This window comes from Chenopodium quinoa, unplaced genomic scaffold (assembly GCF_001683475.1).
Source record: "Chenopodium quinoa cultivar QQ74 unplaced genomic scaffold, ASM168347v1, whole genome shotgun sequence".
NCBI lineage: Eukaryota > Viridiplantae > Streptophyta > Magnoliopsida > Caryophyllales > Amaranthaceae > Chenopodium > Chenopodium quinoa.
The window spans coordinates 1,588,689-1,660,777 of NW_018744290.1; the positions used below are offsets into that span (position 1 = coordinate 1,588,689).

Below are 72,089 nucleotides of genomic sequence, written 5' to 3' on the forward strand. Positions count from 1 at the left end.
ACCCAGATCTACAACCCTAACCAAACAACCACCCAAAAATTAACAAAAAAATTAATTAAAAAAAAAAGAGAAAGAAAATTATAATCAAGAAAACATACCATAACACCGAAATTGGATGTTAATTTCTCATCAAATTTGGTTTAATACGACCAAATTCGATCATGAAACTTCTAGATCTAGAGGTTTCATGGTCGAATTTAACCTGGATAACCATGGGACGCCGGTGAGAAGGAAGACAGACAGCACCTCCATGGTTGAATTTTGCTTTGTCGAATTTAACCCAGACCCAACCCCTCGCCGGCGACAAAGAAAAGAGAAAAGAGAAAGGTAAGGAAAAGAAGAAAGAGAAGAGAGAAAAAAGGAGCGTAGGTTGTGTAATGGTGGTGGTGGTGGTGGTGGTTGCGCAGCGGTGGGGGTTATGTTGTTGGTGTGAGAAGGAAAAGGAGAAGTGAGAAGGAGAAGAGAAATGACGAGAATGGCGGAGGAGAGAGAAGGAAATAGGAGATGAGTTCAGAGAGAAGGAGAAGAGGAAAGAGGAGAGGAAAGAGAAAGAGAAAGAGAAGAGAGGCGAGGAATAAGAGGAGAGGAGAGAGAAAAGAGAAATGAAGGGGGAGGGGGTGTTCCAGTTTTTTTAGGGTTTGGGGTTTTTAAATTTTTTTTTTTTAAAAAAGCCTAATTCCGTTGGAAAGGCTGTAAATTCCGTCGGAAAATCTAAATCCCTCGGAAACTAATTATTTTCCGACGAAATATCCGTCGGAAACTATGTATTTTCCAATGGATTTAAATTCGTCGGAAATCCATCGACAATTTCCGACGGAATTTAAATCCATCGAAAAGTTCGTTTTTTCGATGGATTTTCACGTCCATCGGAACACATCCGTTGGAAATTGACCTTTTTCTAGTAGTGCAGATTCGACCACCGATCGATCTCTCTTTCTTTCTTCTCCGCCTTCTCTTTCACCGATCTATGTATAAAACGTATATATCAAAGTTGTGAGGTTAGTTAGGCCGGGTTGGGGTCTAGGCGGTGAAAAGGGTGGAGGCGATGGTTCGACTGTTTGGTGGGAGGCTGGCGTTTCAGATAAGGGGTTCGGTGGCTCCGGTGAGGATGGAGGTGGTGCTGGCCTGGCTACGTTTGGTGGGGATAAGGGTGGAGGTGCAGGTTAGGACGGTGGTTTTTCTTTTTAGTTTTTTATTTTTCAAAGCTAACCATAGTTAGTTTTTTTTTAACTAAATAACACTTACTAACGTCATAAGTAAGATAAATTTCATAATTAAGCTCATTTTGTATAATTAAAAAAAAAAAAAGGAAGTCATCATTCATGCGTAGCAATAATATTAATAATAAAAATAATAATAATAATACTAATAATAATAATAATAATAATAATAAATGCTTTTACCAAACTTACCACTCAAACTATGACTTCTGATAGTGAATGAGCTAGTAACAAGTGAATTTTGAGTTGGTTTGAAAACGCCCCACATATAATACTTCCTTTGAAATTCTGTAAATCAAAATATTTTAAATAATCAAAACTACATTAAAAAAAATTACATAACTTAAATCCAATTCCCTTCAAATTTGATAATAATAAACAATTAAAATTATTTTGAAGAATCTTATATATTTAATGAATAAGAAACTTTATTTGATGTAAATAAGTGTTAATAGTTTAAATATAATAAATTATATTTGTTTAATAATTTCAATTTAATAAAACTTAGGTGGCGTATTAGACTATTTATACTTAAGGATTAATTTCAACACTTACTCCAATGTTCTTGAGGTAGTTGTTGTGACGAAAAAAGTACAAGATCTAAATTATTATTGATGTTAAAAGTCCAAGCAGAGTGAAGATTAATCATCTTTTGTAACACAATGTTGTATGCTTCCTCATCCCTGCAATAAAAATCCAAGAAATATGTTTAGTTACATATAAAAATCAAACAAAAAAAACTAAATGAATAGCATAAAATAAACAAACCATTAACTCTATCATATTAGTTAAAGGAAGTGGTTGTGTCCTACTCTAAAAAGACTATAATAATGGGTCAATCATGAAAATAAATGTCAAGAACTCTTAAATCGTTAAGTTTATTTGAGTTGAGGACAAATATCAAAATTGAATTACTCCAGATCTTTCACAACATAGATCATACATTAAAGAAAACTTCGTGCATAAAAAGGCTAGTTTGTAATATAAGTACCTTTCTTCGGATGGAAAAAAGTATAAAGCAATATCAGCACTCGTAGGTGGTGAGGTTTCAAAAGCTTTAGGCCACACTTCTTGCTTTGGCACAAGTTTAAAGTTGATTTCTTGTGGCAATACACTTATTGCTCCATGTACCTTTAATGGGGCTTTGTCTGAAAGATGAGCTGAAATTCCCACAGGTATAAGTTGATTACATATCATGCTACATCTTCCTCTGCCGATAAATTTTGATTTTATGTTAATATTAGCATAAAGTATAATTTTTTTTTTTTTTTTTTTTTTTTTATAGTGAGTTCAATAATTATTCAACTCACTCTAAAAAAGATATTTTGAAATGTAACATATTATAAAAATAATGAAATTCTTGTATTTTTTATCTTCATTATCCAAAAATTAATATATGTAAATATTCTTAATTACCTATTTATTAGTATTTTTTTAATAAGTTTTTATAATATAAAATTAAAAAAACCAAATCCTTATATACTATTTTTTTTTATCAAATAATAAAAATAAAATAAAAAAACAAAAAAAAACTAGTTAAAATTGGTAATTCTAAAAAGAAAAAATAAAGATATGTATCTCCACGAGACATCAATAATTGGTTGTGCTAAAACATTTGAAATTGATCGAAGAAGTGGAGTAGCACCAAAAACACTAACAAGGTTGGATGGTGTAGGTGTCAAGCAGTTCAACTCCCCATCATAATTCTTTTCAAGAATCAACTTTTTCCGAACATCTTTTGATCTTTGTGCATCACATATCCCGTGATAAGAAGTATTTCTTGGATTCTCACTATTGTCTAGTTTCTCATAGTCATTTTCATGAGTATTTTCATGAAAATAATCTTCATACTTCCTTTTGACTAAGTTGGATGTTCTTTCTAGGTAGTACGCCTTCGTGGTACTATCATCACTTTCATTATGTTGCAAAAGCTCCTTTTTTTCTTCATAACTACAATTAAACGATTCATTGCCATCATTTTCCCCACTTAATGATAGCTCCTTAGAAATCTCAAAATATTCTTCATCATACTCCTCAACTTCAACAACTGTATTTACACCATCATCCAACTGAAAGCTCTTGTTTTTGTATTGAAAATCCGAACGTAAATTATTTTCCGTTGAGACTGTAGATGAAGGAGATTTCAAATCAATAGAGCATTGAGGAGATGAAGAGTGTGTATCATTCCTCAATTTCACCGAATTAGCTTGATTTCTACCATCTTTACTCTCTTGAGCCAAGGCACAATTTTGCCCTATAAAGTCTTGTATATCTTTATAATTCTTCCCTTCTTTTCGAGCTTTTCTTTGCAAAGCCTTTTGAACTAGTGAAGATATGCGAGAGCTAGTTCTCTTTAGTTGTTGAGTAGGCTTTCCAAACTCAACATCACAGTCTTCACACAACCAAATACTATCCTTATTCCTAATTTTCGAAGGATTGTCGATACAATAGCTGAAAAAAATAATGATGAAATCATACAAAAATTGTTTACACTGACAAATTATTCTCATATTAGTAAAAGATAATCCCCAATCAAATGCTCAGATTTTTAGGTTATATTTGCACAAATTTGTGTTATTTGCGTTTTTAAAAAATACATAACTGTAAAAAATTTGGCTTGAAATGCAAATTATTAATAAAATCACAACTATGACATGAACAAAAAAATAACAGACCAATAATAATTATATAACTCTTATTTTTAGCTAAAAAATAATAATTGTAGAATATAATACATTTAAAGAGAAATCAAAACTAACCTTATTTTACTTATCTATCAATTTAATCAACTATATTCACAAAAATTTTGTGTCTTGAAAACACACATCAACAACTTTACAATTTCTTAAGCGTAAAACTGATGAGATAAATATAATTTTTTTTAAAAAGTAACAACTAAAAAAAATAGTTGAGGAGATTCAAATTAAAACCTTTCTAAAATTTATGGGTTAAAAAATTAAAGATTTTTTTAAAAAAAAAAAAAATTGGAGGGAAATTGAAGGGATTCAGGTATTAAAAAAAACTAATAGTGATTAATGCTTTATTAATTGTCAAGAAAATGAAAATTCACATTAAAAAATACTACAAAGTATAATATTCACATAATAATAGACTTTGTAAAATATTAATTACTCTTATAAAATACCGTTGATGAAAACAATTTAAATGAAAAATAACCTTATATATAGTCATTTTTCTAACTTTAAGACGAAATCATAAATTAATAGCTTGTTCAAAATCATATATATTATCAAAAAAATTAAATAAAAATAGGGGAAAAATCATCCAAAAGGATTATGATCAAAGTGCCTAATTAAATAAATTATTTCAAATGAATTAAATAAAACAATATCAGCACAAACATTGAAACATACCTATGAATTGCAGCTTCTTGGCAATTCATGCAATAAATTAGGTGTTTTTTGCCTTCGACTCCGCATGTGTAACAAACGGTCATCTAAGAATAGGAAGAAAAAAAAATGTTAATGCTTGATCAATGATCTCAGTTAACCGGGATTAGCACTAAATTAAACTAATTACATTATACGAAGCTGGTTAATCCAAAATAAAAATAAGAGTGTACTAGTTAACTTTTCCATCAAGTATTAGCAATTTTAATTAATAAAAGAAAACTAATGGAAAATAGGAATACACACACTACTACTCTAGTATGATACATCGTATAATGACGATTTCGTAAAAACTATTTTTGCTCTAAAATCAAAACTCGTGTATGTAGGGTTTCAAAATTTCTAGCCTGCAAACTCTAGTCGGACTGATCCGTTCATCTGACCTATTTAACATCTAAAATAAATTTTAAAAAAGAAAAAAAATAAAAATAAAAAATAGATCTCATAGTGTATATTATCAAACAAACTTTGCGTGATGTTAAATACTTGAATGAATTACCCCGTAAAAGCAAAAAAACCATACGAGTGATAAGACAATGTTAAGCATACCCAATGTGTAAAATAAAAATATAATATACACAAACTACAACAACATACTACTCTTTTCAATCATTCATGCGTAAAATCTAAAGTAAAACATGAAAATTTTGAATTACCTTTTGATTCACGAGATAAATCCCAACGAAAGTAATGTATGTAAAAGGGGCAGAAATTCCTTCACAAAAAGCAATAAAAAAAAATAAAAAAAAAAAAAAGAAAAAAGAATTTGGATGGTTAGATCTTCATTAACCAACTGTTGAATTTTAATCGAACGACTGAAAAACCCTTGTTATATATGCTACGTAACTTCTTAATTCTTATCATAAAGTCTCTTTATATAACCACTTTGAGTCGGGAACTTAACCGCCTCTTTTTTTTTTCTTTTTTTTTTTATGTAAATTTTTTTTTATTTATGTAAATTTTTTTGTTTTTTAAAAGTGAGCTTTATACGGTGCTTAATTTAATCTAAACTTTCCTAATTATCCTATCTTATATTCTCCAAGTATTTTCAAAATATAATATATAGATTTGCTATAATTTGTGATACGATAGAGAGTATGTAACGATTTTATATGATAGAATTTGGGTTGATGTTATCTTTTCAACTTTCCTTAATATGTTGTTTCCTAATTATATTATGTTAATATGATTTCTTTGTAAACTCTCTTTATTAGTAAATTCTCTATATCAGATCAATTAGTCATATACTTCCCTTAATATCTTTTCAATTAGCTCGTGTGTTTCACGTCTTTCCTAAATTTTTGTGTAAGACTTTTTTTTTTTTTTTTTAATACTAGGGCAGTTAACAGGCGCATTCATAGCTAGACAAATAGACATGTACACAGAGTCGTAGAGCTTTTTTTATTTGACATTATGTCACAACTTTGAGTGGCAATATCAATGAATAAAAATATGTAAATAAATATATTAGGAGTATAAATGTCAGCACACTAGAGATAGACAATTAACATTAATGAGAGATATAAGCAAATAAACATTTTTAGAGGGTATAATTGTCCAAACACAATTCACAAGTGTTATCTTAAACTTCTTAAAGGGTAGGGAAATAAATAAACTAAGGGTGCTTTGTACATTTTAGAATTTGGACACCAATATTTTACTCCTCCCTTTTCACTGATTAACATTCTTGAAGTTTATTTAACTTTATTAGACCCTGCTCACTTCACTTTAAAAAATTAAATTCAGTAAAAATAATTTCAGCTCAGCCAAAATAATTTCAGTTCAATTAAAATAATTTCATTTCAGTAAAAATAAGTTCAGTTCAGTAAAAATAATTTTAGTTCAGTAAAAATCAGTAATTTTAAAAAGAAATATAACAGAAAATCAGTAGAAATAATTTCAGTTCACCAAAAATAATTTAAGTTCAATAAAAATAATTTAAGTTCGGCAAAAATAATTTTAATTCAGCAAAAGTAAGGTGAAGTGAACGGGGCCTACTCATATTAGCTGTAATATATATAATATATATACTATTTGCAACAACTTTTGTTTACACCTAATTTACAACAATATTAGTAAATTGAGCATATAGGTAACTTTTATACGTAACTTTGATCATTTAGACTAACTTTACAATTGATTTATAATATTTATTGTAAATCCGATTTATATAAAAGTTTTTGTATTATAAACTTGTCTGATCTGGATAAGCTAGGCAAAGAAAACATAGGCTAATTAGTTGGTTAATGTATTGAAAATACTATCGATCTAAAGTCTACAATCATATATCCAACTCAAGTCACAATAATTAAGAAAGTAAAAGTATGCTAAGCAGTCCATTGGACCCCATTAATGGAGGTCCAACTTACTTGGTTGATTAATAGGTATCTTTTGCTGCGAAGGTAAATGAAGGATACCGCAAGTTTTACTACATGAACATGGATATTTAGACTAAATTTTACATAATTGGTAAGTTGTGTGTATTTGGGGTGGGCTATATGTCACGATTAATTATGCTAAAAACAAAATACTACTACCGTTAAATATTAGTTGCAATTTTGGGGTATTATTTGTAAGATATCAAATATTCCAAAGTTGCAACCAATATTTAACGGAGATAGTAGGTACGTCTAACGTTTAGTGGTAAATGATGGCTAATAATTATCTTATCTTAATTACATCAAATAGTTAGTGATTTGTTTAGTTGTTAATATGGTAAAAATTATTCCAATTTAATCATGAACTCATATCATACTAATTTGTTTCAAATTCCATGTTTTAATATGATACTCCCTCCATCCCATAATATCCTGAATGTTGGGGTGGACACATATTTTAAGAAAACTACAAGTAGATGTATTTTAAACATTTGTTTATTATATAAATGATTCTCTTTTGTATTTTTATATTGTAAGAAAACAAAAAGTGGGGGAGGTGGGAGTAGTGAGGAGAGAGAAAAGGTAGGATTTAATTGGGTTTTGGGATTTGTGGTCACAAAGAGAGTATAGGAAAATATTTTTTTATTAGTGGTTTAATTCCAGATTTAGTAGCGTGTCAAGTATTTTGGGATGAACGAAAATGGAAATTGTGTCAAGTATTATGGAACGAAGGGAGTATGACCATAAGAGTAAACAAATGAGCAGATTTAAGTTTTACACGACGACACAAATATAGATATATAGAGTCTTACTCCGTCTAATCTTAATCTAATTGTCAAGTGATGTCTTGGGTTGTTATAGATTGTACAGTAGCTAGTACGAAGCAATTTCAAGAGAAACTATAAACCTGTAAATCTAAGAAAATTTCCTCCTTTGCATAACTTTGGTAATCAATTACCATATACAAGCTGAACTACTCAATAGTACTACACAAACAAAGAGCAGAGAAACCAAATGTATGTTACTTAGGCTTCAGCTACCCTTTGAAGAATTAATGAACAACCAAGAGATAAGCGACTATACTACATTTGCAAAAAAAAATGTATGTACACAATATGAATGCTACACATTACAACTAATTGTATGATTTTGGTTGTTGGTATTCTACCTATATAATCTCTAAACTCTAGTTGGGAGTCCATAGTTATGGAACGTCGTGATCTTTCCATTCGAATTAGCCGTGACCATCACAAGCCCCCATGTCGAAAAATGAGCAATGTTGTTATGCTCTTGACAATGGTCCTTAGTGTAGATAGGAAGCATGTCCTCAGGCAAGATGGCAGAGCTCTTAGACGAGAACAAGTTACTTAGGTTCACATTAGGAGGAGATCGGTTTATAAAGGCCGCTTCATGGTTGGTAAATAAGCTACTTGAACCCTTTGGCAGTGTTGTAGTACCACACCAAGGTACTGCAACACACACTCCTTCGGAGTAAAAATGCTCACAAGAACGAATAGACTTTGTATTGCTCGATGATGATTGATCTGTTGAGTCATGATTCCATACATATACGCGTGAATCCTGTCCAATCGATACTATATGACTCCCGTTTGATGTAAATGAAGCTGACATTTGACTTCCTGACTTGTTAAGACCTGCAATAGGAAGGAGCAGTAAAGTTAAGTGAACTGCCCTGTATAAAACAAAATATGATACGACACGTTTGAGATTAAGGTTAAATACATTCATATTAGGCCAAATTGGTATATTATAATTGATATAAGAGACTTGCTAGCTGTTTAGATTACAGCTGGAACGAGTCAAATAGCTCGATCACCCAAGCAATTATAATCAGTATAAACCACAACTGTTTTTTAACTGATTTTTTTACATATTAAAACTGATCTTTGTTGATCTTTCCTTATCAAAACATATTATTGTTGGTCAATGGTAAGATTATTACACCTATAGATTCGGATCCCTACCTCGGAATCTACAGACAACATCCATCTTGTCAAGTATACAGAGTTTAGAATCTTCTGACGAAACCATAACCTTCTGAGAGTCCTCTGACGGAAACTGCAAACAGAAACAGCAGCAAAATTCTTAGAACAGTTTTGACAAAATCACTAAAGAATGTTAGTAAAATTAGAAAATCAACTTTAGGGCCCAACCTGTATTCCTGTAATCCTATTAGTGGTTGATCTTTTGCATCCATGAAGTAAAATATGTGCACTGAGCTCGAATAATTTCCCTAGATCATCAGCAAACAGAATCTCAGAAAAACGAACAGATGATTAAGAATAAAGCGAAAACTAAAGGCAATGAAAGAAACTTAATCCAATCTTTAATGAGGGAATATGTACCTTTTGTCTCATAGAACTGGCAGCAGCCACTAACAGATCCTACGACGAATGCCTGTTTACAGAAAGGATAAGATCAGTAAGATGGTGACCTTAAAGAAATATATCCTGTAAAAAAAAGAATTTACAGAAAGCATTTCATAAATGTAAGCATGTAGCTGAAACATACCTGTCCATCAGGCTGGTAACATACAGCTGTGACTGCATCTCTGATATCGGCCCAGTCTAGAACCCGGTGCTTTGATACTCCCCATACACGAACTTTTCCATCGATTGAACCACTTATGAAGTAACGATTGTTTACAGGATTGAATTGAACACAGGTAACTGATTCACGGCAAAACATGAACTTAAATCAGGATCATTTGATTCTACAAATCTAAATCATACAGTAATACTTTTCTATTATAAATTTATGATATTTTGACATGAAAATTGTAATCTGTACAGGTTTTATACTTACCATAATCAGTATGATGGAAAGTGTTGACACATGTATCAGATCCAAGTTTCCACAAGCGAACAGTTTTATCCATGGACGACGAAAGAAGATACTGAAACACAAACAAGAAGTACTAATTTAGTCAAAAATATGCTGAATGTAAAAATATGCTACAAATGAAAAGCTAGTTAATTCTTCAAGGGAAGAAAAACTTACATTAGAGTTAGACCAAGCAAGGTCTAAGACATCCGCGGTATGACCATGAAACTCTTGTACAGGCACCTCGTCGATTTTGAACATTTTATCAGGAATTACTACTGGTGTTTCCACCTTCATATCTCTTTTATGTCCACTATTTTTATCTTTTCTAGCACTACTAGATTCATCTGGAAACCTCTGAAGGCATGAATCTATCGACTTAATGAGCCAAACTCGAACAACACCATCTTCTCCACCAGTTGCCAGATACTGACCATCAGGACTAAACTTCATAGTCCAGATGATACCACTATGAGCTTGGATTTCCTGTGCTGCAAATAACGCGTTGAGCTCCTTAAACTTTTTTTTATTCACTTGGACTTTCGTTCTACTCATCTCGAATTTACAAGCCTTTTCACTATCATCCACTTTGCATTTGTACCCACCAATACTTCCTCTCTGTTTCTTCATAAAATCACTCCACCAATGCCTAATTTTCTTGTTTATAGACTTACAACTATTGGAGGTTGATACCTCATCATCCTCACAAACATCACCCAAACTCGGCCTAATTTCATGATTCATATTAACATCTCCATTACATTCCCTTCCACAATCAATAGCAGATGAAGAACACGAACTCGAAACTGCTCCACTGCTTTCCACCACTCTTTCCAACCCCAATTCCAAATGATCATCATCAGCTTCAGCACAAGCAGCATCAGCTTCAGACAAAGAACAAGGCTCAATAAAACCCATTTCGCATAAGAAAGTATAGCGCCTTTCCTTAACACTCTTAAGCTCATTCCTCCAGAATTCATACCCCAATACTCCATTAGCAGCAGAACAATGTTCAGCTGACATATGATCAACAGAATCAAAGAACTCATCGCCCGCCTCGAAACATTTCACCTTGTGTTGCATTTCCATAAGCCTAAAACTTTACCAATATATAAACATCAAGATCCAAATTTTTCTATATTTTATGTTACAACTTACAAGATATTTTCCTACTAACAACTTTAACCAACAAAATCCCAAACTCTAAGCCTTTATCTTTACTACAATCAAGGCGACTAAAAATACTTTACACAAAATTTCAAACTCGTTATAACAGAATAACTCGTCTCTTATAATAAAATCGCAAACTTTGGTGTTGCTCGAACCAAGAACTTAACAATCAATTAACAACAACAAAAAAAACAGGATTATGGAGCAGAGTACAATGTAAGATCCCAATAGAAGTAAACCCAAGAACTAAACGACCATGATTACGGGTTTTACCTCGGATTTAACAAAAAATCGTTATAATAACACCGACTTTCCTATGATTGAGGTATTATGTTGAAAATGCAAGAGTCAAATTCCAACACTAATTCAATAAACAAATTCGAAAAAATTAAAATAAAATTTGACCAAAACGATTAGAACGAAGTCCTTTGCATTGAGCCAGTAAGGTCAGTGAGGGTGTTTGGAGAGAGGAGAGAGAAAATGGCGGAGGAAGGAAAGGGTGATCATGGAGTTTAGGGGGGAAGTATGCTTATTTATATTACTAAAGCGTGTGCAAATTTTGTGTATTTGTTTAATTTTTCCTTTAAAGAAAATTAAAGGAAATTATTTTTCTAATTTGGGTAAGTTTCCTATATTTATTTGATTTCATATAATTATTATTTTTTCAATTGGCACCGTATATTGTACTTCTTATTTTGTTATATTTTCCGTCTTCGCCTTTACTTGGTCTTGCAAATATTGGGAAGAAAAAGTAAAATAAGACCTCGAATATGTAGATAAATGGATTGCGTAAACACCTATAAAACCCAAAAACAAAAAAGTTTTGTTGTAGAGAGGCATGTAGCAAGGTAGGTTGTATTTTGAAGTAAAATGTAAATAAGCATGACTCGAGTTGGCAAAAAAAAAACTTAGTTCCTCTTTTAAAGTTCTTTCTATTTTGACTTTTTTTACGATGCAATCACTGTAAAAATGAAAAGAACTTTTAGAGATAAAGAGACTATATGACTAACAAGGTAATTAATCTAATTAGAATAACACGATTTGATTATATTTATACTCCAATCTCACTTTTCCAAATTAATAATCATGTCACTCTAGCTAGTTGGATTTGTAATAGTAGTAGTATTGTATAGTTGTGACTTGTGAGCTTGTGATAACTATATGCATTTTTCAGTTTCATTTTCACATTGATAAGAAGCCTTGATGAAAATCATTTTTTTGGTGTTCCATTGAACAATCTTATGACCAATATTTTTAGGATCAGCTCAATAAAACAGTGGTAGCAAATCATTTCTCAACTCCTAGTCCTAGTACCATGACAAAAAAAGTTGGTATTTTTAAATTGAATGGAATACTGACAAATTGTTGGGTATCAATTACTCTGTATATGCAACCAAATTAATGAAATTAAAAGAAACCATGTAATCAATGATTCCACCGACTGTAACAGAATAAAAACATCGATATTTTTTTGGTACTGTACGAATGTTCTAAGCATCAATCAATTAGAACAAACCTTACTAGAAAAATAGAAATGGATTTATTTTTAATTTTATTTTGAGAGAAATATTAGAAATGATTAGTACATCTATAATCATACAAGTATTAAAGCAGCTTTCTGGATTAACTTGTAAGAGTTTTAATTAATATGGAGCAATGAAATTTGCATTGTACATCAGGGTTTACCATGCTCACAGTACACCCTGTAGAAAATAAAGGTATTTTTTAAATTAATTTTTTTTTAAATGATTCCTCCTTAATTTAAGGGATTTGTTAGTTATTTTCCATATTAATAGTTTTCAAAAATAAATTTGATATTTTTGGAGAGACATAATTAAAATTTCGAAATACAGAGAGAATTTCTAGAGAAAAAAAAAATTTAGCAGAGAAAATTAATGGCGGGGTGTAAGAAATTCGGCATGATTCCATTATAGATTTGTTGATAATACGTATGAGAATGAAGATTTGGTTAATAATGAAGATGAATTTGAGGACTTCATAATCAAATGAGAAGGTAATTTTTATTTTTTTTTAGGTTTTTTTTGTATTAAAATTTTATAATTATGATTACGATGTTGATGCTAATGATAATGTTCTCTTAAATTATTAAATTTCATAATTTGTGGATTTCGTAATCAAAGGAAATTGTTTTGTTTTTTTTTTTAACTGTTTTTGTATTATTTTCAAAGGTTGAAGATGGTGTTCTTCTGATTATGATGTATGTTCTTTTATCACGTATTCAATTTGTTAATTGTAATGGAATATGTTCTTTAAGTACGATTAATATGTTCTTTGAGTCTAAACTATATGTTCTTTACATTACAAATTATGTTCTTTAAGGTATAATGTTCTTTGTGTTTCAATAATATGAATTACATACTATTCTTTTTACTTGAATAATATGTTCTTCTATGTTCATATTCGTTTGTTTTAACTCTTATATACTTTTGGGTATTGAGTAGTGATATAGCTCATATTATTTTAAAATTAGTTTTTACGTCATTTTTAATTATTAAACTATTCATCTTGAATATTATTTATTAAATTTATATTTTTTTATATATTAATAATATTTAATAATTGTGTACATTTTTTTTTAATTCAGGATCATGTGGTTGATGGAGATATTTTTTTTGGACATCATCCATTGATGATTGATTTTCAGATCCAATAAACATCCATAATATTTATAAAGAACATGATTATATTATGTAATAAGCACTACTTAAATTTAATTATTTAAATTTAACAAGGATGGTCTAAACAAAAATTAAAAGAACATTTTCACAATAAGCAATGAATATTATGTGACAATAAATGTACATTACAATTACTGTTAGAGAACATGGACATTTAAAATATTTTATCAAAAGATCTAATAAATATCATAATATTAATAATTGACATATGGAAGAAAAATAGTGTTAATAATTAATTGTACCTTACATACAAAGATAAAGTACATCATATTTTCTAATAAAGAACATTATAAAAAACATATAAAGAACATCACAAGAATTACACATGACCATTATTACTATAACAAATATTATAATAATTACATAAAAAAAATTGTTGAAAGAATATGATTGATTTTGGTAGAGATTTTTTAAATTAAAGAAAATCAAATAAAATATTAATAAATGAAATTATAAATAGGAAAATGAATTTTTGAATTTGAATTTTTAATTTTGAAAATAAAATCTTAAAATATTTTGAAGAAAATAATATTAGAAAGAGAATATTATTCTGGAATCTTAAATTTTTTGAAAAAATTGTATCAATTAATGTGGGATTTGGTTGATTCCTTTCTGAAATTTAATGAATATAGCTAAATAACTCGCTTTCTATGTTTCACATCTACATGTTCTTTTTCAGTTGAATGTTCTTTGTTCTAAAACAGTATGTTCTTTTCGCGTTTTTTAAATTTGTTTGTTGTCTGCATTTTATTTTTTAGGTAGCATCGTTTTTGTCCGGGTGTACCATGAGGTGTACAGATCAACGATTAATGGAGCAATTAACATCAAGCACTAACTTTATTATTTATCAATGTATTTGCAGTATTTAAAAACATACTCATGCTGGACTTTATTAGATTCATTTTGATTTTGATGGAGAAGTTTAACATATGTATTACTCGTACCTAACATTTAGTTATACAAGAGGAAAGATATGCATTGAAAAGTTTAAAAGTACGAAAATAATCAAATAATACAAACATCAAGAAATGAAAAGAGTAGTATGATATTTTATACATGGAGTACATGGGTGGCATGGTGCTCCTTATTACATACAAATAAACATACGTAGTATATATTATGGGACCAAAAACTAGGTCCATTCTTTAATAATTTAAAAAAGTCTATATTACCTTGGGAGTTATAGTAGGATTAAACTTTGTTTCTCAAACAACATCAATAATACTTTTGTATGGGTTTGCATGTGATCATTAAACTTTTGGTTAAACCAATACAATGTAACTTTATTAGCTACTAGCTTAGCTCATTGAAATTTGAAAATTCGCAATCACTTGTGATTAATCTCTGGATAATACTATATACAATCCTTTCAAAAAGAGATAAAATGATATAATTTAGATTTGTATCTTTCTAAAAAAAATGCATATTTGTTAATTTAATCACTCTTACGAGTCATATCAAACGAGTAATAATAACTATAAAACAGTGAATCAAAACAAGTTCATGATTAAATCGACAACTTATATAACAATTGACGAACCCATCACTTCCAATTCAATGCAATTATAAGATAAGGTAATTAGTTGTTGAATTAATCGGCCATATATCATTCACTAATAACATTATTAGACGTACGTACGTTGTATTTTGTTTTTAGCCTAATAAATCATGACATATAGGCATATAGCCCACCCCAAATTACACATTATTGACTACTTTTGTAAAACCTAGTCTACCAATATCATTCATTTATATTCCCACCAAAAATAAATTTCTTAAATTAAGAAAGTGAGTTGGACCTACATTAATTGTGTCCAGTATTTAGACAGCTTAGCATATACTGATATACATGATACATTTATCCTCAATTCCTCACCATAAATATTTATTGAGACTTGAGTTAAGGTATATCAATGAATTATCGTGTTGACTTTTGCCATGTGGCTAGTAGTTGTGCGTAGTTGTCAAAATTTTGGCAAGTTCAAGGGAAATATATTGTAACTAAATATTTGTCAAACTACCTACATCCATACAATGGTTATAAATCCTCGTGTACTATTGAAAATTTAAAGTTGACAATAAAGCGTTTAACTATAGCATTGTTGTGGTACCACAATAATAAGGCCAATGATAATAACCATTTCACCATCAATATATATTACTTTCTCTGTTAAATATTAATAACAACAAAGGAATATTTTATGCTAATATCCCTTTATTGCAATTAATAAAAGAGAGATTTATGATGAAAGAAGGAGCATTGGGTCAATCCAAAACAAATATAATGATTAATTAACCGGACTTTTTAATATTTGAGGTTGGAGTGTTACAAGTCAAAGTTGTAATAGCTACATATATTCTATAGCTTAGGCTTATTTTAATTACATTATGATTTTTTTTTTTAGTTGTTAACTTGTTATCTTTAATTTTAATTTTGTCTGAACATTGTAGAATGATGTTAGGGTTTTTAGCTTCGATTATATAAATCCATACAATGTAAAAATTAGACAATATTTTGATTTTAGTAAACGATAATGTACAAGTGCATGGCTTTGCTTGTTTATTCAACTTTATAAAAATATAAAACACTCATTGCAATTTGTATTCATCTTAGTTGATTATGATTGACAAGTAACCCTTAATTTCTATGAAAAATGAGAATCATTCATCCTTGCTAATTTCTTTCGGGTCCATTTAAATCCTCATAATAGGATAACTAATGTAAAAGAGCCTTATTTTTTATTATTATTTTTTTTATTTTACAAAGTTACAAAAATAGCCAAATAGTTTTGTAGAAGAAAATGTATAAGGTTAAGAAAATTACTTACTACATGTTGTCTATCTCTTCTATTCTTTTCCCTTGCTAGTTTATCAACCCGCCCACTATCAATCAACTACCTTACCCATAACCCGCATTGACCAACCCTTTAAAAACGACCCGCACCCGCCCCACTATTAAACTGCTACAACCCGCTACCCGCCCAATAAATATGTTTATCCTTAACTAACGGGTGTGCCACACCAATTTATTTAATTAACAGTGAAATCTAACAGCTTGGAATTTTGGTACCTTCAATTCAATAAGGAAATACATTGTACTTGCTAATATAAAAGAGATCAAAACAATGCACCGGCCCATGATGCAGGCCCACTCTAATAAAGCCTCTTTCCCCCTAATCGGCCTTATTATGTAATTAGGCTCTCATTTAAGACTGTTCAAACAGTAATAGTGTCGAATACTACTTGGATATCCATATTGAGTCATTTGAATTAATTATTTTTACCCTAAATTACATGTATGGTATTTTTTTCATCTATTTTTTTATTTTTTCACTTATTGATTATTATAGTGTATATATACAAGTATGTGTTTTGATAAGATTTAGTGATATATGCCGAATATCATTGCATATTCTTCCATTTCAAGTGATAGGTTAAGTAATCACACATTGAGCATCTTTCTACTAAAGTCTAAAATTCTATCTATAGTCCTAGTCATACACAATAGAAACCTTATCGAAAAAACAGAGAAAATAAACAGCTAAAATGTCATTCACAAGAAAGTAAAGATCCAATAATTCATGATCACTAGATAAAATGCAATCAAATGATCGAATATAATGGTAGAAAATTACGCGTGTACATTGTAGAAAAACACGACATAAATAAACCATGAAATACACAGCAATCGAGAGTTTAGCATACCTCAAAATAACCCTCAGAAATCGATAGTAATTATCGTGACCATGACAAACTTATAAGCAGAGAAAATTCGAGTACCAAGCTTTGTACTAAGATTTGAGTATTTGGTAGTATGAGAAGATAGAGAAAAGGCTTAAGAATACAACTTAGACAAGTTGATGAGAGTTAATCACTATTCACTACTAATTCTTACTAAATGCATTTACAAAAAAATTGCAACTAAATAATGATTGTACAGTTAGACCAAATAATTGGTGAGCCAGGCCACCTAAGCATCCTTGGAACCCATGCTGTAAGGAATTTAAGTAGAAGCGTATCTCGGTTTTTTGTGATCTTATAATTTAATATTTCCATCACATTTAAAGCCAAAAGTTCGTCCTTGTTTTTAGCTGTTTTTTTTTTTAAATTTTTTTTTATTATTTTTTTTCCCTTTCTTTTCTTTTTCTTTTTCTTTTTTCACTTTCATTTAGTTTTACAATCAAATTCTGATTTATCCTAGGTTATTTGGCAACTTTGTAAAAGTGAAATTCATGTGTAATATTACATGTGAAATCAAAAGCTATAATATGCTTTAACGCTTTATATATTGAAGCTTATCAATTAAGTTGCATATATAGCATTTGTACATGTTATACTTTTTCGTCAATTAATAAATAGTTTAGGATTAAATGTCCCGTTGATGATAATTGAGGATTGATAAAGATAATTAAAGATAAAGCATTAAATTCAGATATTCTCTTACTTTGTTCCACAAACTATCATTGTGATTAGTCTTATTAGCTTGAGTTGTTATCTTCTTTACCTTATGTACAATTGTAAGTTAGACAACTTTATTATCATGTCTAACATACATTGAAATCTATGGTGTATAAATAAATTTCTAGAAAATCTGACAGTTTACGCATATAAGAAAAAACTCTTAGGATAAGAGTTGTATATGTAAATTTAAAGTAAGCTAATATAACGTAGTTGAAGTGAAAAAATATGATTTGTCCAGTAATTGTTTACGTATTGCTTTATATGCTAGATTATGTAAATGTTAAACAGACTAAAGATGATATATGGTGATACATATGATTCTTATATCCCATGTTCAAATCAAACAAATTTGGTTGAGTAGTATAATAATGTTAACTATTGTGAATTATACCTCATTAATAAGTTTCAATTCCTAATCCGGCATTGTAAGTTAAGTTGTGCTAGCAAATCAATCCAAATAACATAGTTACATAATTGAGATTGTTACACGATCGAGCACCCCACTCCGCCTTCCATGTGTACAAATTACAATCAAGACATGCATGTTATGGAGTAGCAAATAATTAGAGGACAAGAATCATAATCTGGTGGTTAGTAGTTCAAAGCCATGATCACATGATCAAAGTGAATCTCAACTTTGATTTCTTATCAAATGTACATAGTTCAATGAGGATATTCTTGATTAGCAGAATCTGTTATTAATAGTATAATTAGTACTTAATTGAGCAAGTACCAAATTGAATGAGAACATAACTTGAAAAGAATCATATAGAATGGTTAGAGAATGGGCACGTCGATGAAATTTGTCAGGCAAAAATGGAAATAAAATAAAGAATTGGTGATTTAAGGCTTAGAAGAATGTGCATTACAGGTCAAAGTGAATTGTTGGAAATTTTTTGGATTAAAACTTTAGATAAGATTACAACAATATTTTGCATGTGAGTGGGGTCTAACAATTAAAGATTACTAGGAATACGAGTATAATTATTAAGTATTGGATCTTCAATACATACAAATATCATAGATTTGATAAGAGCATGTATAAAATTATAAATAGTTCCCATTTTCAAGGTTTCATTCAATTATGGACATAGATTTGGTAAGCGTGCAATGACACTTCCATAGTTCCATTTGCGTATTTTATATTGGTAAGGTCATGGCCTTATGGGCCTTATGCCCTTATGGCTGTTATTGCCAGCTATCCAACAAATTCAACAAAACTGTGAAATATTTTATACATACATCCAACTAATTTAAAATTAATTTTTGCTCTTCATTTGATGATTAAATGAACAATAATCATCAAAATGCTCATAAGTGTACTGTGCACCCGGGTGTATATATCATTATATCAATCTCTCAACTGATCACACTTGAATAATTCAATTCGAACTTAAATTGTACTCGAAACATGTTAATCAAAATTGAAATACCTATGACTTGAACCCAACTCATATTCAAAATTAGATAAGCTCAAAGAAAATTGAACTAACCAATTCAAAAGAAATCAGTATCTCACAAAAGATGACTTTCAATAGAACCAAAATTAACTAGATCTGAATATACCTAATCAAACTTTTAGGAACTAGATGAGGATAAATTGATTTAGGTTATATGTTTCATATGCGCCGAACATAGACAACAATATATAAAACATAAATTTGAGAAATAAAGTAGAAAATAGATGAGATGAACTCACAGATATACGTAGTTCAGTCAAAAAGACCTACGTCCACGGGGTAAGGGATAGTATATTCATATTAGCTTTCATGGAGGATAAACGAGAGAGATTACAAAAGGAGATACAACAGTACAACACTCTCCATCTCACAAAATCTCTCAAAAAAGTGGAGTTACATAACGACTTTGAATTGGCTAGGCTAATTAATCAATATTTAACACTTCTAATTGTCCGCCCAACGACTCTTTATATAACATAAGAAAACCCTAAAGAAACCCTAATTTATTCCCCAAGGAATATCATTAGTAGCTGTCATAACCCTACCCGAAAAATAGGAAGCAAAACGCCTTCACGCGACTAGGCACGGGCGTGCTGTGTAGGGCACGTCCGTGTCCCTTCCCCAGCTTCAACAGTCCTTCGTAAAACTTCCATAACTTTGTCATTTTTTATCGGAATTGGGCATATGACCTATCGTTGGAAAGCTCTTGAAACAAGCTATCACCTCCAACCTAAAGCATCTCACGATCACTTCTGAATTGAGAGATATGTGCGTTTGAAGTTGACCCTTTGCCATTTCACTAGATTTCAAGTCACAATTAACACAAACCAAACCCAAACTAAATCACCCGAACATTATGCGAATGCATCCGACCCTACCCGAATAACTTACTTCAATCAAATCGGGCCTATATATGCCTAGTATTTGTTAATGTAAATCAATTTAACTTTTACTGTTATTTAACTATAATATTTGTCTTTAGTAGCTTTCTCAGCACCAAAAAATATATAAATTGAAATTTGTGAATTTTGATCCTTTCATTGACTTCTCCTCTCTGGCTCTCTATATTTTTTTTTCCCTTACCCATTTGGGTTGGGCCTTCGTAAATATAATAAGTCTAGTCATCAATGTGGATATCTGATCACAAATATAACCTCATAAAAACTGGGTCAAGTAGAGTGATAAACTTAAATTGACTGGCCCAATAAAATGCCAAATATCCAAGTTGATCCACCAAAGTCACAGATATCGGATCAAGCTGCCTTACAAAACAGTATACTCAACATCCCAAACATTCCTTGCATTAAAGTTACCGTTTGCTGTTTTTTTGGATCTACATAACGGTTAATATCAAATAATTTAATTACAGGTTAAATAAGTTATGTTAACAAATAAAATATATTCATATACTCCGTAAGTTCTAACGATATCCAATAGTTTCAGTTAAGGTTTGTCAAAGTCAATGAGTTTGTACATGAGAATCAAACATAAGTTTTTATATTGAATTTTGTTGACAATGATATATTTTTTTTTTTTTTTTGCGCTCTTTAATGTTATACACACATGGAGTATTTACTTTCTACACTCGTAAAAATGAAATATAATAAATTATTGATTTATTTACAAAAATATCACTAGATCTATGATTTTTGTTTATCCTGATGATCCCCGCTCCTTATTACTCCGTATTTAAGATGGACGCTAAATAAATAGGTGAGCAATCAGTGTTCGTTGCTAAAGCATCAACATCTTACAAGCTACAGCTCCAATGAGTTGTCATATAACTAAATCTGTTGGATCCGATTCAATTGATATCCATAATCAACTACAATAATGTGTAGTAATGTAGTGTCACATGATCAAACTGTTGACCTTCCTCGATTAGCTAGTAATTAGTTAGCTACTAATGCATTAGCCATTTCATAAGCCTGAAAAATAAGGTTGGTCACGTGAGATAGCCTCTAAATTGATCCAACGTATGCGTAAGCTTAAACCATACGAATCATCATATCAATAATCTCTAATAAATAAAGAAGTAAAAAGAAATAGAGTATAATGGTTGCTCATTAACTTCGTATATTTTTACACGGTTACACCATTAGATAGGTTGGACCTAATGAAGCTAGAGGTGAACAAAAAGTATCCACTATGGACTCCTTGACATGTTTACTCGTAACTCGTTTGCTAACCAAGTGAACAAGATTTTAACCGAGATTGTTTGCGAGTTATGTATATATTTTTTTTTTTTTTTTTTTTTTTTTTTTTTTTTTTTTTTTTTTTTTTTTATATACAAACATATAGACCGGTGACTTATTTTAGCTTTTAAAGTTTGTTTCTCATTAGTCGGTAAAAAGGTACTGCTTACAAACTTCATCTAGGTGTCATTTCTTGATTTTAATATTCACATAAGCTACTTTGTATATATACAAACATATAGACCGGTGACTTATTTTAGCTTTTAAAGTTTGTTTCTCATTAGTCGGTAAAAAGGTACTGCTTACAAACTTCATCTAGGTGTCATTTCTTGATTTTAATATTCACATAAGCTACTTTGTATATATACAAACATATAGACCGGTGACTTATTTTAGCTTTTAAAGTTTGTTTCTCATTAGTCGGTAAAAAGGTACTGCTTACAAACTTCATCTAGGTGTCATTTCTTGATTTTAATATTCAAATAAGCTACTTTGTTTTTCATTGAAGGTAACTTATACTATATTTCAAAAAACATAATCATATGAATTCTAATTAAATTCGTCTTAATATATACATTTTCAAACGTAAACTTTTTGTAAAATTTTCAGATAATGATTATAATTTATAAATATTGATTTTTGAAATCATGTATTTATTGAAAAATGTATCTAAAGGAATGTCTTAGATAAATACAAAGAAAAAAAATATCAAGTTTATCTCTAAAATCTGTTTATATATCTTATTTCATCTCACAATTTTTCTTTTTTTAATTTACAATATAATAAAAGTTTTTTTTAATAAAATGACAGAAAAACAATTGGGTTAAATTGTATGAGGAGATAACCTTAGATGTAATCTCGGAAATGAACCTAAATAACCTCAAACAAATGGACGAATAAGTATATTGTACTGAAACTTTTGGGCATTATATTTAGACAAGCAGACATATATTCTGCTGCCAATTTGCAAGTAAGAAAAAAAAAATAGGAGCAATAATGAATAATGATTAAAAGTAGACAAGAGACAAGAGACGATTTGCAAGAGTAATTAATTGTGAAGCCCACCCACACATACACAATTACACACACACTCACCATACTTATGAAATATCAATTATCTATCATACTTTACCACATTCGTAGGATCCAATGACTAATACTAGAGTACTAAAACTTTCAACTACGATGATAATATCTGATTTAATTAACTTTTTGATTAATTAATTATTTAATTAAAGTCAAAAAACAAATTGAGTTCTCGGGACCTTCCTATGGTCTTTGGAACCCTTGCAACTTTCACAATTTCAGGAGAATCCCTTGCCTTTTTGCTTACATTTTTTTTAACCTATGCTTTTGATGTGTATATTACTGTATTGTATACTACCAAATGACTATTTATTATAGGCTTTTTTTTTCTTTTTTTTCTTTTTTTTTTAAGATGACTATTTATTGTAGTTTGGACCCAAAATTCTTCAACTTTTTTCATCAAATCAATAAATAAAAAATGACTTCAACTTTTTTTATTGGATTAAGTTTTGACTCAATTATTCAAATTTAGTGTATTTTTAGTGTATTGATACACTTGATACAGATGAGATTAATCTGATGAGATTATTTCTTCTCTTTTTTTTTTTTGGTTAAGTTGGTCTTATATGCTCAAGTAACGTACAATTAATTTGTTTGAAGTAAAAGTACTTTGTGTACAATTTTCAGTACATGACATGCTGATTTGTTGTTTGATGTCTTGTATTGTGGACTTCATTTTGGATCTTGTGCTATGTTCACTTACAAATGTGATGCATATCAATCACGCAAAACAATGCAGAAGATTGGACTTTCAACAATATTGGTCATCACACACATTGGTTTTGATATATTAAGCTTATTATTTTGAACCATATTTTCTTCTCCTAAAATTTAGCAAATTGAATTGATTATTGGTGAATGAGATCAATTTTCATAACTTATTATTACAAGTTGAAAAAAAAGATAAAATAAAAATAATATAGAGATATAATCAACAAACTAGTACAAAATTTTCCCTTATTTTTGTCTTTGATACACTATAATTTGTTACACATTTTTAAATTTGAACTTTGAACGCGTACTTTGTCTCCTCCAAGAATTTTTCCTCCTAGCACACCTTTTTCTTAGAAGAGGATAAGTACAACTATAATTCACATTAAACATCTATTCTTTGTTCATGACATGGTATAATATTCAAATTCATAAGTTTTAATCATACAAGTATGAATCAATGGACCATCTAAGACCCAAAAGAAATGAAGTTTAAAGATAAGAAGTACCAAAAAAAAAAAAGAAAAAAAATAGTATTAAGGTATGTACGTGTATCTTGGGCTAGTGGGTCCATTAATAAATTTTAATTGGTTAATTAGAGGGTGCAAATATTAGGAAAAAGGATGCTTCATGTTTAATCTTTATGCATGTTCAAAACTTTCCAGCCTACATGTGTTTTTGTTTATCATACGAAAAATGCCACAGTCAAACTTCATTTCTTTATCAATCTAGATTCCCGTCTTTTTCTTCTTTTTTTATTTTGCCTTTGTATTTATTTTTATGATTTAATGAAAAATAATCCTGGAAGAAGCCAAGGTTTTAGTCAGCAAAGCAAGTAATATTTCAGGAATTTCGGACCCTTGTTTTTGGGCTTCTTTTTTGGTTCACTTTTCGTTGCTTTGTCTTTAATTAACCTAAAGCACAACAAACAAACCACCCCACCTCCAAAACAATGAAAATAAATTGTTATATTGGTTGAGTTGTAGTCTTGTAGAGATGATCGACAATAGCGTAAATTGGTTTTGACGTTAATACATTCCATAACTAGCTCTATTCATGTCTCGGACCATCTTTTATACATCAGTTTTATTATTTTTCCAAGTACCTTTGTTAGGCCTAATAATTTAACTTTTACCGTTTAGCTCCAGTGGCGAATATAGAATATTTAGTGTGGAGGGGCACTAAATGAAAATAAAATGCTTACTTATTTGAGGACTTGAATCTAAGACTTTTAGCACAAACTCAATGCATTACCTCTATGACAAAGCTAATTTAATGTTATTTATTGCATTAAAATTGTATTTAACCTATTACACCTTTACCTGAATAAAAAAATAAAAAAAAATTAATTTTTAGTAGGGTCGGTACCACCCAAGCCCCTTAATAGATCCACCACTGTTTAGCTCTGTGTATATGTTGATTTGACATACATAATACGCCTTAATATCCCTTTAAAAATTACATTAGACTCCTCTTCGCACAAGGTCGTACATAATATTGAACTTACCCTCGTGGAATCTCTCGAATAACTTTGTCAGTCATTCTAAAAACATTAACGCAAGTAAAATACAGCTTTGAAGGATATAAATGCAGAACATAAACATGAAACTTTGACCACATGAAGTTGACAAATTAAGGGAGTATAAAGCTACATTTATTAAACAGTAATACAGATTTAAGCATGGATTTTCCTCGTTAATCTTGGTATGATATGAAAGGTGGTGGAAAATGATTTTCCAAGTAAATGGATGACAACAAAATAAAAGACGTGCCAACCTCACTCACCCAAAAAAATAATGAATCCGTATGTCAAAAAGAGTAAAAAGGAGAAGTGGAAGAAAGCATCTTAGTGCATTCTACAATTTACTTATAAATATATGCCTAATATTCTTGTCTTGGTATATTTGGTAAACGCTTACGCTACATTGTGCAAATTTGTGGTAAAACTCATTGGCATATTCCTTTACTAGTTAGTACATGGTCTATATCCTTAATGATAATTTTAATTTTCTAATTATTACTTTAGCCTAAACATATCACCCTAAAAGTGTTTTATGTTATGTTACCTTGTTTAGTAATAATTCTACACCGTATTTGTCAATAATTATTTAAAATTTAACATTTACTGTATCATTTTGATAACTTATTGTTCATCATTATCTCATCTACCAATTGCACTGAAAAAAAAAAAATCATGTACTAAAATTTGACATAATTTAACAATAATATATCCTCAAATGTTTAAGCACCACACCAAAAAAATAATTAACAAGGCATAATATGGCTATAGGGTAAATTTAGTTTCATAGCTAGTCACAAAATAACAATAAATGAAGGAATGAATTTCCTTTCTATAATTCATCAAAAATTTCTTTTTTTTTTTTTTTCTTATCATTTACAAAATTCTTGTATATTAATCTCTCCCAAATTTTCACCTATTTCATCACCCAAATTATAAAAAAAAAAAAAGAAATCAAATTAAACCGAGATTAACATGGCATAATATGGGTAGTTTTAGTATCATAGCTAGAAAGGCAAGACTTAGAATTAACCCTGAAAATCCTAAGCAAATCACAGCACATCCTCTTGACAGCAGGGGAGCAATCACTCTGCATCAACAATAATATCTTGGTTAATCCACCATTACTTTTCATTACAGATTCCTTAACTCTTTGATCGCGAAACAAGTAACACAAACCCCATAATAGTGTAATACCATGCTCGTTCACTGCGCTCGAAACCTTCATTAACATGTTGATTATCATGGGTATACAATTCGGATCATCAATTATAGCTAGTCGACCCTCCGTGCACCCTGCTAGCATTTCTAACAGGGTGAAAAGGAGCTCAACGGTAACAATAGTATTACTATTGTTACCGTGTGAGGTAATCATATCGCCTATAGTTTTAACTCCTCCCGCTCGGACCAACTTTTGTTTGTTGCGCCGAGGGGAGGAGAAAGAAATCAGGCAGGATAAAACGGCCTGTTTCTCTACCTCTTGTTCGAATCTCCCTTGCTTTAGTATTCCCAAGAGCTCCACCCCGAGCTCTTGGTGGTCAAACACGATTTTCTTCGTTTCGACGTCTTGAGCAAATGTCTCAAGAATACCAGCCGCTGCAACCCTGGACCCTGGCCGGCCAGTTTTAAGAACCCGAGCCAGGGCCGAAACAAGGTCGCAGCGGCTACTACCCATCTTGTCATTGCCTGCTGCACCAATGACAAGATGGAGCAGTTTGAGCACGGCCTCGAGGAGGTCCGGGGACAGATCCGGACCTCCCGAGGACACGGTTCGAATCAAAAAATCAACAAACAACCCATTCGAACCCAGAAATCTCCTGTTCTCAGCCGATTCGGAAGCGAAACACAGAATCTTAACAACACCCTCAAACAAAATCTCATCATCCTTCTCATTTTCCGTCTCCAATTCTAACAATTGTTTTATCAAATCCGATACGAAACTAGATGACACGGAATGGAATTGCGGAAGAAGAGCACCCTTGAGAGCGGAGGCGGAATGGTGGTGGTTGGTGGACCAGATCTGAATGAGACGTTGAAGGGTATGGTTAGGAACGAAATCCTTGGTGTCTAAAACTTGCATCGTAGCCGGACACGTATTGTTGCCGCTGTCTAACCACCGTTGGATGCTGGTGCGGTCGTAGGTAACACCGGTACACAAACTCACAGGTGATTTCATTACATCTAATGAAATTGGACACTTGAAAAAACTTGGAACACCGATGTATAATTCATCTTTACCCATGATAATTTCTTCTTTTTTTTTTTAATTTAATTTTATGGGAAATTTGTTAATTTTTGTGATTTATAAATCAGTCAATCAATCAATATTTGGAAAAATGGGAGAGAAAGAAGAAGAGAGAGAAAGAGGAGGAAGAGAGAGAATGGTATAAGAAGAAGAAAAGAGGTCAAATGTGAAAGGTATAGGAGAAGAAGGGTGACGTGAGAAGGGAGGATTTTAATTGGAAATATAATAATTAAATATATTCGATTCAATGTTGGTGTGGTCTACGGTCAAAAAAAAGAGGGGAAAAAGGAAAGATTGTGATTTTTTTAATTTAATTTTTGGAAGTATATTTAATTTGATTTTATTTTTAGAATTCGGTGGGTGGGAAATAAAAGTGGTTGTACGATACGGCGTAGGTCTACTAGTCGATCTTTTCAACAAATCTAAGTTAATTTAGGGAGTATTTTATGAAGCATTTTTGGGTTGTGATTTTTGGAAGTGGTCAAGTGGATTATCTGTGGAATTGTGGAGTTTGGAGCTAAGCAAAGTGGCTTGTGGACCCCTTACTCTTTAGGCGGGTTTCATTTGTTGCCGTGGGATTTCATTTAAAAATAAAAAATTAATGGTGTTTGTTAAAAATAAAAAATTAATGGTGTTTGTTATAAACCGGTGATGTCGGGTAAGCTCTTGTATTATGTCAATGGGTCGTTTTACCCTTTTGTTTAAGTGAGAATGGTTTAGAATGGATTAAGAAAAAGTTGTATTGTGTTATACTGGTTTTTTACCGATCTTTAATGAATGAAATGCATAGATTGGTGTGTAACATGTTGCGTCATTAAGCCCTCTTAATAAATTTTACTTCGTAAATGAAAAAAATTATAGGTTAACATGCGACATGATTCGTCGTCTTCGTGCCAACTTTTAGAAATGATATTCATGCACATCGCATGGTCCATCGACGTGCTTGTCCTATCGTATCAGACTTGTATCTTGTTGAGTCATATCATTTTCATGTTGTGTTTGACCAGGTTATCGTGCTGGCCAGCTCATGCCCAACTCTGTTCTAATAAACATGTGTGCTCTTAATTTAAATTTATTCTTTTAGCTTACAAATTAAATGATGCACTTCAACCAAAGTGTTGGTGATTTACTTTGTTAATTGTTATTTATCTAATTACGCAATACTATTGAGATTTTTTTCTTGGTAGGTTAGTGACAATGTCACGAGCGGGACATGGTTCTAAAAAAACAATTGAGATAGGATACGCTAAAAAATTTCATCGTACGAAGTTTAGAGTTGAATTCTAAATAAATAAAGTTGATTTTTAGCTTAATCGAAAATTTTGTGCATTGTCTTTACCTTGGCTTGCAAAAAAAATGACAAAAAAATATTAAAAAATTTTCTTTGGAAGTTTTCCATTCAACTATTTGAATTCATAATGTGTACTATCTTCTTGATTTTATTCCTAGTAAGTGATTGTTGAAGCTAGACTTGAAGTTACGTCTACAAATTCAAAAATAGTTATACTCGTAGATACTAGCGATATCTTGAACAATGATTAAGTATTTATTGAATAATTTCATACATAGTTTTTTTTACGAGAATTACCTACGTGGTTGATTAAAACTTCATTTGCTTGTTGATTCATCTAGTTGATTGCTTTCAAAATTCCAAATGTTAAAAAAAAGAAAAATAACCTTCCCTATACTTTTTATAAGACAACATACTTCATATATCATGACATATAAAAAGCTCTTATTGTATGATTTTAATGGGAAAAAAATAAAAGCACCTTAGATCATGGAATGATGCTTGTTATAGGCTTCACAACTTGAGCACATTATAACTAACTAAAACTACTTTCACTCTACGTTATCCTCAATGTAGACTATTCAAAACCTCCATTTATTTTATGGGTAAGTTTTGGAATGTTTTTTGGGATTGCTTATTACAAGCCTAAACCCAATAAAAAGTGGACAACTAGCCAAAATTATAGTAAATCTATGCATCTCTCATCATTATATTATATCACAAAATTCTCATGGACAGACTTGGGCCTTGGGCTAATTAGTCCTACATCTTAGTGGCCCAATTTCTCAGTCCAGTAACAATTAAATGAATTAGTACTATGAAAAAAAAAGAAACAATTTTTGAATCCAACTGTTGGATTATTGAACTTTTCTTCTTTTGCTGATTTCCAATTATAACAATGAAATCGTATACATGAAAAAGGCTGAAAAATTATAAACGAAACAACAAAAGAAATATTAACGTGTAAAAAACATCAAACAAACAAATAAATTTTCCAAACTTTACGTATGAAAATGTAAGATAGAGTAAGTAGACAAATAGTATAAGATGGGTCCATCAAAATTGAAGGGAGTGTCAAATCAAAGAGGGCCCAATTATGGAAAAAAATTGAACATTTATTTAATTGACTACTTCAATAACTTGCACATTTTCTCCAATCAAATTAACTGCTCTTGAAGTTGATATTGAAATGGAATTGGAGTTTTGTTACTTCAATTAATGTTATTCTGCAAGTTTTGACGTACTTGGCCTCTAGCTTCCATCTTTTACCAACTTTATTGTATAAATAAAACCACATTTATTACATGATTCAATGTTGACATATCATAAGCAATCAATTACAACTAGGTGTTGAAATAAATGTTAAGCCGAGACCTCTTATAAGTAATTAAACCAAGCTAGTTATATAAGTGAAGCTCTTGAAAGTGGGATAAAGAGTATGAAGGTCCTCTCATCCAACTCAAGATCCTCAATCACTAAGATAGAGTCTAACATATTGGTTGATTATTGTAATGGAAGCAAAACACTATCAACTACAACAAGCACTACTTAAAAACAACGATTACCCCATTTGTGTTTTAATAAATGTTACACTTTCTTTTTTGGCAAAAAAATAACATTTAATTATTATATCTCTCTCCTTTCATGGTCCCTACCTAAACCCACTACTACTTTTTTAATTATATTTTTTTCTCTCACATTACTTACTTTTCAATAAACTATTAACCCCACTATCTTTCTTTTATAATTTTTTAATACTCCAATTACTCCACTTATCTCTTACTTCCTCTATTTCTTTTTAGTTGACACGTTTTTTAGTCGCGTTTGTCAATGCACAAATTCAACCATCAGTATCTTTACTTTCCGATAAGCAAAAATTATAAAAAATTGATATTTAGAAAATATATATCGCAACAATTCTAACAAGATTCCACATCACTATATTTTTTTTATTACATATAAATCACAAAACACGGTCAAAGATAAGTGTGTGAATAGTGCTAAAGTCAAAACATGTCAACTAATAAAAACGGAGGTAGTATTTTATTTAAGTCAATTAAATTGCCTAAAACTGTATGCCGATCAAATTATAGCACTTATTAAAACACGAAGGAAATATTTAATTATCAACACTTTAGATTTTGGAGTAAGTAAACACATAAAAACTAATTTTAAACTTCTTTTTTTATAGACGAGTAATCCCTAGTCTCACATTAATGAACATAAGAGACACTTTCATAAGTCATCATGTACGTGACCTCAGCTAGTTGCCACATAAGAGTAATGGAGTAGTACTATAAATGAAAGTAAGCAGTAGTTCTATTATTCTAATTTGTGTCACAGACAGCTGTACACATGAAATATTTACCTTTTTAAGCTTTTAATTTTCACCCTGCTTTTAGCGATTCAATTAAGTTTCACACCCCCACTTTAATGAAAATAAAGTTACATAAAACCTGGTGATACATAAAATTTACCCCAGCAAATAAATATTTACCCTATGCAGTAACAGTATAATTGAATAAATATAAAAAGGGTAACTGTTTGGTTTCCAAATTCGTACATGAAAATCTTTACCCCCTTCTCCGGAAAAAGGGGAACTGCCATAATTTTGCAACACTCCAACAATATAATAAAATTAAATTATACATCAGCAAGTTTTTCAAAAAAAAAATAAAAAAATTATACATCAGCAAGGTACTCTTAATAGTATACTTGTATAGACTATACAAATATTACTTATATATTGAGAGACAATTTCCTTAAATTATGTGGCTACTTCACTGTCAAATCTTTTTCTTTGATTCTAAACGTACTTTTCCTATTACTATGTAATTTATTTAGAGCTTGTTTGGTTGAAAAAATAAAATGGGGAAAGTGAACATTAATGGAATTTTCTATTTGGGGTAGTTGTTCATTTGTTTGTTTGACATAAAAAAAGCAAAAATATTGGAAATCACGAGAATTTCTACTTCCCACAAAACATAGGAAGTAAATTATAAAGGCCCACCTTGATTAATCAAAATTCATGGAAATTTCAACTTCTCACTGTCACAACCAAACAATTTAAAGAAATTCCTAGAAATTTCATTTGGGAAATAATTTGCCATGAAATACAACTTCCTACGGAAATTTATTTCCCTTGTCAGTCAAACGAGGCCTTAGTGTCCCTATTCTTCATGATTTTGTTGGAAAGTTTTCATGTATCAACAAGATGACGAGTGAATGTAAAAAAAAATCGATTTCTTGGTTACACTTATCTCTATTTATATTTATAGTACTATATAAAGAGAAAGGACATCTTGGTTGATAAATTTGCCTTTTTCCAAAATGCCCAACTGAATTCACAAAATTACTTATTCACTATTTTTTAAAAAATAAAAAATACGAGTAAAATAAGTTCATAAGTGCTCACAAATGAACAACTTCTTTGGGTTTACAGTAGATTTTTTTTCAAGGAAAAAAAAATCAAGTTAATCATACTATTTAACGTCTAAAGTGTAGGTCAATAACTGTTTATACATATTTTTTTTAAAAAAAAATACTTCATTGCTATATATTCAATAGTAAAATATATATTTATTTATTTTTTTTTAAAAAAAAAAAAGCTCACATCCACCCACATTTAGCCTGTAAATTTTATAACCCTTGAAAAGGATAAAATTATGGTCTTCAGTAGATTAAAAAGAAAGATACTGAATTATTTTCATAGAAAAATAAATAAAAACAAACAAACAAACTACCCAAAAACCAAAATTATCTACTTTTCATTAAAAAAAAACTACCCATAAACTACCCACGTTTACTTTTTTTTTTTGAGAGGAACCACAATTAACTTTGTTGAACGATAACCATACGTTTTTTTTTATTAAAAAAAAAGGAATATTAATACTCATATAGTCATCAATTCATCATATACCACCTTCATCTATGTTACAAAGAAAAAAAAAACAACTTTACATCTATTAAAAAGGAAAAAAAAAATAAAAAATTATACATCTACCTATATATATGTAGTATTACTAAAGATGTTTACTCTATATTCTTGAATCTTTTATACAAAAAATTCGGCAACCATATTTTTAAGGTTAAGGATAAAGAAGTGGAGTAAATTTGTTATTGTCTATCTATTTTTTTTTTTTTTACGATCTCTAATTTAAACCTTCAATTTAAAATTTTATGTAAGTATTAATTTCGAAAAAATCTACAATAACAATATTATGAGTAAAATAATAGTTTTCTATATTGTACACGCGTAGCACGTGTCTCATAGCTTATAAGGGTATAAAATGAAGATATTTTATGTTTTACGGCACTATTAAATTGTTTAAGTTATTAATCCATTTTAATATGACAACATAGTATCAATCAAACAAGAATTCATGAAATGGGAAGTTGGTAATCGTTGAAAATTTATAGTCCTAGGATTGAATGGTTTAAACTTTAAAGTGATTAACTCATAGTTTACATAATTGAGTCAAGTGTAGGGTCCTTAACTCATTTATTTTACAATTTTCATGTGTACATGACTTATTTACTAGTTTTAATTACCTCAATCTTTGTACTTCATTATATAGTCTTAATAAATTATACAAACAAAATTAGCCAATCACATTATATTGTAAGACCTTGTTCAATTCACCTTATTTTTGCTTATCTGAACTTATCTGATCTGATCTAATCCTATGTTATCTTATCTTATCTGGTCTGATCGGATCTGATCTTATTGTCTGATTTGACCAAACTTTGACCTTAAGTGTACGATAATCTGTAATGAAAAAATTATATCAAGTGGGATCTTGTTAGATTCGTAATAATGTGCATTCTATTAATATGTAATTTTCATAATTTTTTCATTACGAAATTAAAGATATTTAGCGATAAAATATTGCACATAAAACGATGATTTGATTTGAACTTTTTTTTTGGTCTGAACTTTTTTTTTTCTAAAATAAATATAAATAAGTTGAACTAAACAAGGCCTTAGTTAGTAGGTCATAGTGTCTTACTTAAAATGGCCTCATCAAAATAATTTTGTCAATCAAGTAATTTTTCTCAATCACACAAATATACTAAAGGTTAAGCAAAAGACATTTTATTTTACTCAATTACTTTAATATTATCACATCTTATTTACCTCAAATTAAACATGCACACTAATTTCTAGGAGTATATATATTACAAGTATTTCATCCATTTATTTTTTTTTTTTTTTTTTTGACAAGCCATTTAATTTTTACCTAGGAGTACAATTCTTTTCAAAGTTTCAACCTTGGTTTATCCCAAAGAAATAAAATTCAACAGTGGGACCCTCTTCACTCAAATTACCTAACCACCATACCACATTACCATCACCCTAAAAGTTTTTTTTCTTTTTTCAAAAACATTTAAAAAAAAAAAAAACAAAAAAAAAACCTTGACCTTTTCCAACTCCTTTTACCTCATCACTTTACTTTGTTCTTTACACATTCTCTTCATCCCACTTGCTCCTTCCCTTTCTTCAATTCCCTCTCTCTTTTCTTTGCTTTTGTCACCCTCTTATAACCCCAAATTGACTATTTCAAACCAACAAAACAACCCTCTTTTTCAAACCAACACCATTTCTTCATCTTAACCTTAGCTAAGCTTCATTCCTACAACCCTTCATCATTCTCTTCAAACAACTTCATCATCATTGAATTGTCACTACTCTTCTCTTAACAAGTGCTAATCACAAGAGAAATCGTCGTTGTCGTTGTCGTTATCGTTATCGTTATCGAAAGCCAATCAATACCATGAGAAGTAGACGAAGATTATCATCACTAATCAACAAGTTTTGGGTGCACATTATGTTGCTAATTATGTTCATCATTAGCATTAACTTGTGTGAAGGGTTGAGAACTACAAACGAGTTTAGATTCAACCCATCAAGACCCAAATACTCGAATTCGGGTCATTTTTTAGGGTTCTTTCCTAAGAGATTTCCTATTCCTTCTTCTGCTCCTTCAAGAAAACACAATGATCTTGGTTTGCAAAGTTGGAGATCTCCATAAAATTTTCCTTTTCTTTTCTTTTTATTAATTATTTAGAAGGATTATGATCATATATATTATGAAGCTGACATGCATGTTTTTTTGGGAGGTTTTTTATTTACTAAAAATAGTTGACACAACAACTTTTGGTGGGTACATTGTTGTATTTTAATTTAATTTCTACTACTTGTTAGATTATTGTACATTTTTGAGCTCATGGTTAATTTAATGTTATGAGCAACTTAGTATATAGTATTATATGAATGGAGTATATTATATGGTTTTTGCTTCAAGCTTTGGTTTGCTCAATAGTTTACTTGTATATCTTTTAATTTCTCTGTATTTTTTTTTTGGTGTTTTTAATTTCTCTATACATTGAATGCAGTGTAGTTTATTTTCATTCGCAATTATCTTTTTGTATACTCTGTATAAAATTCCTTACTTCAGTCATATATTGTTCGGAGTTAATATAGTCTCATTGACGGTAAATATAATTTTTGATTAGATTTATTTTAATTTTTAAAATATATGTGAGAACTTTAATTAAGAATAAAACATATAGGAGACAAATTGCATGTATTTAAAATTCTGCACAATTTTGTATGCCATGTTTAAAGATAAGGGAATGAATAAAATTAAAATTAAATTATGTTATTTTCTTAATATATTTTGGAGGACAAGAGAAAGTGTCTTATCAGATCGAAGTCTCAGTAAACTGTAGCTTGCTTGTATAAGTAGATAAGAAAAAGAGCGATCGAGTACAATGATACGCACCCCAATTGATGGAAATTAGTGAAATGAAATATATTTTCATGGGTCATGTATGTCCACCAGTTTGTCTGCCATTTTCTTTATCATTAGGTGTATGCCAAATTTATGTCTATAATATAATATTATTATGAAAAAATTATGTGGAGTACAACTTAATGAATAAATATATGCTACAAAATCATGAAGTATAAATTATTAATACAATACACGGCCAAATAAGAATAACATCACTGAAATATACATACGAGTGACAAATAATGTTAGAGTAATTAGCTAGGTAGGTATGCAATGATATCATTTCCACATGCATGTTCTAATTTGGATAAGCTAAGCTTGATTGGATGATGTATTAGTATTTTCAACAATAATTAAGGCTGGTTCTAAGGAATTAAATTTTAAAATGAGGCGAAGGAGAAAAAATGTGACATTCCTTTCTTATATGAAGTAAAATGAATGTTTTTTCCCCTTTTAATCAGATGACTAAACTTATTTAAATTAAGAAAAAATATTTTCACCCCCTTCTACACATATATTCGAGAAATTTAGAAAAATTATTTATTTAAATCACAACCTATCAGTATTAATTTACCATGTATTTACTTGTGTTATACAGGTTCTGATTATGATATGAACACTTTGGAAAATTAATACTCTGTTTGTAGTGTTACATAGTCAAAATTGAATAAAATTATGTATCGTATTTAAGTAAAATTATTTTATAAGTACTCCATATACTATATACTCATAGGAAGGCTTTTTAGTTTAAACAAGAATGAATGAATGAATAAATGTAAGTAAAAATAAAAATGTCATATATTAAGTAACCTACCATACCTAATGGACCCTCAAAGAAACCTAGAGCACTAGGCATTCAATCTTGATGTTAGTCAAAAATCAGACACAAGAGTCACATGTAACTTAGATTATAACTCATTCAAAGCCTAAAATTATTTTTCTATAGCCTTTTTTTATTCTCAGTGGAGAATTTTCAGTTTGGATTAAATGTTGAAAAAGGGCTTCCTTGGTTGTCTGCTGTAAAAAAAAAAAAAAAAAAAAAAAAAAAAACTTTATTAGCTTCCAAATTACTCCGTAATAATCTAATCGTAATAGTTTCCTAGAAATTGACTTTTTCAAATATCACATACACTGAAAAACCACATGCACTAAAATATTATGCTTCTTAATAAATTACAGTAACTTTTACCATCATGTGACTCAAATTATTATTTTATAAACTCTAAAGTTCTTGAAATTTCCATTGATTCATCATGTAAAATGCTATTAATTATTTCAAATTGCTTTAATTATTTATTGATGTTTTTAAAAAGTTACAAGAAACAGAAACGATAAGCTCCATCTTTTATGCTCAAAGTAAAATAATCAAAAGAAGGCTTTAATTATTAATTTATTTTAAATACTACTTTAATAATTAATATTTTTGTAAAAATAAATTGCTTTAATTATTAATTATTCAGCTGGAGAAGTAATGATGAGAAATATGTGACAATGAGAATATATGGCCCATCAAATGTTTAATCAAAATTGATTGACATAAGATGAGGCCATGAGCTATGTTTTCTCTTTAATTATATATATCATCAAAAAGATGTGATTATAATTAAACTTGCTACTTATTTATTTAGTATGATTGTAATATATAAGGCCATAATATTTGAAATTATGTTACTGCTTGTCATAATCACATACATAATGTTTTCACGTATTTTTTTCTAGGAAAATCATAGAAAATAATGGATTATCCAATTTAATTATGAAATTTAGGATTCAGCTCATTCACTGCGCAAATGGAGGACACCCTTAAATGTCAATGGTAAAAGGTACTTTAGTTTTGCCATAATTATAATGAAATTCGAGCATGATTATGGTAAATCATAGTTTTTCCTCTTTTGTATAAGATAAAATTTTATTTTATTTATTTATTTTTATCTTTGATGCATACACAAAGAAATTTGCATCAGCTAGTAGTTGTTAACAGGAGCTATTAGTTTAAAAAGACTAATACATGCATCTTTACATTGAATTTGATCATTTTAAATCACTCAAAAATCTCACAAAGCAACAATTTTAAACCCTGATAAGATTTAACAAGAATTAATAAGAGTTAACCGAGTTCAATTTACAAATAATATAGTTCAATTAATCATTTCAAGTAAGATCAGATAAATTTAGAAAAGTTAAGCTGAGTAAATATCACGAGAATAGAACACACTTATTTCCAAAAAAAAAAAAGAATAGAACACACTAATGTAATATAATTTGACATTTATACAAAACCTTTTGAGTTTTGATAGAATATTGGCAACAAGTCATGATACTTTAGTTGATTTTTTTTATAATTGCTTATCATGATCATATTAACCAAAATGAATAAAGGCCTTGATTTATCCATTGATCACATATAATTACCACTCATACCCAAAATGGTACAAAATATTAAAATAAAGATACAAAACATTCCTTTTATACTCAATACTATAGACTGACTATAGAGGTGTAAAATAACACGGAGTAATGCTTAAATTAAGATAACTTTTCTACCTCTCAAAAAAAAAAAAAAAAAAAAAAAAAAAATCTACTTATTAAATCTGTTGTGCTAATTAAACAAGTAGGTCCCTGTATTGGCTGTATATGGTATCGACTATTGACATCTAAGACTGGGCCTTCAGAAACAAAAAAACAATAATGTGAAGACTAATCAAGCAATTTACTATACTAATGCTTCACTGAATTCAGTTTTCAATCTTCACTGAACATATACTTGTATTATATACAGCATTGCAAAGGGCTCCTAAATCCTAATGTCCTAAAGAATGTTAAGTCTTATATAAATATTAATCCTACCAGGTGCAGATTATAAAAATATACAAATTCAAACATAAAAATTTCAGGTGAATGAATGATGTGATGCAGTATCAGTTCTTTCAACAGCAAGGTTTTAGGCCACAACAAATCTTGTCCTGTGTAGACAAGTGAAGTAACTGATCATTTACATGCCTGCGAGGTACACCGGCTCTAGTAGAAGAGCACCAAGCAGTGTAGAAGGTGTCAGCTACTTGAGTTGTGAAGCCATTGTTGCTGAGGTCAAGTAACTCCAAATGTTTTGCATTGCTTATGGCAGCTGATAATTCCTTAATCCTTTGATTGTCTTGACTATTGCAGGTATCAGCAAGTAGTGCATCTGAATCTTCAGCCCTTGAATCATACTCGTAGCTATCAGCTACGACTAGCTGATTAAATGTGTCTTCTTCATGTTGCTCACCTGCAGGATCTTGAAATATTTTTTTAGAGCCTAATGTTTCTGAATTCTTATTGCCTGTAATATCATTTCCAATATGTTGAAGTTGTTCTTGCTCAATGTTGCCAGCAAGATTGAGTTCCTCGAGAGACTCATTCTCTTTAAGACATCAAACAATAAGTCAAGCATCAGTTTGTTAATGGATATAGAATTTGATGAAAAAAGGGCAAGTTTAGTAACTCTAACCAGCAAGTGAATTCATGATTTTGATAACCCCAGTGAGACCAAGGTGACACTTGTTAAGCAGCAAAAGCTTCAGACTGCATTCTGAATTCGCAAGTATTGACGCCAATGCATTTCCAGCCTGCAGTAAAAACTCTTAATGAGTTTGTGCTTTTTTTATGACCTAGTCAGCAAATGCATCTACTGGTAGGCTGGCTGCACCAGTAACAAAATACAGAACAGGGATCTCTCTATCTCTTGAACCTAAGGATTTTTTCCCCCACCTTTCTGATTTCTCCCTCTATACTTCTTTTGAGCCTTCAGGTATCAAATAAAACAGAAAAGTTCATTCCCAAACAGAGCAAATACACATACATGTATCAAGAATCAAGTTCCAAACACATACCACTCTATTTTTATTTCTAATTTTAAACCCAATTAGAAGCCCAAAGTTGGTTCCTAGAACCTTCAATCCCAAGAGAATGTAATGTACATATGTTTGAGTTACGCCAGTAAGACTTACACCCTCCCAAAATTAGAAAAAGTGAGTCCAATATCCATTTAAGGACCAAACTGATATTTAATCAGCATATACCATTTAAAAGTCTGTAGTAACCCTTAGCTAGTTAGAGTAGTGCTGCATGTATTTGAAACTCCCTAATACCTAGTCTCAACTCTCAATAGAATTTATACTTCACTTATTGCTGTTGTATCCATTAAAACAATCCAGAAGTTGATCAATTCTTGTTTATAGACTGAAGGCCTACAGTTAACAGATATATGGACTACATTTATGTATTGACTTGACTTAATGTTGACTTGAAGCAAACCTCTGACGTAATGGGATTTCCAGCAAGGTTCAACTCCAGTATATTCAATACTGCAGGAACTATCTTTAGTCTTTCAACAAAATTCAGTCTAAGGCCACAATATGATAGGTTCAACTTTGCCAGCTCTTGGGTCTCATGGAACAAAGATTCGGTCAGCTTTAAAGCTCCATCCTGCAAGTTATCAACAGCCAAGGCATGGTGTGAGGAGATCAATGGCAATACCAATATAACATGATCAAATTTGAAGATATAATCACTCACCGAACCAATATTTGTTGCACCAAGCATGAGACCTGATAGGCATGAAGATCTAGCAAGTTGACAAACGCTGTCAGATGCATGTTTGTTAAGTTTTATGCCATCCAGACTCAGTTCTGAAAACCTGTAAATATCTACACAGATTAATTTACTTCAATCTCAGTTAAGAATTCAAAATGACAATCGCAAATAAGAATGAAACTTCACCTTTCAAGCTTTGCAAGTTTCCCTAGTAGGTTGGATAAAGAGTTACCGGATATAGGGTTGTTATGTCCTGCCAAAAAAGGAAACTAAGTCAGAAGTTCAATTAAAGGATGAAAAAGTATTAAACATTACACCTTGACCAAGTCATTACCAACTAAAAGCTGTGACAGTACAGAACCAGAATCCAACGCATCAGAAACTGTTTGAATTGTTCTGGATGTGATAGAACATCGTTCCATATTCAGACTATAAAGACCTGCAATAGAAAACCAAAGAGAACTGATTTGAGTATTAGACGAAGATATAGTCTCCAAATCCTAAAAACGTCTGCAGAGTTACAACAGCCAAGCAAAAGCAGAAGAGATCAACTACTAACCTTCCATGTCATATTTATTATTAATTTATGAAGTTACTAAAACAAAATCAGAACATATAAAAGAAGAAAAAAAGTTTGACCTTTGCAATTATTCAATATGGTGGACAGGTAAGTTCCACAGGCATCAGTCAGACGGTTTCCTGAGATGTTAAGAACTTCTAATCGACTAAAGAGCACGGGGCACTCACAAATCTGAAAACACACAAGAGAATTAAATTTTTTTTTTTTTAAAAAAAAAAAAAAATCAAATGTAGACTAAAGACATTGGGCAAAGTGATGCAACATCATTGCCCAGAAGGCTCCTCTAATCTTCTCACGTCACAACAAACTGTTCTCTTATGGCAACTTGATTACTGACAGTATAGAAACTTCCTTTTGTCTTCCAAAATGAAATAAAGGTCTACGACTATACCTCATTTCTAATTGCAGAAAACTACTAAACGAAATCTATAAAAGGAAAATACTCTACCTGAAATAAAGCAGTTGGCCCAAACAAATTGCAGTGCAGATCCAACACCAAGGCCCCATACTTTTGACCTGATGATGTCAATGCTTGCTTTAGTCTCTCCATTGTTGCATTCCCTGAAGGCAGAAAACAGATTAAATGCTAAAAAAGCTACCAGGCCTACAACAATCAACTTGAGATCTGACCAGCAAATTTTAGAGATTAAAAATCTCTGCCCAAATATATTAATTTTGAAATTTGTGAGTTGTGGGTCTTGTGACTCACATTTTCTTCAACCATCCAGTCTCACTTCCAAAGTTCCATTATTATTGCCTTGCGTTTTTGACTTTCGTAACTTTGAATGATAACGAACTTAATTGAAGTGGCTCATGATAACGTGTACACTTTTATTTGTTGTGCAGTAGCTAACAGTTGTAGAGTATCAGATCAAGAACTAATTAGAATGTGCTCTATATTATTACAAGTATAAGGTTGCATAAATCTAACCACTCTTTAATTCGGTAAGGGAGAGAGACATTTTACAGGCATAGAGTAACATAATTGGCAAGTGTCAGTGAATAAAAATTTGGAATAGGCAGGAGTATCAACGTGGTTACCTAACATATTATGAGAAAGATTCAACATGGAAATAGTCTTGTGGGCACTCAAAGCATCCAGTAGAGGAACTACTGACATATCTTGAAGCTCACAATCAGACACTATGACTTCATCCTCAGAAATCTGCAACAACACAAGCAAATAACAGAATAAAACAAATGAGAGCTCATGTTTTACCCCTTACAGTATATAGACAACGAATAAGAAAGGGGATAAGGTAGTTCACTTCTAACAGCTCAGTACGTCCTCACCTTCAAATTATACAGCTTCATTAGCAGCTTCATATTAGGTGGCTCAGCTAATCTCTGACAACAGTCAACATACATTTTTATCAATCTCTTCTGCACCCATCCTGTCAATTTTTAGTTCACAAGTGTTTAGCTGGTAGATCCCCCAATTATCATAATAGCATTAAATATGTGCAAGGATTATTGTACTGTGCAAAAGAGACTAAAGATTAAGCAGCTTAGGAGAGTAGGAGTGATCAGTTGAGTAGTAGGACATTTTGTATATTAAGAGTAGAATTGGAAGAACAATAAAGAACTTTCACAGTATGGTAGAAATATAATGAACTACTTTTCAACAATATTGGTTAGCTAGTACTCAAATAGAGATAAAAGAATGTCCCTTTTATTCATTTTCTCTGTCACTCGTGTATATTTCTTCAAAGCAAAGTCGGGTAGTAAATGTGTAAAACACAGTATAGTATATGTCATCAATATGCTTCATTCATGCAATAAAAATCTCAGTTACTATTCTGTATTATAAAAGGAAAGAGGAAAGGCAAAACCTCTTAGAATACTGCATCAGAGAACACAGTACACCTCAAAATTGAAAAATACAATTACACAAGCCATGTAGTAAGCAAAGAATAAAATCAGCACATATATCAAGCTAAGGTGTCATGCTAATTAATAGTAAAAAAAAAAAAACAAGATGAGCATTCATGAAGATCATCTATAAGAGCATACCATTAATGGAAGCTTCTATTGAACCTCCTGCTTGAGCTTCAATCAAAAGAGTATCCATTGTGTGATCAGTAGCAAGAATCTGCTCCCCAAATTTCAAATTGTCAATGATTGGCAACAGACCTGTTTGACAGCATAAATGTGTTACTGAAACAGCCATCTTCATATTGTCAAGTTAAAGATGGATCACTGCAAGACCTATGAATTCTCTAATTTATAATAAAAGGCATGTGAAAGTGTGTCATGCTATAGTTTGATATCCCTATATGGCTATATTTTCTGTACACTTTAGTTTATTTAGCCATATAGGAATCAATTTGTGCATGAGGCTGCACTTCCCAGAAATTATTTCCCATATCCAAAGAAATAGCATTCACATATATAGTTGACACTAGGGAATTTGCACTTTCAAGGAATTCATGTAGAAGTGCAACTTACCCCAATGGTTATGTACTTTTGTCATGTCTTGTGGGAAGTTCCACTTTTCACTGAAGTTTTAGATCCCTATTCTACCTAACTATGGCAATCAAACAAGTACTCAAAAAGGCTCTTTCTAACCTCCTATTAAAGTTAAGCCAAACAAGCAATAAGAGTTGTTTATTAAGATAAAGAGAGATTCAAAAAGTGGTTGTATGGTTAAGTTTGATCAAAGTTCTTCAGTATCAAACACTATAAATATATATAATGTGCAAAGTACACATTAAATTCTGGCCTCTTTATCACAGCATGAGGTTTCAGAACCTACCCCAAAGATTCATAGGTAGTGGAAACGAGCTGAATATAATTACCGATAAACGTTCACGGACAAATTCTATTTGACTAACAATGAACTCTATAGAGTCATAAAGTTTTAAATCCTAAATTTCTTGGGTGCTATAATCATCATGGTATTGCAAGAATAAATCAAGGTTTTCTTACCACTGGACCTCCTTTGTGAAGATAACTGCAAGTAATAAGAACAGGCTGCTTGCAACTTCAAGGCTTCAATATCAAATTCACCAGCAAACACACTTGGCTCTGCTTCAATGCACACTGAGGCATCTTCAAATTTTATTCTAATGCCGTACTGACAGAAACAAAAAGGTAGAGGAAAGTTTAACATATACACATATATACATGCAAGAATGTTCACTGATCTACACTAATAGCTACAACATGCATGCTCAATTTGAAATCTCATTAACTGACTTGATCCGTTTCATAATTATTCCTGCCTTATTGGTGGTATCAGGGTAGGAGCTACAAATGTCTACAGCTAATATATATATATATATATATATATATATATATATATATATATATATATATATATATATATATATATATATATATGCATGGCTGATCAGATACCTATGCAACTAGTTTTTAGGATTTTAGGCTAATCAAAGATGAAAATTAAAACTTCTCAACACATCAGTAACACGTGTATTTAAGACGAGTGCCCTAAATACCTTATTGTCAGCTAGAGACTTGAGATTCCCGTGAGCAGCTTCTTCAGGTTTGCTAGATTTATATGAACACGAACTTTCTTCATGGTTCACAAGATTACAAGAACTGGTGTCCTGTTTACAGCCATCCAATACAAGATCCTGTTAAAAATTGGATAGATGAACAGAGAATAATATTTAGTCTGTGGCTCTTACTGTTATAATAGATGCATGATATAATTTTTTTTATTATTTTTTTTTTATCAAAGTTACCTGTTGGTCACGGGCTGAATCAAGATGATTGCTTCTACTCTTTACTGTAAGTAGTTAAGAAACATGATTAGTGCTCAGTATCATGAAAGTAACAGAAAGCACAAATACTTAAGTACCCACATTCATTTGATGTAGCAATATCCTCTTGAGTAGCATCCAGGCTTCTGTTTGAGCATTGTGCATCCTCTTCATCATCAGAAATGACTAGACGAGCACGCTTTCGGCCAATAGTGGTCAACGGACTTCTTAGTGAATCAGGTAAGTTTTTGGGAGATGCTTCAGCAGTCCCAGAAACTCTTTTAGCCCCATTGTCGTTGCTTGTTTCAAGCTTCTGCAACTTTTTACAGCGGGAAAGTGAACTCAAAACTTCATCATCTTCAAGGTCTTCAAGGCTTGAAATAGATTTACCCACGGGAAGGGGTTCACTTCCATGAGATGATCCACAGTCAACAAACCTGTCCTCAGAGAGACTATCATTTCCCTCAGTTTCTGTTTCAGAGCAGCTATTTTCCAATGCATTAGGTGGCTCTTGCTCACTGTTTAATAATGCCTGCAAGCTCTCTATCTCAAGCTTCAACTTCCTACAAAGCACAATGTCACTTACAGAAATAAGTTTTTCCACACTCTATACATAACCCAAACTTTAATTAAGGACTAAGAAAAGCATCATCTAGAAAAGGTCATTTATCAACATTAGCTGCTCCACATCATCACCCTCCAATGGCTCTAAGAAAATTGTGGATGGTAAGTCAGCTCAATCATAAGCGTTTTTATCTTGTCAGCTATATGAACTTTTTAATAACTATTGAAGGAATTTTTGTTTCAAAATACTCTCTCCTTTCCTCCATCAGTTCCTTAGAGAAACTTCATTCTTTACTCAAATTCATTCGAGGAAATAAGTGGGAAAGGTGAAAGGAAATATAAAAAAGGGAAGCGGTTTTCTTTTGCAGTGTATGGTTTGAGAGAGAGAAGTCTGCAAAACAGATAAATTGCCCTTGGCCAGAAAATCAAATAAGCCATTATTATTTATCATTATTAATTCTCTCTGCCTTTTGTTAGTAATAGGATTCATATCCTTTCTCACACAAATCCATCAATCAAAAGGGTTAGTAGTACGAGACGAGCGTTACAGGCTTAGCAATTTGCAGCAGCTGAGTAATATTTAACATCCCGAACTTTAGCTGCAAAAGCTCAAACAAACAGTAAAAGGATGAGCTCCAGTCATTTAACATCAAGACATAACCATTCCACACCCTCTAACTATAAAGGCTGAGAATAATTAAACATCCAGGTTTGTTTTATCTCATACAAAGAGTAGCATATAAGCAGAAAAATCTTCTACCCAAAGTAGTTAAGTAAACCTGAAGCACTTCTCTAGACTAGATAATAGAGAATCCACTGGAGAAAAAAGACATAATATTCAAATGAAACTTGTTTTTATTGATGGTCATGCATGATGAACAGCAATACCTAGCTTCATCAACATTATCAAATCTAATCATGTGGCTGTAATGCATGTTTTCCAAGGCAGAAATCTGCGTAGGAATTTTCTTTGCTTGAGCTGCAATCCTGCAACAAAATATAGATAATAAGCATATAGATACTCAAAAATAATCATTGTGTTTGTATTTGAAGACCCAATATGATATTTATTATCACATTCAACTAACCAATATTCAATAAGCAAAAGGTCTACGCAAATAGTTTTCCTAATATTTTAGTAGCAACTAATGTAGCCAAAGTTGATAATTTGATATGATTTAATCATGTAATCATGAGTCTAAAATGTATAGAATGAAAAACTAGGAAAGACTAGGCAAGGTGCGTGAAATCAAGCTCCAACACCCAACCTAATATACTACCTCCGATTTTTTTATGTGCAACTTTGAAGTATTCTTTGTGAGACATAAAAAATTCCAAAGTTGCAGATAAAATAATCGGAGGTAGTATATTGTTTGGAAAACATGAAAGATATGAACATGCAAGCCTGGATATATATATCTTCAAATTTTACATCCATATACGGTAAGGAGGTTCCCACATTTGAGTGTTTTAAGTTCCTTGGCATGATTCTTCATAGGAATGGAGATTAGTTGCCCAAGAGTGAGTATTTTAAGTGCCTTGGGTCAAGTCTTCAGAGGAATAAAGAAATTGACCAAAATGTGACCCACGGGGTTAAGTCCAGATGACTAAAATGGAGTGCAGCAAATGGGGTATTGTGTAACCGAAGCATACCTTTGACGTTAAAGGGGACAACTCTATTTGGCGATTATCAGACCAGCATTGTCATATAGATCAAAATGTTGGGCTTTTAAGAAAGATCATATTAGGAAGATGGGAGTATCAGAGATGCATATGTTAGAATTAGGAATGAAGGCATTAGGAGAAAAGTTGGGGTTAAAAAAAACTAAGGATAAAATAAGGGGAAAACGGTTACATTGGTTTAGGCATGTGAGTGATCATAAGATGCATCAGTAAGGAGAGTAGAGAGTTAAGGTCATGAGGATCTTAGAAGAGGCCAACGGAGACCGAAGATGACTTAGATGGAAGGAGATAAGTATGAAATAAAGAGTTTGGACATATCGCATAAGTGCACATAAATATATAGTACTTGATAGAAGAGAATAGAGGGTCAGGAACATGGTTGACGACCATAGAAGATAAAATTTTGGTCCATGTAGCCAACCCCATCATTGGGAATAAGGCTTCAGTACTGCTGCTGTTGTTATTGTTGTCATCCACAACAAACAAACAAACAAGATAAATCTATATGTAACACATCAGAAAAATAAATTTTGTTCAAAAAAGTCACATGTGAATTCTTTATGTATGGATTTCCACCTTATTAGAAATTAGTCTCTGCTTAAGTAAAATGATCTACAGCAAGAAATATCAGGTCTGACAGCACCTTTCCGAATGAGAATAGAGATCAAGTGTTATACCTATGACCTTCTTGAAATTCCATTAAGGCACCCTGCCAATCACCTTCAGAATCTAAAACATCACCCAAATTGATTTTTACTATTGCTTGGCCCTGAAATCACCATTGTGAATTTGTGAGAGAAGGTTAAAGCAAACTCGTACCTCTGACATGTTGAGCAAATGGACAGCTGAAACAACTTGTAAAAAAAATATTAAAACTAACCTCCAGATTACCAATCACTTTATAAATACCCCAACTTTTGGTATACCATTTACGAGCTTTCTGGAAATTCCTAAGCTTTTCGTATGACTCTCCAACAACCAAATATGAATCAGCCAACTTTTCTTTGTCACTTAGTTCGCTTGCAATTTTTTTCTTCTTTTTTGCAAATTCTCGATGCTAGAAGACAATAAACCAAAGTTAGATAACATAAATATATATTTTTTTAGACATAAAAAAAGCTTAATAGTATTTGTAGCTTCCACAACCCTAATGAGTAAAAACAGTATTGGCTTTTTATTTATGCGTGTTTCAGGAATCCTTAGAAGAAAGTGCCAAGTTTAGAAATGTGATTTTCAAGTCCAACTCCAGCACAAGTTCATGTTCAAATGTGTATACTAGTTGAGCACAGATGTAAGAAAATGATATGTAACCTGCTGACCTGCATTAGATTTTTTTTCCAGCCAGAGGTTTAAGATCAAGCAGTTAAGTTAGAAACAAACAGCATAATCTAAAGCTCCATTTGCATGAAGAAAAAATAGCAGAGAGAAGAAAGATGCAACTAATTGTTCCATCACTTCTGTGTTTAATAAAAAGTAATGTATAAAATGGCTCAAGGAGCACAAGTGAGGCACGCTTGATATAAGTGAGAAAATAATCTGGAAAAAAGTAGTGTATGTGCTTCACTGAAAACACCTCACACCCTCACCAAGACCAAAAAGGCGTATGACCCATGTTGCCTTCAGCACCTAAGTGCCCCATTTTATACAATGGTAAATTTTAAGAACCATCTGTGGATCAAAACAAAGAACTCCAGAGGAGAACTGGAGGAAAGGGCAGGACACTAAGACAAATATAGTAAGTAAGCAAAGTGAACAAAAGTACACAAAAAGATACAATTCTGTTATCACAGTAACACCAAACATATTCTTCACTTCTTGGAAGTCAAAAGCACACCTACAAGCTACATGATGCCTTTTTGCTTTCTTGTGGTCTATGCTACAATAGAGGTAATTTAGAATGCTCTCAGGTGGTCTCTAAGAACTTTATCTTTAACAGTAGAGGACAGTAACTAAACTTACCTATTGGTTTGTGCTATAGCCTACGGGAGCTTCCAAGGAAATCTACCTTACAGTTAAGAATAGCAGGACATGTCATTTTCCATTTTTTTGTTTTCTTTGAGCAATAATTTTTGATAATTTGCCCTTTCTATGCATTAATATAGTTTTTAATGCCATCAAAAATGATTTGAAAACAAAATCCAAAGCAAACTCCCTCAATCTACTCAACAGCCCGAAACTTGCTTGAGACGTATGATTGTGGCTCTTGGAATATACGGGTGAAATAAATCCCCCACTTTTTAGTTATAAACCCTATAGGCCATTATCAAGAAGAAAAGAGACAATCTTCAGAGCAGAAACAGTAAATTTTCATATACATCAACTAATTGCAGTATGTTCTTCAGGGATTAAGTACAATGGAAGAATCTTACACTAGATACTTACTTTTTCCCAAGCAGAAACAACAGTGGCTTTATCAATAAGAAGATCAAGAGACTTCATTAGCTGCCTTAAACACTTTCTTTCACTTGAAGTGCCTTTGGCCGTGTTCAGGCTACGTCTAAGCTTCTTAAAATTTTGCTCTTCTGTTTTTATATCCTCCATCACTTTAATATATTCCTTCACAATTCGAATGTTTTCCTCAATTTGACGTGCCAAAGCAAATTCATCTTCCAAAGATTTTGCCAGTTTGAGAGCCATTTGGTAACATCGCAAGGTCTGGTCAAACTTCTGAACCTTGCAAAATAGTTCCCCAAGGTTAATATAGCCTTTAGACTCTCCTTGGCGATGGCCAATATTTTTACATATCATTATATCCTTCCTGATATGTTCTCGAGCCTTGTTCCACTTTCTTAGCTGCATATAGACAAATCCAAGATTATGATGTAACCTGGTGCGCCCCTCGTCATTTTCATTCACCTCCTCCTCATCACAGATCTCCAATCCTTTGGTAAGAATTTTTTCAGCCTCTTCCAAGTTATCAAGCTCCATTTCAAGCATTCCGACATTATTATATGCATCAATATATTCCTTAAGAAAAGAGGATTTAGAGTCTGGAGGATTTTCCTTGAGAGTTTTAGCAAGAATCATAGAGGATTTGAAAAACTTTTTAGCCTTATGAAGAGCAGAATGATCTTCATATTTCGTAAACATTTCTTGGTATGTACGTCCGAGTTGTGTGTTAGCTCTTTGCTGCTCAACCAGATCTTCTTCATCCTTGGCTAGCTCTAAATGCTCTTTCTACATTATAACAGAAAACAGAATCAATTAATCAAGTATTAGCAAAAGATACTTTGGTAGTTCATAGTATCTTCCAAGCTAATTCTAGTCCAATCAACAATAAAAGAATAAATCAAATCCAGTACTTACTACGCCCTTGTTTGAATAATACTTTCATTTAGCAAAAGCTTACATCTTCCAATGTCATAAAATTCTCCTATAACTCACTAATCGACATCTTAGTTAGATAATATATTAGTAATATTAACATTACACAACCAAAATTCAATGAACAAGAATATAATTATAGAATGCCAGTAACCCAAATAAGATTACCATTGAAAGAAACTACCTTTGCTAAGAACAAAGAGCTATTGTTGCATAAATCAAATTTATTATTAATATGAAGAAAAAAAACTTAAAAGCAGGAAAATAACATATCCAAAATAAAAACCCTAATTTATGAATCAATTAAAATTAAAACAAAAGCATAAGAAAATGTTATTCTAAATTTAATCAATTCTATGAACTTAAACCCCCTAAATTCACATGTACAACAAAAATAAAATGAAATGAGAATTGTCAAAAAATCCTATTTTTTTCCTTAATCAAATTTCATAATACTACCAACATCAACCATGCGGAAGCCGACTAAATCGGGTTATATCCCTTCTAAACACAAAACCGCGAAAACCCGAAAAAAATACCTGATAACGGAGGGCGTTCGCAAAATCATGGAGACGCAAATAGAGTTCACCCATGGATTGACAAGAAGGAAGACGATCTTTTTGAAGTAAAAAAGCAGAAGAAATCTCATAATCAATCCTTAACCAATTTAGGGCTTCACAATATTCACCTCTATTTTTGTGAAGATCACCAATTACATTTGCCCATCTAGCTTCTTCTTTGCGATTCCCTATACCTTTTGCACTCCTATACGCTTTCCTTGCTGATGATAGCTCTGGATCGTTCTTCCCCATTTCAGAAATTGAATTGGGGGAAATTTTCTGAAGAAATTTTCTAGGGTTTTTCTGGGTTTTGTTGGGAATTCAGCAATTTTGATTTGGGGATGGGAAGTGAACAAGAAGAGGAGGGAAAGAGTGGGATTTTGGGTGTGAAATAATTTCAAATTCGCGCCAAATTCTTGCATTTTTGTAAGAATGGGCTGTCACTTGGAATTTTGAAGAATGAAGCCCTAACGAGTAAGCTCTCTCCCGAAAATGTTTTTTTTTTTTTTTGCCCCTTTTTTTTTTATTATACTTAAGTGCTAGGCGCTAGCAAATTTACATTATTTACGTCCTTTTCTTTGATTATATTTTGAGTACTGTCGATATACTCGATAGTATTGTCTTTATATATAGATATAGTATATTAATTTTTTATTTTTACGTATGCATGATTAAAATTATGCTTATACTTCGATTGGTAAAAGTGTTTAGTACAAATAAACAAATGAGAGGAGTATTGTTTACATGTACTTTGTGTAAAAGTTTAGATTGAATACATACATATACTAGATACTAGTAATTTTTAAGTAAATGAGGTAGGACATAAGAACTAAGTTAAGGTCAAGGTAAGATATCTTAAAACATGATTACGAAGGGTAGGCCAAGGCATAAATGAAATGTTTTAGAGTACCAAGTAAACATTCGATGGCCCTTTGGGAACTTTAGGAAGCACCTAAATGCAAAGGTTTCTAGTACACGAAATTTAATATTTTCGGAGATTTGGACCTAATGTCCTAAGCTCAAATGATCTTCGGTTATGCTTCTTAGGGTCATATAATGTTGTTCAAAAATATATATACGATCACTAGTCGGTCACATAAAGACTCGTGATGATCTAGAGTCAATGAAGAGAATCGTGTATGTCACTAACTAAATTGACTAATAAGAAGCAAAGTAGATGATTCCAATCATCTAGTGTCTTCTTGGGGTCGTGTGTCCTTAGTAGGGGTGTTCATATCCGGGTACCTAGATCTTCGGGTAGTTAATAAGTCGGCCCGTGTCCTGTCCCGGATTTTATTTTTTTTATTTATTTTTGTAAATAAGTTTGTACCAAAAACTTGTTTTATATCTTATTTCAAGTTATAAATCTTCCATTTATCACAATGCTAAGATTTGCGAGAATCAATTAGGACTTAGGATAGCTTAATTGCTTGTTATGTCCAGTGCTTTCTATTTGTTTATTTTTTAGTTTATTTTCAAGTTATGTATTTTGGTAAAGCAAGTTCTCTATAAGCAAGCTGACTTCTTGTTGTTAGCTTTGTTATATCGGTATCCGATGAACTTCCGGCTCCAAGAAAATCCAGAAGTTGCCTAAACTTCTTCTCCCAAACTGCATTGTTCTCAGCAATTTTTCTGTCCACGTCATTCTTAACAGCTTTCCGCCTCTTTTTTTGGCTTGTTCAGCTTCTAATTTAGCTTATTCTGCTTCTGTTAGGCATTTTCAACATATTTTCTTGCATCTTCAATTGCTTGATCTGCTTTTTTTTTTAACGGGTATCCGGGTACCCGAGATTAGCAAAGATTTTGTCCCATGTCTCGGCCCATGAAACTGCTATTTTAGCGGGACGGGTACCCGACCCGAAAAAAAACAGAAAAATTTGTCAATTTCCCATCGGGTTTTTTGCGGGTCATTGGGTAATCGGGACGGGACAACTGGGTCGGGTTTTTTTTGAACACCCCTAGTCCTTAGTGGGGGCCTATGAGAAGCACCTTGTCCTCTTTGTGTATCCAGGCCCGTAAAAGTCAAAATTGTTCAAAATTATAGGTTATAATCCACGCTTTTGGATAAATTTAGAGAAAATTTTCCAAATTGAACGAATGTTGGGGGATCTCCCAAGGTTAAAAAAAAGTTGGTTATGAAAAATAATAAGCCCATCAATGTCTCTATAAAGTCCCGAAAATGAGTTTGGTTCAATTGTTTAACTTTTTTTGAATTTCGTTGCAGTGGCAATTAAGAAATGCAAGGGATGATTCCAATCACCAAATATGCATTTTAGGATCCTATTAAGATGTTGGGAATCCATTGTGTTATCAAACCCAATCCCACCAATTATCAATGTTGATGCATGGGTTGTTTTAGTTAATACTTCCTCAATTTTCCTTTACGTGACTTGCTTAATTAATGTACACACTTGCTATTTGCTAATGCATTACTTTAATAATACATACGAAACATATCTTTAACAATCAATAAGTAAAATAGCATATAAACATCCCCATAAAAAATAGTGCAAAAATCAAAATCGCTTCACTATACTAAGAATGAGAAGTGAAGAGATAAATAAGATTATTTAGATATTGCAAAAAGTTAAACGGATTATCTAAAATAAAATGGAGGTGCGTGCCCTTAAAAGGAACACTTCACTATACTAGGAATGAAGTATAATAAGCTTTAGAGCGGTTGTATGTGTAAGTACCAGGTGTTGGGTTTCGTAGAGTCCGACTCTACGCGGAAGAGAAACCCGCCCACTAATTAAGGCAACTAAGCATGCAATCACATATTAAACAACAATTAAGAGAGAGAAGGAAAAGACATTCATACCCTTGTCGCGTGCTTCGCTCGATCCCGAGCTCTTACTTCAAAAACCCGAACCCCGCAAATGTGAAGGTCTCCAACGGCTCGTACCCACGAACCCGACCCGAATGGTCCTAGTCCCGGAGGTTAGTCGGGACTTTACCAATAAAAGTTAGAGTTTTACGAACTTAAGCTTTTCTCACTTTTCTAAGGAGATGCCTTTTTAGTTCCACTCAAGTGTTCTTCCCAAATTCCAAAACTTGGGTATTTATAGGGAAATGAACCTTGATTTCCCATTCTCAATCAATGTGGGAGATTTGCATTTTCCCTATTTTATTTTAATCAAAATAAAATAAAATTGCAATTCAATCAACAAGTTACAAGTGGCAATGGGAGGAGAGGGAGAAGGTGAGGACCACCAAGGGAGGGGACCAACCCACCTTGCTCCCCAAGGCAAACACCAACCATTGGTCCCCACTTGACCGGCTGTCAACGCCGCTTGGCTGGCTGGCAGCTTGCCTTGGCTGCCAAGGTTGCCAGCTGGCGCCTAGCACCAAGGTTGGGTTGTCCAACTAGCACACCCATGCATACATGCTGCTAGCAAGCCACGCATGTTGGGCTACTCCTATGCACTGCAGGCGAGGTGCTGGGCTGCTGCTATGCGAGGTATAGCACGCATAGCGTGCTGCTGCTTGGTGCACCTACGCAGGCACGCAAGCACAACATGCAGCGACGCCTGGCCCAGCTTGGCTAGCAAGCATGCACAACCTAGCACGCTACTAGCATGTGCGATGCTTGCGGCTAGCGATGGCTAGGTGCTTAGCCTAGCATGCTAGCAAGAACGTACCATGCTTGCGATGCTTGTGGGCTGTGCAACCATCGCTGCTATGCTAGCACGCCTAGCCACGCATGCACAGCCACACCACACGCATGCACGCATCTTGCGATGCTTGTGCCATGCGATGTGCGTGTGCTAGGGGATGCTAGGCACGCATTGCTTGGGACCTTGCCTAGCCTAGCACTCACATGGCTAGGCCAATGCGAGGCTACGGCTAGGCTCGAACTTGTTGCTTGTTTGATGTCACGTCTCGTCGAATTTTAAATTCGACTCGACTTGCAACACTCGATCTCGACGCTCTAAGCTCGATATCCGATGTCTTTGTTCGTAATACTCTGATGACTCATCACATCCTTTGTATTGATTCGTCGTCTCAGATCGGTTGTTCGATTGGGTTCGACCCGAAGGGTTCAGTCAAGATTAAACTGTAATATTAATTGTACACTAATATTACTGATCGGAAGCGGCCTCCACCTAGGCATTCCGATCACTTGACCTTACTGAAAATTAGCTTTCTAATAATTCGGAACCCTCTATCGGAATAATACACTTGTTGGAAGGACACCATTCCTTTCACCAGGGCTGCAAACGATCCGAGCCGAGCCGAGTTTTAGTCTGTTCGAGCTAAGCTTATAAGAATTATTTAGGTTCGAACTATCTCGAGCTTTTAAAAATCTTGTTCGAGCTAGGCTTGTTAAGAATTTGTCTTGTTCGAGCTTTGTTCACGAACGTACTCATTTTCGAGCTTGATTAAATAAACGAGCCCTAATTTCTCATTAAAAAATGGTTTCTTACGAATTTTAACACAATTTTATATAAAATGTTTATATTTTTTTTTATAGAAAAAGGTAATGACAGATTTTTCATGCCTTTACATGATGAATAAAATATATAAATTGTCCGAGTTTAACTGGACGTGAAAAAATTTATAAATGGACTTAAACGAACATACAGTTCATGAACATTATTGAGTCGAACATGATGTTGTTCGAGCTTTGTTCATCTATTTGACGAGCTTAAGATTTTTGTTCAAGCTTGTTTGTTAGCTTAGCAAACGAGTTTTGACCAAGCTTTGACCGAGCTTGTTCGCGAGTAGTTCACGAACGTATTCGCTCATTTACACCTCTATGTGTAACCAATTAGGCTTGGAACATAATCATCAACTTAAAAAAGTCTCTAAGTTGGTTAGAATGATCTGGAAAAGCAAGTATTAAGGTATGATCCCAAGTCTACACTATTCACATCATTAGAGGCACAACATACACCAAATCAAGGGAAGAAAAACACCAAGTATTATACAGTGGTCTTAAAACTCTGAAGAACATCATCCAACGAATTTTGGATAAAGATATTGCAAGTGAAACTCAGCAGCCTTCACTCTGCACCTATATTCAGCCCTTACAATGCACTTATGCACCTTGACAAAATACTGTAATGGGAGTCACCAGCTTGTTGCTACAAGTAACTGATGGCTGATTTACGGAAAAGCAACTGCAGGAAGCTGAGGCTTGGTAGCAAAATTTGATTTACGTCACCTCCTAACTTCAAAGAAGTTCTGTTACACATATTGTTCATCTCAACCATTTGATCCTTTGCTAGGATTGCACATCTTTATTCAAAGCATCAAACACACTTTTCAAAGTTACATCTTCCACAATCACCACTTTGTCCCTCGACTTGGAACCTGAACCAATAGATAACATTGCCTCTTTTTAACACCAATAACCTGTATAAAGATAATGTGTTAGAATTCAAGCATCTCTCAGAGGAGTGTTGAGTTAGAAAATGTATGGCATCTGGCCAGAGTTGGTCTATTTGTACAAGACAGATGAAGAGGTTATTTAGCATGCTTGAATTGACTACCCAACCCTTGCTGTCTGGTTAGCTGTTGTTCCCAATTACTTAAAGGCACACAGGTAATTTCAATAACTGTTGCATGTCTCACAGACTCACAGTTTACACATTATGAAACTTTCCAATAATTTCAACATCACCTGTCCGCTCAAAAGAAAACCCAAGTGGCATTTTGAAATGGACTAAGAAGAAAGCATTAGCCTAGAGGGTGGATATTAATACATTTTAGGGTCCTCCAACATTCTCTATGATGAAATTTTGAGATACAAAACTTCTTCCTTTTGAGATGATTCCTCCTGAAGATCGGAGGTATGAAACTTTAATGTATCTCAGGATTCATCTCAAAAGGAAGAAGTTTTGTATCTCAGGAGGAAGAAGTATATATCTTTAGGGATACAAATGTCAGATTCACAGCTAAAAACATAAGAAATAAGGGCCAATAACTTCAAATAGAGAAAAAAGTTCAGGGATGATAAGTCTAGAGAGTTTGTCAAGTGAAAAGACCGGAGTATATATCTTTAGGCTAGCCATTTTCTATTGATACAATACTAGAACATATGCAGTTGGCATACATGGTCCAATGGTCCTAGACTCTTTACAAGAAAACAATGTCCATAACCACATAAATGTGCCAAAACAATGAAACGTACATATACATCCTTAGACGGGGATATTTCAGCAGATTTCAGACCTCAATCGCCTCATGATATCATCCCACATTTTGAAAATAACAATTTCTCTAAGTTATCTCTATCTAACAAGGTATCCAGCTTACAATGGCAGCAACAGAAAATTGGCATGTAAATGCATTCTACATAATCAACTGATCAGTGAAATTGAATGGTGCATTATCACACACATCATCTAACCAATATCCAAACAACTAATTTCGTCAAGCAACCCAATAACAACATGACTGTCCAACAACAACAATACAATAATAAGTTTAAGATTAGAAGTCCATTACACATGATTAATTGAAAGTTGAAACCACAAGGAATCCATAGCAAACAAAGCTAGAGCTTGATACTAATATATTTGTTTGATATACCTAATTAGCTCAGATGCAACAGTAATCAAAATACTTGCCAGTCCATTTTTTTTTTTCAAGAATAAAAACATTCGACCACAAAATTTTACAGGGATTGAATTGTATGTTAAACCAAAGACAATTACCCAGAAAAATAAATGGAATATTAAACACCCTTCAAATAAAAATGAATTCATGCATATTAGTGTTTCAAAAAAAAATTCATGCATATTAGAAAATTATGAATTGGAAAACAAAAATTAAAATTACACCCCCAAAAAAAAAAAAAAAAAAAAGATAGAAGGATGAAACATACAGAGCTGATGAAATCGAGTAAAGCGGCATTAGCTTCACCATCTCTAGCTGGTGCATCAATCTGTACTCCTACTGCCTCCTCACCTACATCTTTTTTTTTTTTTTTTTTTTTTTTTTTTTTTTTTTTTTTGCAATAAATTAAAAAATTCAGTATTTAATAAATTTGAGGATAAAATCAGAAGTAGGAAGAGAGAGAATAAAAATACCAGTGATGGAGGAGAGTTTGGAGCCGGGTTTAGCGTGGATTGTGATGGCAACGGAAGAAGGTGGAATTGATTTTAGACAAGACGGAAATTCATTGGGTTGATTCTGACTCGCCTGAATTTGCCGAGTTGACTCGCTGGTTGCTTTGCCTTTCTTCGCCGGTGCCATTGTTCGCCCACTGATTGATTTTACATGGGAGAACTTTAAAAGATTCGATCTTTGTATCAGAAATCAGAACATTATACTAAAGTGCTATTATATGGTCTTTTTGGTTTTCTGGAATTCTTTTGTTTTTGCTTTAGGTGCTAGAGCATATTAACAAGTCAAAATTAATTTGTGATATTATTGAGTATAGATTTTTTTTTTTTTTTGGGTGATTCGAGGTTTGTTATACTTTAGCAATTCTATTACGGAGCAATTTTTAATGAGGGAAACTCTCCCAACAAACGTTGTTGCATTTTTAAGACTCAAATTAGAGATAGAGACTTCTGATTAAGTTGGAATAACTCTCTTATCAGCTGATCCTAATATTTGTTGGTGTAGAACAAGTTAGGTATATAATTGGATATTTGAAATTAACTTGACTTTGATCAAGTTTTGATTTCTTTTTGAGATAAGCAAAGAACATTGCAATGTTTACAATTAAAGAGGGGAGGTTCAAACCTAAAACAAGTAGATCTTAATATACCTTTATTTCTTGTTTGAAAGCTTTTATTATGTAATCCTTGAATCCTTGATGCCATTTGAGCATTGAAGATTGATTCAACCTAACAACTTCAATTGAAGTTCATGACTATGCATAATGAGGTAAACAGATCTAAACTTGTCCTTGAGGCCATTTGATTATGGGGCCAATTTTAATACAAAGAAGTACATGAAGCCAGAAAGAACAAGAATTCTTCATTAAATGATTGAATATTGATACAACATAATACCAACGTACTTAGACGAGTGAGTTGTAAAGCACAGATCCTATCAAGATAGTTGAATTCTATGCCAGTCTATCAGAAAATAGCTAGATTGCTGGCTTACAATCGATAGGTTAGATTGCATACATCTAGGGACCTATGAATATCCTATCCTTGGTGGGAAGTGGGAACCATGCAACATACCTCAGTTGGTAGAATCGGCAAAACAGCCAAGGGAAATATTTCAGTTCCATCAAGTACACACATCTACAACTTCATTATCCTGATATATTTCAATGAATTGTCCTAGAGACCTAGACTGCTAGACAGGCTGTTTCAGATCATTTCTTCAATCTTCAGTTTTCAAATCCAAGGAGTCACCTAATTCTCCACTTAGATAGATAGTGCAGAATACCTCCACGATTATAGTCATAGCCTCTCCTTTGTTTGCATGAAGAATCTATGGCAGTAAAACTCTTCAAATGACAACCTGTCAGCTGCAAAAAAGAGAAAAATCAAAAGACAAATAAACACACACCATATGAATAGAAAATTGAAGAGAGGCATCTACTAGACATGGCTAATATACCAACCTGGATTTACACACAGCAGCCCAGAGCAGATATCAAAGCAATCTGGATGTATGGTTTGTCGTAAAAGCTCTGGAAATGGAAGGCCTGTAGAAGTCTTGATGTTCTTCAAGAGCTGAAGATGAAGAAAAAAAACCCCAAACATAGAAATTAAAATAAATTGCAGCATGCTTACAATTGAAGAAAAAGAAGAGCATTACCTGAACATTAGTCCTGCCATGGAAAGGTGGATGACCATTTAAAAGTTCAAAAAGGATTGCCCCAATGCTCCATAGGTCAACCTAGAGCAGAACACACTGCTTACATAACTCATTGCAGCTCTTTCATAATTATGAAAAAAAGAAATTTCTTACCTTATCATCATATCTTTGAAACTCCAACATTTCAGGGGCCATGTACAAAGGTGAGCCACAAACAGTTTCAGCATGATCCCCTGAGTGTAAAACTCTGCAAGTTAAGAGCAGTAGGAACATAGTGAAGATTACTACAAACATGACATCTACTTATTGACATGATGATAATTGGAAGGGCATCATATAAATTTAAGTAATAAAGCATAAAAATCTCCTTCAGAAAAAAAATAAAAAAATCAGCAAGGACAGCAACATCACAGTGCTAGCGTGAATCTTTGACAACTTACCTCGAAAGGCCAAAATCAGCTATCTTTAGTAGTGTGTTGCTGTCAGAACTCGATAATAGAATGTTCTGCAGACCCAGACATGAATTTTTTTTAACAATCTTCAAAAGCTAGGGCTTTCTATATTATCGGTTTCAAAAGTGAGATTGGTTGGGATATCCAGTCTTTGTTAAAATAGTTGTAAGAACAGTAGAGAGCTTTCATGTACAGAATGCTCACATGTCCCTGATTCAGAAACTTACCAGCTCGGGAACTCGAGGAAACTAAAAGTAAGCCTCTTCTTTAATGGCCATAAGTTCTTGTCCTTCATGGATCATTAAGTCTCAAAGTGACCATAATTTCTATATATAAACCTAAATTAAGTTTTACGAGCATCACAAATGGTGGAAGGTTGCAATTTCTGTTCACTATTCAGAATTTCAGAGTGTTGCCAGAAAGAAAGACCTCATCCATTGACAGTTATTATGAGGCATCAAACTATGATATTCACTCCTAAGTCCTAACATATCTGATCACTTTTTGAAGATCCAAGCTTTCTCACCAAAATACACTAGCAAACCCAATCATATTTACCTTAAATTTACAAACTTATAATGATACTACATTACTACCATACTAAGGTGACTGGGACAGGGATTCAGGGTGCTGACGACATGCATAAAAAGCCTAATGCTCAATGTATTTTAACATGAATGATATATTCAGCCTCACGTAACTTCAGCACATAAACACTATCAATACCTGTGGCTTCAAATCTCGATGGACAATTTGATGGCTTCGCATAATGCTTAAACCAGCACCTGCAATTGTTTTTAAATGAGATTTTATTATCTTCACATGAGTTCATGAATTACAAATTTCTGTATCAAAAAATGGGCACACTATGAAACCTACTAACCTAGTTGATACATAAAGTCTCTAGCTATTTGCTCTTGGACTCCACCACGGCGACAAATATAAGAAGCTAGATTACCCCCATCACAAAATTCAAAGACCATATATAAACAACCTTCAGCCTGAACAAAGAAAAGATTAAGTGTATGATATATAAACCATCTGCATGATGAGAATCCTTTGAGAAACCAAATTTCTAAAACTTTTCACAATTTCCATACATCAAACCAAAACATAACCCCCAAGATCAAGAGGTCCAGATGTACGCAAAAAATTCCGTAACATTATATCCCAATAATAACCCAATACCGAACCTCCCCAACTCTGATACAGTGATACCACTGCAAACATACCGCAAGAGGTTCATTTGTACGCAACCTTATCCCAAAACTAACAACGAAGTTGACCCAACCCCCCCACCCCCATAAAGAACCCATCAAGCTTACACACATCACCCATTACATCCAAATTGTCGGAACTGAATAATTCTACAAAAATTACAGAACAAAAAAAAAAAAAAAAACAGCAGCACAAATCACAATATTCCAATAAAATCCTCAAAAATTGCATATTATCCACAAATTAATTACACTCAACTGAAAAGGAAAATATAAAAATGCTAACAAAAATTAAATTCAAATGAACAACAACCAAAAACCCAGAAAAAAAATAATCAAAATTTACAAAGTTGGTACCAGAATTTCAGACTGACAAACCTGAAAGAAATCCAGAAGACGGATAATATTAGGGTGATTAACAGTAGATAAGAAGTTAATCTCACAATCAAGGCAAGCTTTAAGATTTGGGGTTAACTTGGAAAGTGTGATCTTCTTCAAAGCTACATCCTTCAAATCAGGGTTTATCCTATGATTAGCTCTCCAAACACTTGAAAATGGGGTTTCACTGATTTTCTCTCTCAATATGAAATCTCCAATCAACCTTTTTTTGTTTTTGGTGGTTGTTATACAAGTATTCATTCTCGATTTTTTTGTCTTCAAATGGCATAGAGTAATGTTCAGATTATTATTGTTGGATGAAATTTTGGAGGATACCATAAAAAATTGTGAATTGGGTAAGGATGATCAAATGGTCCTATCTGTGTTATAAAAAAAAAGGGCTGAAAAATTAAAATGACTTTTTTTTTTTGGAGGGGATTATAATTAATTAGTATAAATTTTTTTTTTTTTTTTTTTTTTTTGAATGGAGACTTAAAAATTACATTTGAAATGAAGTATAATGGTCAAGAGTAATTTAAGAATGCGATAATGTTATACGTCAATTAGTGTAATTATTTTTTTTATTCTATTTATTATTTTCACTTTTAGCTTCTTATATGCAATCCTTAAAGCTGTATGTATTTTTTTTTTATCGGTGATTTCATATACCTAAATTAGTTGTTTTATTTTGATTAGTATGTAGTCACGTGCTTTTTTGATCACATGAAGTTGATCGAGTGTGTTTAACTATGAGTTGCTAAAGCGGATGTAAACTCGTTTAGTTAGTACATTAAGTTTATGGGAGTGGTATTGGTATTCGAGACATGAGATTAAGCCTTGTCAACCAATTATCCTTTAGGGCCTTCTTTACACTTTGAATTAAAGACATTGAGTTGGATGGTAACATTTGGAACACATTGATTCACTTGCACATGAATGATACATTAGTAGAATATACACTATCAAATTCTGCACTTCTAGCTTTTGTACATAATTGGAAGGTTCAAATTGAAAATTATATACATGTAATGATGTAAATTATTTTCAGGATAAAAAAGATTTGATTGAACACCTCATTGTCAAACTACAAACTCCGGTAAATAGCCAAAGTTCACAAGTCAAGACAACAATCTCCTCTCGCTTCTTCATATTGCAAGTTATCCCGTCTTTAAACCTCTCCAGCTCTCCCTGACACAACTTTATACACCTTAAAAAATGACAAAGATCAAAGCTTTTATACACACAGCAATATAAGTCATCAATCAGATATATAACCTCTACAGAAACCAGGCATAACTAAAAACACAAGGCCCGGCTCTGACAGTCTTTGTAATTCTTTCAACCCCCTTCCCTACCCTCCTCTCAGTTGTTCACCACTCCCTTCATCTAAAAGGTGCTGGTGCAAACATGTACTTGTAGATGAAAACCGCAAGGCCAGAACTCCAGAGCAAGACAATATTCACAAGAAAAGAAGTCCGATAATGGTAGAAACTGCTCAATATTTACTAGGATTTCCCCCCTGAAGCTCCTTCAGCAGAATCGCAAAACTTACGGGAACTTTTCCCTTGACTAAGTAACAACTCCTTCAAATCCTTATAGCTCCGGAGCTCTTCCAGAGCATCAGCTGTTGTCCTTGATGTGGCAAGGCTTGACGACAATATGCTTGTGCAAGTCCCCTTCTGAGACTGTTGATCATCTGGTTTGAGAGCAGGTTCTTCATTGTCACGCCAGCTCACAGCCTTAGAGGCCATCAGTGAATCCTGTCGAAGAGGTGGAGCTTTCTTCAGCATTAATACCAGGGCACCCACTTTAGCATCTTGGGATTTTCTAACAGGAGCGGATCCTCCTGGTTCCAGTGGGTCATTTGTTTTCCCTTTCTGATCGAAGGACCCAGGCCTAAAGAATGTGTGGAAAAATAATGAGCATGCGCCAAATTAAGCAAAAATAAATTTAGGAAACGAAAGGAGTTCCAAGCAGACAAAGAAATAGAACAAATATGATGGTTGGTAGAAAGGTAATCATTGTTTCTTTATTCTTTGGACACAATGTAATAATTTCAAGCAAAAGTGGTCTATAAAGACAAGTCTTTGTCCAAATCCTACAGATACATATGCAAGGAGCAGGAGCCTATTTTAGGCATGAAAATTCTACAACCTGGTCAGCTAAATATGAAAAATTGAGCAAAGAGAGAAATCCCTTCACATATTTCAGATAGATTATTTTCAAGCACAATTGGTTGCCCAACCCCAATTAAGCAATTTCACATCCTACTGAATCCATTCTCTTTCAAACTTACTAAATAGACAGCAACATAAGAAAGATGCAACGAAGATGCAATTTCACATCCTACTTCCTATTTACAAAATTATACTGTAGTTTACATTGCTCCCATAAGATGCCCTGACTATTCACAGCAGGATACAAAATCCCCATACCTTGAAAGTGCACCATTATGTCCTTAATTACTCCATCAAACACATCACATAGTGTCCCAGATTTGGATCATGACAAAGAAGATCACAATTTTATTCCGTTACCTGATAAGGGATGCAAATTGCTAAAAACGGCACAAAAAAAGCTGGAAGATATATAGTGCATAGAACCACAATGGCATTGTAAAGACAAACATTGACCTTATTCATGCTCACCCTACTCTATTGAGTAATTGTGGAGCTGATGGATATGAACAAGCTTCTATTACAAGGGATTCTAGCCTGGTGCTGATAATTCTTTTATTTTTTTCTTCTTTTCTTCTTTTTTTATTTATTTTTTTATTTATTTTAATTTTTTAAACCTTTTCCATCCTGAGCTTTAGGAAACATAAAAGATAAAACTATGTCTATCCTCCTCACCTTATTTTTCCCAAATTTTAGCAAAGTATGTTGAGATATAGGCTAACAAGTTCAAATAACGACTAATAATACAGATAAGGACGGGCTACTCAACTTTTAAGTTTCAACAACTTCAGAAAAATCAGATGAGTTCAGATAAGTAGATTAAGGTATTGATAAGATATGATACATCAATTGATTCATTAACCTATTCTTTTATATCAAGTATTACTTATTGCTGGACATTAGGGTTTACTACTTTACTCCAAATGTTTAAAAATCAAGATTCGGACACAAAGTAGTCTCGCCATAAACACAAATCGCAAACAATTATATATCTAACCCTGAGCCCTGCCATGAATCTTGGTGCACTGACTTCTAAGTTCATAATTTCATACGAGTTGGTTTGTAAATATTACACCCAATCACCAACTACTAAGTCAGTCAATCAAAATCAAAGCCTTAATCCCATAAGTGGGGTCGGCTAACATGAACCAAATTTGATTATTCCGTGTAGTCATCGACATAAGTCTTCCTCCTCCATCCCTTACGATCCAATGCTTCATTCTCATGCACATCCATACACTTCATATCCTTCCTAACTCCTTCCAACCAAGTCATTTTCGGTCTCCCTCTCCCTCGTTTAACCCCTCCATGGTCCTACTCTTCGCACCGGTGCACCCTCGGGTTTTCGTCTTATGCCCAAACCAACGCAGGCGATTTTCCCTTAGTTTATCTGCAATGCCTGCCACACCTACTTTCTTGCAAATAACCTCATTTCTGATTCTATCTCTTAGAGTGTTCCCACACATTCACCATTACATACGCATTTCTGTAATCTCCATCTTTTTAATGTGCTCCTTCTTAGAAGCCCAACATTCTGGTCTTATGGCAGTCCTGTAAAATTTTCCCTTCAACAATAAGGGAATGCTTCGGTCGCTCCCGTGGCCGCTCTCCATTTAAGCCACCCCGACTTAATCTTGTGGGTCACGTCTTGATCAATGTCACCATTCTTCTGGATGATCGACCCTAGATACTTAAAACATTCACTAATGGTCAAATCCTTTCCATCTAAACTCACCACTTCATTGCTTGTCCCCCTCTGAGTACCAAAACGACATACCAAATACTCAGTCTTAATCCATAACTTAAACCCTCTAGATTCCAACCTTTGCCTCCATTGCTCCAACTTGGCATTAACCCCATTCTTAGTTTCATCCACCAAAACGATATCATCTGCGAACAACATACACCATGGAACCTCATCTTGAATTGGTCTAGTTACTAAGTGAATCAAGAAATTTACTTCCCACTTGGTAATCCATTAAAGAGTAGTGTTAATTTCCCCAAAATATTGACAAACCTAAGATATTACTCCGTATGTAATTTGACTCTTTATTTTCGTCACGATTTTAAAGATTAAACCAATTTCTCTTCAATAGCACCAATGAAGTGACATGAACAAGTAGCCCAAACAAATCAAGCAGGTAATCCAGAAAGATATCCAACAGTATCCTGGTGTAGTTGCCTGAGATGGAAAAGCAGACTATCTAGTCCGCAGAACATACCATTGCTGACGAGATACCATCTCAAGAAAGCCAAAGAAAATGTAGCCAGAAAGGAAGGCTAATGTTCTACAAGGCTTGAGGCCATGAACTGGCATGCGAAACTCGCTTCGCATTTTATCAATTTAAAGTTTTTACACACTTATTTTTTCCAATGAAACGTGTCTGAATGAACATATGAATTTAACATAATAACAATTTACCTGCTACCCATGTCATCGTCATCCACAACAAACGGGCAAGCAAACTCAGTATCATCAAAATCATCATGAATTGATGGCCTACTGGAACTCCTAGAAAAAGAGATGCCTGGAGAGCTGTTGGTTGATACCCTAGGCCCAGAATATCTTCCACTTTCATCTCTGCCCAGAGAAAACTGCAAAACAGGAAGATTAAAGCACCATTCAAGGAAGAAAGTTACAACTGAAACTATAAAGAAACACGGACTTAGAAAATCCATGACTCAAGAAATACCTTCTCAACAGATGAACCACTTGGACCAGTAGATCTATCTGACTTTAAAGTGGTCGCTCTTGTAAGCTTAGGGGGAGGAGAAGGACGCAAGATTTGCCTGTTGAAAGCATTACTCACAGGAATTCTGACAGGAGCACTTTCACATCGCAACAGAGCCTTGGAACCATCAGTATTAGCGATGTACATTGGTGGAGAAGGTGAGGGAGAGGGAGAAAAGACAGGGGAAGGCCAATACTCATCGTAGCCAGTATTTTTGCCAGTAGCTTGAAATGTTTCAGGTAAGCGTTGAGGCAAGCTCAAAGGTGGGGGAATTCGAGACTTACACTTAGATACTGAAGCATGAGAATCTGAGTACGTGGGAGATGGAGATGGTAAATTTAATAATGGTGAGGCTTGATAATTTTCATAGCTCCAGCTATGACGTCTTGAAAATGGGGAATAAGATGGGGAGCCATGAGACCTGGGAAGAGACGGGAACCTTTTAAGTGGATCTGCTAATGGGCTACCGACATAGTCTGGTATGAACTGTGGAGACATAGGAGTCGATGGTTCTGAGCTCACATCAGACAGTATAGATCGATATGATACTGAAAGACAGAGTTTACCACATGAAGTATCAACTGGGGCAAAACTAAATCGCTGCATCTCACTCTCTTCTTTCCTCGTGAAGGGCTCAACAAAGGTAGACACACGATGTGTAAGCGTGTATGTATGAATTTGTCCAGATGAAATGAGATCTCTGAAGAGTTTGTATGCAGGCAAAAGTCGTATAGTTACATATAACGATCTCAAAAGCACAATTGACTTCTTATATAGCGAATGCAAATTACCACTAGATTTTTTGCTGCCTAGACCACCATCTCTACTCTTTCGGCTCTCATACTGCACCACCCATCTCTCTATAATTTTTTCATTCCTTGGTACAACAGCAGGCTCATCAGGTTCCAAGTTCATAAAATTTGAAACCTGATCTTTCAATGTTGGATTCTTTACAAAATCCCTTTGAGGAGAAAAGTTGACAAAATCCCGTTGAACCAGGATCACGTCAACTACCATGGGTTCAAGATTACTCTGACGCCAAAAATCAATATTCTCCAAGGCAGCAGGACATTCCCTGAGGGCTAAATTAAACCATTTGTCCCTAGTCCTAAAACTCGAAGAAGACGAGGATGATGATGATGGAGACGACACAACCTGCTCTCCACTATAATGCCGCGAGGACATGTAAGGTGACCTCGATTCTAGTATTATCTGAAGGGTCTTAGTGAAAAACTCAGTTATAATTTGCTCCTTTTTCGCGGTATCTGAGTGAACATTACCCCGAGATGATGCCATACCTCAAAACTACCAAAATTTTCACAAAACCCCAAAAATCCAAAATTGTATAATTCAACTTCAAAGGCCAAAAAACCCAGAAAGTAAAGAATTTATCAATGTCCAATTATCCACTTGATTATCATTCTGTAACAAATAACAAAACAAAAAAACAAAAGAAAAAAATCAACGATCATCTAACCATCACAAAATTCACCATTAACACAAATTACAATTAACCAAATTACTACACTACAAAATTAATCATATAACATAGAATTAAAAAAATATGGGTAGTTAAAATTTGAACTTATAAATGATCATACAGTAGCATATTAAAAATTAAAGGAAAACCCAATTCATAAAATCCAAAAAAAAAGGAGAGAGAAAGTGGACTTACTACTCCAACTGCGATAAACCCAGTTAAGGGCTGACAATTCCGAGTTGAATTGGGTTTCCTGGAAATTGAAGAACCCTAAAATGATGGTAAAAAAATCGGAAAATAAGGGGAAAAACCGAAAAAGCACGAAAAAACAAACAAAATAAAATCCCAGAAATCAGTTTTTTTTTTTTAATTTTTATTACAACGAAAAAGTGATGGAAATTAAGCAGAAAAATTCAAAAAAGTCAAGCGAAGTAAGGGAGGAAGAAAGACTGAAAACTGAAAAAATTGACTGCAAAACAAGAGTTTAAACACAAGACAAATCTCTTCTCCCCCAAACATGGTCTTATCTGCTTCATAAATCATAACATAACATCAGCTTAATTTTAATGTTTATGGAGCCCCTTTTAGGTTTTATTGTGGGTCCCACTATTTGGCCCAATCATATCTTTACACGTCATTATATATGTCTATATTTGGAAACTTGTCATAGGGGTTATATTGGGATTATTGGGTGTGAGTGTTATTATTTGATATATTTTTTAATATATAAGATTATATTGCATTGTTGTTCCAAAGTTAAAATATATACTCCACTCGTTCTGGGTAAGTTTATCCCAAAATTGAAACTTATACTTCAAATTCTGCCATATTAGATTTTCACTAATTTTTAATTACTTTTTTTTATTATTCAGACTCATACAAGACTTTCTCCAATTTTACACATTATTCCAAAACTCACTCCACATTTACTTATCCAATTAATATTAATAACATTAATTTATTATATATTTATTTCATTTATAAATTATTTTTTAAATGGTGAGTTGGCAGCTCACTATTGGACAACATAATTATTTTTGTCCTTTAGTATAATCTCAAGATGAGTTTTGGAATCCAAAACTCATCTCAAGACTATATGTAGTCTTGGTAGAGATTATTGCTAGAGTCTTGCTCAAGACTCGTCTAAAGCCTCATCTCAAGACTAAGGATTATGTTTGCATTATTTGTTTTTTCACAAAAAAAAAAATAAAATAAAAATAAAATTACTATTAATAAGTTTAATTGTCTGTTAGTAAATATATATAATTTAATAACTTTGATAAAAATAAAATAAAAAAAAAACAAAAAAAAAAACAATCTTTTATAATTATATTATTAATAAATAAATGATAAAGGGATATATGATGCATCAAATGTGGTCAACACTATGAAATGTCACTTTTTTGGTTATGCTCCAATCTACTTAGTGTATGTTGATATGGCAGAAGATAGCTTTTTGTTTGATTCGTTTAGTATTTCTCATGTGAAAAGGGCATGTAATATCGTAGCCCATATAGTTGCTAGGTGGGACACGTATGGTAACTCGGAGTACATTTGTATGGGTTCTTTCCCGAATGACATTTCTTCATTGGCGGAAATTGATTTGATTTAATAACATGCTGGAGTTATCTTATTTCAAAAATAAAATAAAATAATAATAACTTTGATAATATTGTTAATATTTTGTATTTATACAGGTTTATTCGTTTCAAGAAGTATTTATACAATGATAAAATTCATGTCCATACGATGTCATGTAATATGATTGAGTCCATTCGAGTCTAGTCATATTTGATTGATGAGATTTGCAATTCAAGTTGAGTCAAGATTGAATAATGGTTAAATCGAATCTATTTGGGTTAGGTTCAATTTTTGATTAGGTGGGATCAATTTGAGTCAAATCGATTGTATTAATAATATAGTTGAAGTCATGTGGTAACGATAAAGTCTACTATTAAATGAAATTATAGTATCAATTTTCAAACTTTAATATTTCGAATTTGAATGTTTTTTTTTTTTTTTTTTTGGTGTTCCACCCATTTCATCTTTTAGGCTAATCCGGATTCGAGGATCAGTTTTAGGTGGTTAGGTTCCACTCCCCTCCCAATTGTTGTTGCGAGGGATTGATCACACAGCCCTCCCTACTAAGTGTAGAGGCTGTAGCCCCAATCACCACTACACCAACAACCAATTGGTTGAATGTATTTATTTGGTACATGATGTCCAATCTAAAAATACGAGTATCCTTGTATTAATTCAGTTTTTGGGTATTATTGGTCGTTGAATAACTAATTCAAGATCAATTTTGATTTGTATATCCAATCCATACTCAACCCTAATATGAACCCTACTATTTGGGTCTTTTGTAACCCTAATATGAACCCAAATAATTGATCTTTTATAAGTGAACTAATTTTGAATCATTTAAATCAAAATAATGAACATGAACTGCCGAAGTCGATAGTTGGACTGGAATATTTAGAAAAAGATGGGCTCAAAAGTATCTGACTCAGCCCAATGTTGGCCCATTATAATCATACAAAACTTACAATGAGGTCCATAACGGGCATAGCCAACCGGCCCAGCACTCTTAGTAGCCCAATTCATATATGAACCATAAACTTACGTAACTATTGTATTACAACCTTATTTTTTATGAGTTGTAGATAGGGATGGCAATGAGTCCTGGACCCGACCCATATTTTAGGGTCTAGGTCCTTTAATTTTAATTATATACTCCTAGACTCTAGAGTAGCTATCTATTCCTACACCCCCTGTCTAAACGATGCGTAAACAACCCAATAACCCGACTTTCTGCAATTGTGAGGACCGCACAATAACCACACTTTTTACCCCCCTCCTATAAATAAATAAATGAATAAATTTCAATCCACCATTTCATTTCATTTTCTCTCTCCTTACCCATTTTTCTCCATATTCTCTCTCTACATCCATGTTTCGCATTTTCTCTCTCCAAACTCATTGATCTACTTTTTCTAATCCAAAAATTTCTATGAATTTGTGAAAAAATATTAATAAAAATTGTTCAATCACTACAGAATTAAACCAAACAAGGTCGAAATTCGAAAGAATAAGTGATTCAGAAAAAGTATGAACCCTAGGTTTTACTGATTTTTTTTTGTTGTGATGGTATTTTAGAACAATAATCGAAACATCACCATGGAAAATGCATCAACGTAAGTATTTACTACAATTTTAGTAATTTTTGTTCAAAAACTAGTAAATCAAATCAGTACATTCTTCAATTTTTTTTTTTTTTTTTTTTTTTTTTTTTTTTTTTTTTTTTGTACAACGAAGAAAACAATTTCAGAGAAGGAAAACAAAGATTCTGGAAAAATGTAAGTATTAATAAAATTAATTCGTAGTGAATTTTTTCTTTAGATGAATGTTCATTCCCATTTAGATAAATGCGTGCTCATTTATACATTAGTATACTATCATTCACATGTTTTTTTTTTATTTTTTTTGAATAAACTATCATTTACATATTAATAGATAATTAATATAAAAGCTCATTTATTCATTAATTCATAGACATTCGTGTAATAATGTTCATTTTTTTCATAGTTTGAAGTGGAAAATATTTTGATGAATGTTCATTTTTTTTTTTTGGTAAATGTTCAACACATAATAATACATGGTCATTCATAATTTCACATATTAACATACGATTATTAGAATTTTGATATATGTTCATATATTTTTTGTTATCTACTTCAAATGTTTCATGTACATTTTAATTTTGAATTGTTTCAAATATGTTTTTTTTTTCTCATATGAATATATGGTCAATCACATGATGATAGTTTCAAGATTTTATTCACGTATATATTTCATGTTCAACAATTTTTATCTTTCATGCATGATCATTTTCAAACTAATATATGCTAATTTATAAAGCAATGTACGTTCATTTTCATATTGAATTACGTAAATATGTTCATTTATGTATTATTAGTTGTTCATTTCCATATCGATAGATGGTCATTTCCATACTAATATATATTCATATATGTTCATTTATATACTAATAGATGTTCACTTTCATATCGTTCCTGTCAATTGTTATATTCACTCATGTTCATATTCATATAAATATTGGTTCATTTTAACTCTTATTCTAACCTTGCTCAAATCTAATACTGTAATTTATATGTTTTTTTTTCTATTAGTTAAACAAAGAATCGTTGATATAGTGAGATAGATCACACAATAGCAAGGAAAAAAGGAAGACAACAGAAACAAGGAGTTTAAGAAGACATGGATTCGTCAAGCAACATGAACCAATAACAAGAGCTTAAATTTTTCAAATTCGGTTCAAGATTTCATTTTCATTCTGATCATTTCATTTTAATAGATGTACATTGCAATATTAATGACATAAGATGTTCATTTATTTTAA

The 72,089-nt window shown here is 32.4% G+C and overlaps 6 protein-coding genes across 7 annotated transcripts; all 6 read right to left on the reverse strand.

Moving 5' to 3' along the window:
* Nucleotides 1–7,940: 7,940 nt before the first annotated feature.
* LOC110695185 (F-box/WD repeat-containing protein 1A-like) lies at nt 7,941–11,768 on the reverse strand. The gene is made up of 7 exons (XM_021872403.1): nt 10,030–11,768; nt 9,835–9,925; nt 9,541–9,698; nt 9,375–9,426; nt 9,183–9,262; nt 8,994–9,087; nt 7,941–8,663 (listed from the first exon to the last, which is right to left on the reverse strand). Exons 1-7 carry the CDS (start codon nt 10,939–10,941, stop codon nt 8,188–8,190), a joined length of 1,863 nt encoding a protein of 620 aa, XP_021728095.1. The 5' UTR covers nt 10,942–11,768; the 3' UTR covers nt 7,941–8,187.
* Nucleotides 11,769–25,915: 14,147 nt separating this feature from the next.
* LOC110695186 (U-box domain-containing protein 27-like) lies at nt 25,916–28,015 on the reverse strand. The gene has a single exon (XM_021872404.1). It carries the CDS (start codon nt 27,393–27,395, stop codon nt 26,124–26,126), a length of 1,272 nt encoding a protein of 423 aa, XP_021728096.1. The 5' UTR covers nt 27,396–28,015; the 3' UTR covers nt 25,916–26,123.
* Nucleotides 28,016–38,211: 10,196 nt separating this feature from the next.
* On the reverse strand, nt 38,212–52,181 carry LOC110695187 (protein TONSOKU-like). Of its 2 annotated transcripts, none has more exons than XM_021872406.1 (20): nt 50,477–52,181; nt 48,996–49,790; nt 47,494–47,670; nt 47,291–47,382; nt 45,819–45,917; nt 44,469–44,929; nt 44,349–44,392; nt 44,100–44,210; nt 43,567–43,714; nt 42,652–42,771; nt 41,932–42,032; nt 41,680–41,803; nt 41,087–41,199; nt 40,698–40,809; nt 40,393–40,497; nt 40,245–40,311; nt 40,041–40,161; nt 39,780–39,950; nt 38,974–39,091; nt 38,212–38,886 (listed from the first exon to the last, which is right to left on the reverse strand). In XM_021872406.1, exons 1-20 carry the CDS (start codon nt 50,747–50,749, stop codon nt 38,414–38,416), a joined length of 3,825 nt encoding a protein of 1,274 aa, XP_021728098.1. In that variant the 5' UTR covers nt 50,750–52,181; the 3' UTR covers nt 38,212–38,413. The 2 variants fall into 2 exon arrangements, with proteins under 2 accessions (XP_021728098.1, XP_021728097.1); XM_021872405.1 differs by having other exon boundaries at nt 44,100–44,237; nt 50,477–51,348.
* A 3,112-nt stretch (nt 52,182–55,293) lies between these two features.
* LOC110695191 (UPF0235 protein C15orf40 homolog) lies at nt 55,294–58,178 on the reverse strand. The gene is given in 4 exon segments (XM_021872409.1): nt 55,294–55,829; nt 55,832–55,855; nt 57,330–57,418; nt 57,535–58,178. Coding segments are annotated over 4 exon segments (384 nt in total). The 5' UTR covers nt 57,701–58,178; the 3' UTR covers nt 55,294–55,724.
* Nucleotides 58,179–58,407: 229 nt separating this feature from the next.
* On the reverse strand, nt 58,408–62,081 carry LOC110695190 (serine/threonine-protein kinase ATG1t-like). Its single transcript, XM_021872408.1, has 8 exons — nt 61,278–62,081; nt 60,566–60,683; nt 60,409–60,467; nt 59,671–59,735; nt 59,384–59,477; nt 59,231–59,311; nt 59,034–59,145; nt 58,408–58,937 (listed from the first exon to the last, which is right to left on the reverse strand). Exons 1-8 carry the CDS (start codon nt 61,614–61,616, stop codon nt 58,870–58,872), a joined length of 936 nt encoding a protein of 311 aa, XP_021728100.1. The 5' UTR covers nt 61,617–62,081; the 3' UTR covers nt 58,408–58,869.
* A 113-nt stretch (nt 62,082–62,194) lies between these two features.
* LOC110695189 (autophagy-related protein 13b-like) lies at nt 62,195–68,213 on the reverse strand. Its single transcript, XM_021872407.1, has 4 exons — nt 67,862–68,213; nt 66,148–67,608; nt 65,877–66,049; nt 62,195–63,173 (listed from the first exon to the last, which is right to left on the reverse strand). Exons 2-4 carry the CDS (start codon nt 67,480–67,482, stop codon nt 62,783–62,785), a joined length of 1,899 nt encoding a protein of 632 aa, XP_021728099.1. The 5' UTR covers nt 67,483–67,608; nt 67,862–68,213; the 3' UTR covers nt 62,195–62,782.
* Nucleotides 68,214–72,089: the final 3,876 nt, after the last annotated feature.

What these genes read in the sequence shown, in the direction of transcription:
- LOC110695187 (XM_021872405.1), bottom strand. Translation starts at nt 50,749, where the DNA reads ATGGGGAAGAACGATCCAGAGCTATCATCAGCAAGGAAAGCGTATAGG. An exon ending in AATAGAAGCTTCCATTAATG is followed by an intron (nt 42,033 to 42,651) that starts GTATGCTCTTAT and finishes AAAAATTGACAG; the next exon opens with GATGGGTGCAGAAGAGATTG. An exon ending in AATCATGAATTCACTTGCTG is followed by an intron (nt 38,887 to 38,973) that starts GTTAGAGTTACT and finishes GATGTCTTAAAG; the next exon opens with AGAATGAGTCTCTCGAGGAA.
- LOC110695190 (XM_021872408.1), bottom strand. Translation starts at nt 61,616, where the DNA reads ATGGTATCCTCCAAAATTTCATCCAACAATAATAATCTGAACATTACT. An exon ending in ATCGAGATTTGAAGCCACAG is followed by an intron (nt 59,736 to 60,408) that starts GTATTGATAGTG and finishes CTGGGTCTGCAG; the next exon opens with AACATTCTATTATCGAGTTC. An exon ending in GCTGCTGTGTGTAAATCCAG is followed by an intron (nt 58,938 to 59,033) that starts GTTGGTATATTA and finishes TCTTTTTTGCAG; the next exon opens with CTGACAGGTTGTCATTTGAA.
- LOC110695186 (XM_021872404.1), bottom strand. Translation starts at nt 27,395, where the DNA reads ATGGGTAAAGATGAATTATACATCGGTGTTCCAAGTTTTTTCAAGTGT.
- LOC110695189 (XM_021872407.1), bottom strand. Translation starts at nt 67,482, where the DNA reads ATGGCATCATCTCGGGGTAATGTTCACTCAGATACCGCGAAAAAGGAG. An exon ending in GTGGTTCATCTGTTGAGAAG is followed by an intron (nt 66,050 to 66,147) that starts GTATTTCTTGAG and finishes CCTGTTTTGCAG; the next exon opens with TTTTCTCTGGGCAGAGATGA. An exon ending in GACGATGACATGGGTAGCAG is followed by an intron (nt 63,174 to 65,876) that starts GTAAATTGTTAT and finishes CACATTCTTTAG; the next exon opens with GCCTGGGTCCTTCGATCAGA.
- LOC110695185 (XM_021872403.1), bottom strand. Translation starts at nt 10,941, where the DNA reads ATGGAAATGCAACACAAGGTGAAATGTTTCGAGGCGGGCGATGAGTTC. An exon ending in TTTCCATCATACTGATTATG is followed by an intron (nt 9,699 to 9,834) that starts GTAAGTATAAAA and finishes GCCGTGAATCAG; the next exon opens with TTACCTGTGTTCAATTCAAT. An exon ending in GTTACCAGCCTGATGGACAG is followed by an intron (nt 9,427 to 9,540) that starts GTATGTTTCAGC and finishes TTCTGTAAACAG; the next exon opens with GCATTCGTCGTAGGATCTGT.